We start from the raw sequence: 63,135 nt of genomic DNA, 5'->3' as shown, positions 1-63,135 counted from the left end.
CTTGAGATTTGAAGTCTACAAATAGCGATAGTCTAAGTGTGTGTCAATGTTTAGTTGTTTATTAGCTTGAATTTGAACTATTTTGATTAACAGTGTACAACCTTGATAAAATTACCATCCCTAAGTCTAGTTTATATTAATTAGGTAGCTCCAAAAATCAGCAAATGTGTGTATTGATATGCAAGGCATAAAAGTTAACTTAGTTTTACAAAAACAATGTTTGAAAAATGAAAATGTATACCTAACAAAAACTATATTAATTTATATCATCTATACTGTTTTAAATGTGTCTGTACAAATTTAGATGATACATGTAGAAACAACTATGTTAGATAATTATGCATAAACTAAACTTAGACTAACTAAAGTATTAAATAAAAAGTGGTTTAAAATATGAGCATCTTTTTAAGTTGGTGTGCGTATAAATTAATTTAATTGCAAAGAAAACTTCTAAAAAATTAAAATGTGTCAAAATAAAATTTAAAAAAACCTTATTTCTTATTACTATGTTATTTTAAATGTTTTTACACTAAAATATAACATTTACAAATTAAAAAATCTATAAAAGAAACTTAGGTATAAAAAACAGTGAAAAAGAATATCTAAGCTATAAAGAAATGACACTTTATTTAATTACTGTGCATTACTTTTGTACAAAACGGAAAACACTTGCATTTAGTTTATTTAATAAATAGATATTATATAACTAACTTATTAAGTTCAAGCACTCTTTACACTCTTTTTTCAGATAATTACTTTCTCTTGTAAAAACGAATTTATTATGAAATTCAGAAAAATATCCTGTTAAAATGCTAATTTGTCTTTTTCACATTTTTAAACTAAAGCTGTAATTTCTTCTAATTATTTTTAAATATTATACAGAGACTTAAAACCAAACTAATCAAATTGAATCGAGTTACCGAAAAAAATTAAACTTGAAACATATTTTTGCTCAGCGGGCCACATTTACATGCTCGCGGGCCACAAAATTTTCTTTCGCGGGCCGCAATCCATTCAAAAAAATAACGTGCTCGCGGGCCGCAGATTTACCCTTCGCGGGCCGCAATTGGCCCGCGGGCCGCAGTTTGCCGACCCCTGAACTATGTAGATTTTAAAAAAGGCTACAATTATATATATCATTTAAAATTTATAGTAACTAAAAGAAGCATTTAAATGAGTAAAGTGTTTCTTTTTACTATGTTAGTATATTTCAACAGATAGGAATAAAAACTGGTAAAGGTCTACTAGATGTAAGAAAGCTTGAAAAAGCAAAAAATATCTTGGAAGAAACTTTTCAAGATATTAATGAGTTGTTTAGTTCTACTTTAAAATCAGGTATACAGCTGATAGTTTTGAAAAAGTTAATTTCATTAGATTTAAATGTTTAATACACCACGTTTGATTTCTTTTATTATCTGTTATTTTGTAGTACTGAACTAAAATCCAAAATTGTTTCCCTTTTTTAATATTATGCTCTTCGAAGTTTGTTTGAAGCCAGACATATATTAGAAACATTTTGAACAAAAAAAAAAAGTTATGATAAATATTTCAAAATAGTGTTCATTTTTCTATTTTATCTTCAAAAACTGTTATTCACTTTTATATTAGTTATATATTAAAATGTATGTATAGAATTAATTAAAAGACTATACTATATAAAACAAATTGTTTTTTTGCCTCTTTTTTTAATGTTTTGCATTGTAATGTATTAATGTATAATTAAACATTTTTCATTGTTATATTTTACGAAGCTTTCTCTTTTTTTTTTTGAAAACTTTTATAAGAAATAAAGTATTTATACCTTAATATATCTTTATGATATTTATACTTTGTGAGTTTCACTGAATAGTGCATACCAATAGTATTGTATGGTGGACAATATACTAACTTTACTTCTAGGAAAATTGTTGCCAGACGATACAGAAATTACTAATCTAAGAAAAAACAAAGTTTCATTGTTGTGCATTTTACTAGAAACAGTAAGTTTCAGCATTTTTAACGACTAACTCAAGTTATTTCTGAACTTAATTTTGCCAACTACACTTATGCAATAAAAACGAGTATACCCAAATTTTTAGTAACAATATAAATTAAAGAATTTGTGCTTATGTAATAAATTTGAATCTTTTAAACAATGATTTAGATGAATTTTATTTATATATATTTGTTTATTTATAATTAAAAACAATTAACAATAGTATCTATTCTAGTATTAATTATTTTTAACATCATTAAACTGAGCGTATACACATGAATTTTTATTTAAATAGTAAAACAAGTTATTGATATATTTATATTTTTACATCATAGAAAAAATAGTTTTCAAAATATTTAGAAATATATTTACAGCGCTTTTGTTATTATGTATTAAAAGTCCTAAATGTGTTACACCTGTTTTATGTAAACAGTGATTTAGTTACTTAAAACTTTTTTATTTCTTTAATATCACAGAATCAAAAAGAAAATCCGGAAATTTTTATTGAAAATTATAGTAATTAAGAAACGTAAATATTTTATGTTTTTTATCTTTTTAAATGTTTTCTCTGTATTTTATTAAAAAAAACACGATTTTAAACCAATAACATTTTCCTAGTGTCTGATAAAAATATTAATCGTATTTTAGAGAATGAAAATTAGAATGAGTTTTTTTATAGTATGTTAAAAAATACTACACAGTTTAAAGCTGTTTATTTTTTAGTATTTCTCACCAAGTTTTTCGATACAAACTTATCCTTATCAAGTGTTAAATAAAGTTAGATTTACATTCAAAATTTTTTTTTGAATTTTTGTAATAAATATTGCGACGTATAGTATCATAAAATTTAAATAAATCTTAGTGTGCTTAATACAAACAAGATTTAAACCAAGAAATAAATTTAGTTAATTAAAAGTTTTATTTTTCAATTAAAAGCATCCTGAGTGTTTAAATTTGTTTTCTGTATTTGATTAGTATGGATACCAAACTGTAAAATTGTAAATCTTGCAGAGTTCGGATTATTGTAAAAACGTTCAGAGTTTTAAATTGGTGCAAATTTTTACCTTATTTATTACTAGTTAAGGAAATACTTTTGTATTGAAAACCTTTGCGAAAAGTCTAAATAAAAACAATTTTAAAATGGATTGTTTTTTCTAATATTTTTCAGAGTATATTTCTATTTAAAAAAAAAAGTTTTATAGTTTTGTTTGTTTTATCTTAAAATCCGTAAACTTTAAGGTTTTCCGGATGAAGGATGAAGCTGGAGTGAAAGAAGTTTTGGAATCTCTGAAGAACTTCACTGAAGAAGAAGCGTCTGAAGTGAAGTTGTCGCATCGAGAGCGTAAATGCATCGTTCACGTTTCGTACAATCTGGGATTGGAAGCTTCGAAAGTGCAGCCGCTTCATCCCCTTGCCGAAGTTCTTCTTCAGTTCAGCTATGAGTTTCAAAAAGAAAATGAACAAGTGAAAACGCAAACGGTTACTATATTGTTGTTAGATCTTAAAGACAAAATTTTTGTCCGTAGGTTCTTTAATTAACGACGTTTTGTTGACTATAAAATGTGAACAGCTGTACAGAGTCTGTAAAAATTTTAACGTACAATTAAAAAGCGTGCAAAGAAAGCTCGTGTTTAATACGTGTATGTGTTATGTACATCTGTTTATACAAGTATATTTGTAGTTTAAAAGAGATATAGTAATAGATCTATAGTAAAAACAAAATAAAAGTATTAGTAATAACGTCAGTTGAGAAAGTGTTTGCGTAAAAAAAAGTTTGTTTAATTTTCGAAGTGCTTTGCTTGTCCGGATATTATCTCTTAACGTCTTATTGAGTTATGCAAAATAACTTAATATCATCAATCGAATGATTTCAAGTTAAAGTTTTGTTTGGTTTACAATAAAAAATAAGTTTTTTATTTCGTAAAAAAGTAGTAAATGATTTAAATTTTGTTGGTTTGTGTTTGAGCAAGAAGTAGATAAGTATTATAACAATAAAAAAATATTTTTGTACTTGTAATAATTTTCATTAAGAGTTTTAGTATTAGATAATATGAGATATATAAGTTTTTTTTTTTTTTCATTCTTTATTAATAAATATATTTTAATTATTTATGGATTTGTTTCTTTGTTGATGTTGTTGTCTTTACACTTTCTATTACTATTAAAAAAAATTAAACTGTAGAAATTGAAATTAAAAAAAATAATTAAAACTTACTTAGAAGATATGCAAACTTAATTTTTATAGGCGCAAACTTTGAGATTGCTCGCACACGTGTACTGGCACCAGCAAGTAGAGAAGGCATTGGAAGCCGCAAAACTTTCCAACAGCTATCACAAGCACCCAGCTGGCTTCCACCTTGTGTAAGTTGATTGTTGCGTCATAAATACAAAAGCTCTTCGAAGTACACTTGTTCGTAGACTTTTTAATTGTCGAGTGAGAATTTTGTATGGTCGACGACAAAAAGTTGGAGTTTTTCATTCGAGCATATTTACAAATGACCCTTTTACTAACCTCTAATCTTCGCTACTTTAAACGCAAGCGTACTTTCTCCTTGTATACTGCATTGTATGTAAACTTTTCACAAAAAAGTACTCTGCAAACACGCTTTGAGTGGCTACTTCATTTCATTTTAGACTTTCCCTATCCGAGTGTTATACGGGAAAAGATAATTTTAGAGTAGTGAAAGTACTTGATCAGATTAAAATTGAATAACGAAATATTTTAATGCTGAGTTTATAAATATATTTTATTTTTGTAAAATGTTTTTAGTTTAAAATAATTAGTAACTTTTATTTTTATGTTTAAACTTAAAGTGATTTTTTAACTAGTTCAATTCAATAAAGTTTATAAGTTTTACTATTATTTTTTATTTTACTATCTGTTGGTTTAAAACTATTTTTTATGAATTAGAAGATGTAGGTCAGGCTAAGCCGATTGAAAAATTGCTCAAACTTTAGTTTTTAATTTTAGTAAAACAAACAAAAAAACTTGTACATACAGCTGAACCCATAAATGTATCAGTTTGACGTTTAATTGCCTTATTATTAACTACACAATTATTATGCCTTATTGTTTGCAATCGAAGCTTTCTAAGCACACTCGACAACAATGAGCAATTACAATGAAAGTGGGTTGATGTTAGTCATCAACGTTGCATTTCAGTAAGCAATGTACTTTTGCAAAAATACTATCAAGCTTGTTATTTTGTTTATTTTCAATTAACCAGTAGTTCAGTTGTACTCTATGTCAGTTGTATAGGTCCAACAACAATAATTGTATAAATTTATAAAATAAAGTTGAATATTTTTTTAATATATAGAGTTTACAAAAAAAAAAGTTTAATTCGCAATTTTGAAGTGGTCACGTGACCACTTGTGATTGACAGCCACTTTTATCTTGTGTCATTTGCTGAGGTCATTTGTTGTTGTAACTGCGCGTTTTCGGTCGCATATCAGCAACTTGTTGAGTTGAGCAAAAGTTTATGTTATTTTTCATTACGTTAAGTCAAAACTTGTTCGCTTTAAATTTTTGTTTATTTGCTTTTTCTTTCTTTAAATTTGAAAAAAAGCTGCATTCATGTTCAGGTTGTTTGTTTAAAAGATAAAAAACATGAGCAAATTCGTCAGCGTGCCCCTCAGAAAGAAGCGCGTTGCAAATTTGCAAGGAAATGAATTGCCTACCGGGTCGCCCTCGTTTCACAACGTCATGAGCGAGCTCGCTGCCTCCTTGAACGAGCGTTGTGACGTCACAACCGAGCAGGATTCTCCCACAAACTGCAGGAAGAAGCAAGTAAGGGTGAGCGATCGGGTGGAAATTTTGCAGCCCTCGCCCCTCTCGAAACGAAAATTTGACCGTCAGCGCGCCTTGAGTTGGAGAATGGCGGTTGAGAAGCAAAATGAAATAGAAGGGAGGAATCGGCAGAAAATGAAATATTCGAACAGCGCACAATCCAGCCCATCCATACTCAGGTGTTTAAGCTGAATAGATTTTTTTGTAAGCACATGAGTTTAATAAAGAACTTTTAAGCTTAAAAATATTCATTTCTAGCTTTTTTATTACATTATTTTGTTTGTGCTTTAAATACTTGAAACTAAATTAAAATACTAAAAGTTAGAATTTTGTTATATATTATTAATGCTGTTTTTTAATCAGATGTCGTATTTGTCAATATTTATCATTTATATTATTATTTTGTGCATAACATTTCAAAATAATATACAGGAAACCCTTCAAAGAACCACTAACTCCGCAACCAATTAGACAACAACATAAATTTGTTAACGAATTTCGAACACATAAAAATTCTTTGACTAAAAATAGTATCAGTTTCCAGCCCGCGAAAAAACCTTCTGTTGAGTCAGATAGTGATTAATTTTTGTACTTACTTTAGCTTTTTCTACTTCAACAAATTATCATGTTTTGAAATTTTTGAATGTTAACTTACTATTTTTTCAACATTGTAAAGTTTTTGTTATATTGATAAACCACTGTGTTTTAAAAATGATTATTTGTTATTAAAAAGTTATTTTTACAATACTTGAGGTGTAGTTTATTATGTTATTAGTTTTGTTTGCATATTAGTAGAATCTATTGAATTAAACTTTCCTATATATAAATTATATTCTAATGTTGAAGCTAGCAAATTTTTCTTATTATTGAAATATTTTTGGTAAGTAATTATAATTAATCAATAAATAACGATACATTTAATTGTATTCTAACTAATTGTTTTATTTGCTTATTAGCTACTGACTGAAATCTATTAAAAGTAAGGTTTTTTAAATGCATAAATTTTTTACAGTTTCAAATAGAAGACAACAAACCTATAAATAATTGTTTATAGATTTTTGAAAAGCTTAAGTTGTATGATTTAAAAACTTGTATGTGAGATTGTTGTAATAAACTATGAATATGAGTTATGAATACAAAATAGATAAATTAGTAGTAAAGTAAGTAAATTTTAAGTTAGGTTTTTGTATTTTCAGTAACCTACATTTATCACTTGAAAAGTTTATTGCATAAAAATAGTTTCATAGGTATTTATTTTTCATACTTCTGAAAAATGTTGTGTATTTGTTGTAATTAAGTTTTTTTTTTTTGCATAACAATTTTCATCTAAACTTTTTACTGGAACTTATCTATAGTTTAAGCTTATGTTTAAGTTATTTAATTGTAAAGAATGTGATTGTTATGGAATTAATCAATCAATTTTAATTTTTATTAATGAGTTATTTTGATCTAGTTATCATTGATTTTTAAAAACAATTGTATATTTGTGTTGAAAGAAATTAAATTGACATTTAGACCTTGCTTAACATATTTTTAGCTTTAAGCGTCTAGTTCTTAGAGTTTACACTTATCATTTGCTTTTTGAATTTGAATAAATTAAACTAGTTTTATTTTAAATGTATACAAATTAGTCATAAAATTGACTTTTTTCTGTGTAATACTTATGTTTTTTAAGTTTAAGATTCTATAAATATTAAGCTATTTGTAATTTTCTATAAAATTCATTTATATAACCAAAAGCTCAAGAATTCCAAAGTTAGAGGTATTAATTATACACCTAGTAAGCTTTGTTTTCAAAACTGGTAAATCAGTTGTGTTGAAAATAGATATAGGTATATAAAGCCTTTAGTAAACAATGATGTTATCATATCTAAGTTGAATAGCACAAGCTTAAGAATTAGAGTTTTAATAAGTTTTTTTAAGTTTTTCAACGAAAATTTTTATATCAGCTGAGAGTTTAGTTTAATTTTTTAATTGTCAGATTGAGAATTATGTGCGACATTAAAAGTAAAGAAGTTGATGCTGAAATGAAGCCAATTCTAGTGGAGTTTCTAGAACACGAGAAATTAGACATTGACCAAGCATTAAGTGCTTGCAAGTACCTCAATTCACGCGAAAAGTTTGTCATAATGGTAATTGTATTTAAACAAGATTGCCACTCACTCATACTAATTCAGCATTGAAGTTGTTTTAAAGACTTTGTCTAGACTCTAGTCTCATACTTTTTTTTTTAATTTATAATTGATTATGATGAATTATTTCTGTTAAAAGTTTTATAGTTTTTTTTATTTTTATAAACTGTAAAACAGAAAAAAAAGTTTCAAGCTTAGTTAAAGCTTTTTTTCTTGCCACTATTTAGATAGATAGTTTCAATAATTTTTATTGTAGTTTTTAAAGTAAGTTTTATTCATAACTTGACTAACATGAGCTTCTTTTAGCTACAGCCAGTGAACTTTTTTTTTTAGAAATGAAATACTTACAAAACAAATAATTTCATACACAAATGTTATTATAGTCGGGATATTGTCCATTTTAGTCCTGGAACAAGACACTAAACTGTACCCGTGGTGTATGACTCGATAACCGAAAGATTTTTTCGTACATCAGGTCTTTAGATAAAAAATTTTGAGCATTTTTTTATCGCTCAATAAAAATAATGTTTGTAAAAAGTGACATCTTAACATGTTGCTCCCTTATCCTTACAACTAGTGTTATATCTGAGTGACCCAACTTGTTTTACAATTAATCTTATTTTGTAGATTTTTATCTCAGCTACTAAATATTTTTAAGACCATAATAAATTACGAAACATTTTTGAGATATAAGGGACCAAAGTTTGTGCGCCACTTATGGAACGTACAAATTAAATGGGCAAGAAAAAACTATTTCATTTAAGTACACCTTCTTTTAGAACTTTTTATACTTTATGCTTTACTAAAAAAAATAATCTCATCATATTTTTTTATCTAAAACAAAAGCACTTTATTAAAAAAAAAGAGGATGTTTTGGTAGCTTTTGACCCAATTTTTTCACTTTATAAAAAAGTAGCCAACATATGAAAGTCTTAACATTTCAAAACAATGCTATCTATACGTTTATGTATAAACATTTCACAAAATTAACATCTTAAAACTTTAACAAAGTTTTTAAATTATGTAAAAAGTAACTTGTAGTTGTATACTCAAAGCTTTTATATAAGAGTCATTGTTAATTTAAAAAAAAAATAGCTTTAAACACCCATGGATTTAGATTTTAAAACACTCCAATTTTTAGAAAGTAAAATTTAGCAAAATTCCTACGTTATTAAACTTAATTCTTTTTGCTACATACATTAGATCAGCGATTATTAACCTTTGGTAAATTTACCACTGGGTGTTTTATAGGTGTAAATTTCCTTGCTTTAGGTAGTTTTTTTCATTATTACATGTTAAGTAAATTAATGTTTATTAATTGTCTTTTTAATTCATAAGTTAGTATATAACTGTAATTTTTAAATTTAAATAACCTCATTAAATTTTACGATTTATTCTATTTGGTAAGCTTAAAATTCAAAAAAGTTTAGTTTTTTTTTCTTCTAAATTAAACACTATTTTTTATATTGGGGGTAAATTTGGTAATAACCTTCCAAAAGGAGGTAAAACGTGAAAAAAAGGTTAAGAACCGCTGCTAGATTTTTTTTCACGATTAATACATTGAAATTGTATATTGTATACAATGACAGAGTAGAGTAGGGTGAAGTACAAAATATTATTTTATATGATTAATAAGATTTAATTCCCTTTGTTCGCTTCGTAAATAAGCTTTGCTTTTTAAGTTTAAGCAAAAACTATATTTCGTTTATGATAAATTCTAAAAAATTGAGCATTTTTTATGTAACATGTGATTCCTTATCAGTTATAAAGTTTAATAACAAATAAATTAGTATTTAATTAAGTTGAGTTAATGTCATACCTCTCACACGCCTTACTTTAAGTGTTTGTTATTAAAGAAATTCTTTTTAATAACAATGCCTCGATAAGACTAGGTTTTTGAATGGTCACTTTATCAGCGATATCATGTGTATTCATTAAAGTACGCAAATAAGCACCACAGCACGTGTAACGTTGTTTTTATAAAGTACTACAGTTGTTATTGTATGATTTTTTTGTTGTATAATTTTCTATACAAACTCAGTGTTTTATTTGCTTTGTAAATGCATGTAAGTTATTTTTTTGCTGAAATTGAAAAAAACTTAAGTTCTTTATCTTAAATTATTATTTTTTTGATAATAATAAATGTTTTATAGTAATATACATGGTTTAAAGTAAATACAATTGCGTTCATTAAAAGATAAACTAAGTTATTGAAGCCTACATAAGTTTTCAAACAATTTTTAAATAACTTACTGTTGAAAGAAAAACTAAAAAAAAGTTTCATAAAAATAATTTTGTTTCAACAATAAACAAGTATACAGAAAAGTACATAAGGCCTTAAACTGAAAATTCATTTTATTACTATCCTGCTACTTTTTTCATCCATCTTGTTTACTACCAGTAAAAATAGTGTATAGACCACAAGTAAAAGGCTTTATTTGTGTTTTCATAATGAACAATGCATTTCTAAGTAGTCAATTTGTCAGTTTACAACTCTGCATGATATTATTTTTGTAAAAGGATAGTGTTTAAGTAAGTACAACCCACAAGTTTTTCTTACTTAGTTTTATTCACCAACTACTTTAAAACCCCTTTTAAACGACATTAAAGCATTATAGTTAGTGTAATTAACTGGAAGTATAATTGTGCAAACATGATTTATTAACTTTTATCATCTAAGTTTTTATTTATATACTGAAATTTACTAAAATCGATGTCTAGATATAAAGCTACTTGGTCTTGAAATATACTTTCTGAACAAGTTGTTAGCCTATCAGCATTAACTGTTGTTGACTATAAATATTGCTGTATTTAGTATGCCTGACCGTATTTATCCTAAATTACTGGAACTTATATCGTTTATATCAGTGCTTCTGAACCTTTTTCTGGTGGCGGAACCCTTTTCCAAAGTTCAACTTTTCCGCGGAACCCCTAATTTTAATTTTACATAAAATGTTTAATTAAATAAATATTCTTTTTTAAATTTTGAAAGGCTTCGCGGAACCCCTGAGAGGCGGAACCCCATTTCAGAAGCACTGGTTTATATCACCTGAATAAATAAATAAAATCTGGTAATGGACAACGCTTCTGCATAAGTACATAAATATTCTATGTTTGAGTCCCGCATGGTCGTTTTATTTTGTAGTATAATTTTAGGTTAAATGTTTTATTCAAATGCTACTAAAAACTTGTTTATATATTTTTTTTACTAGTTATCAAAATGAGTTTAGCATGTAAAAATTTTGTAGTTTTTAAAACATTTTATTATAAATGTATAATGTATTAAAAAAATCAATTAAAAGAACATTTAAATTTAATGAAAAGTATAAGAAATTAATATATCCATTAAAATAAATATGCATATGTATACACGTATAAGGTGTTCTAACAAAACCAAATAAAAATTATTAAAAAAATAACGAAATTCAGGTAAGATAAATCAAAGGTCATATTTCAAATAAAGGTCAATTTATATTTTTAGTTTATAAAACTTTTTCTGTTTTTCAAGACGTTTATTAGTACAAAACTGTGTTTAGATACAGGTTGAAAAAAAAATTGTAAATTATATTTTTCCAATTTATTCATCTAGTTTCTTATCTTTTTAGAAATATATTTATTACCAAGCAAGTAGTAAATAACTATTTTTATGTCTTTTGATATTACATCATCATTAAATTTTTATTATTATAAATTAAAAAAGTTTTTAGTCTAGTGAAAAAGATTTTCAAAAAAATACAAATTTCTGGTATAAAATTTAAAATAACTTAAAATGTAGAGTCATCAGATCACAAATTTCGGTAGACTGAGACCGGTTTCGTCCTTTTTAGGACTCATCAGTCTTTCTAGGACGAAACCGGTCTCAGTCTACCGAAACTTGTGGTCTGATGATCGAATTGGCGTGATCAACCCTTTTTTTAAAATGTAGAGTTAATACACATGCTTAAAAAAACGTAAAAGTTTTAACAACTAACTATTCCCTAAATTTTAAATTAAGTTTTATAATAATGTCATTTCAGTGAAAAGTATAAAAAATCCACATTAACGATACGTATAAAATTTAGTTTAAACTAGTTATTTAGTAAACATAAGATACCTTAAATACAATAAAATGTGGCATTACAACTATAAGTGTTCAAATCTTATAACCGTTTACAATAACATAAAAAATAAGCATCGAACTAATAGAAATTTTATTTTATTATTAATATCATTCGAAAGTATGAAGGTAAACAAGATTTGGGCTGAAAATAAAATAAAAAATAATAATATAATATATAATAAACAAATTCAAAACTTAAGCAATATGAAATAATCTCTATTTTTTATTTTGGAAAACAGATTTGACTTAAGTGAATTTGGCATGGAAAAAGTTTTGTCCAGATTTGAAAATTCAAAGCAAATAGGTCGGGCTCATGTGCAGATGCTAGAAAATAAATTAGATCGCTTAAAATTAGAAGAAAGAAGCAGTTTTGCAACCAAATTTTTATCAGGTTTTAATTTACAAAAAAAAAACAAGTAAATATTCTTTTAAATCAGTTTTAGTGTTCGAAGTAATATTGCAAAAATGTAAGCAAAATTAATAGCTAGTTCAGAAAAAAAGACAAATGTTTCCTTTTTTTTTTTACCTTTTTGTAGTGGACTGATGAACTACTGAGCAGTGAATATTTATTGTCAAGTAAACATTTACTGAATTAGCTATAAAAAATTAAATACAAGCTTAGCGTAGTGATAATAAGTTAAACCTATTTTTATACAAAACCTAGCTGTTAAAAACAATAAACATTTAAACCATATAAAAAAGTTTTTGTCTTTTATTGACGATTGACCCAGTAACGAATGTCCGGTTTTCAGTTTATTGGACTTTTGTTAAAAAATAGTTAAATTATTTTATAGAATAAGTACTAATCGAGTATATTTATTAAAGTAAGTTAAAATTATAAAGTTAGGTATAAACAAATTTTCTTGTTTTATTTTTATGTAAGCCTTGTTCGACTTATTGTTTCAAAAGTTAACTCTTTTATTAACTTGTGTTCAATTACAGACAAAAAGATTACACAAACCATTCAAGAAAGTTCTGAAGACCAACTACATAGATTGCTATGGAAGCAAGCACAACTATGCCACCAAGATGGTAAAACTTTGTAATATTTTAAATAATTTTTACCTTTTTAAAGTAACAGGTTAGATTTCGTAAGAAATATTTTTAAAGATAAAAATTATTTGGTGACTGTATATTAAAATACCAATTATTAAATAATTATAAAATTATTAACCCGACTTTCTTACAATAAACTAACATTTTAAAATGTTTGTATTTTTCTTTAAACATTTTCTTATAGTTTATGTTTTTTGAAAAAGGTTTTATAAACTCGCATTAATTTTTTTTATGGTTAAAGTAGTTACTAATAAATCTTTCGGACAGTTTTCTGATTAAATATTTTCCTGCTTAAAAATGCGTCGTTGGTTTTGGTTTTTAAAAGATAAGTTTAAGAAGTTTAGGTTTAAAAGATAGGCCAGTGAGTCGTAGTTTTACTACCATTTACAACTTAGATTTTAATGCTAATTAAGTTCTTCATGTAAGAACTATTTTTATCTTTTAATATTCTGTTTAGTGTAAATTACTAAGATAATTATTCTATCTCATTTTGTTAAGAACAAATAATAAATTATACTTGTTTACTACTGTTTTCATACAAAATATTACTTATTTGTTACAGACAAATTAGAAACGAGTATTTTTTGGTACGATAGATCGCTGGAAATATACATGCGCGGCAGGTCACTCGAAGATGTGCGCGGAATTTCCATAGTAAGAGACAATGTGGCCAAACTGTACAGAAACAAGGCTTCTTGCTTCATCGAGCTGTCCAAGCTTCAAGAAGTGTGCTAGTTTTACACAAAATTTTACCTTTATTTTCGCTCTCTTAGACTAAATTTTGTTTTGTTATTTTCGAATCAACAAAATACACAGGCAATTAAATGAGTTAAATGAAAAACAAATTATATTTTAAATCTACCCAAAACACTGTCTATATAAATTAGAAAAAAATAACAACTACAGGCAGACGAGTGTTTAAAAGTTGCAATTCAACTCAACGAAGATGATTTGTACACCAACTTCACAAAACTAAAAGTTGCAATCGCTCAAGACAAACAAGATGAAGGTTTTTGACTGTTTCAATTACAGGGTTGTCAAAAAACCTGGAACTTGACAATTTAGGCAAAAAAAAAAACTAAAAAACGTGGAATTTAAGAAACTAAAAAAAAAACTGGAATTTAGAACAAAAATCACAAGAAAAGTAGGATTTTAAACTTTTTACATGTAAAGTAACGAAATTTCGATTAGATACAAAAATTCTATTATAAAGAAAAACTATTATTATACATTTTTTACATCAAAAAAAAAAACCCTTTTTAAAGTAGCTTTACAGTATCTTTTTAGTGTTGTTATATCATTTTAGACAGTTTTTAACTTAGAGTTAGTTTAATTTTATACTAAAAATGGACCAAATACCTTATTTTTAAAACCTGGAAGAAATTTACGGAAAACCTTTATCAACTTTGTAATTACGTATTTACCGCTTATTTTTTACATTTTTTAAGGAAAATAATTAAAATTTGTAATACAAATACTTATTTTTATACACAGCGGTAAGCTCGGTTGAGAAAATCATAAAGGAATGTGAAGATCCCAAGCTGGAAGATGAATGTAAGTTGGACGATGGAAACCTGGGAACGAAATACGGGTTGGTCTGTCTGGCAGCTCAGTTGGCGTTCGAGCGCAATCAGCGAGACGTTGCCATGGTAGCACTCAAGCACCTGTCTGATGCTCCTGATGTCAACAAGGTCGCTAAGCTGACCGCTCACAGGTTTGATTGAACAATTACATAAAATAAACGTAGTTTTTTATTTAAATAAACTATTTATATACGGTTTTTTTAAGGTTAAGTATTTATATTTTGTTACTGTTTCCAAAGTATAATAACGCACAAATTATTTGAAAATAAAATTTTACTTTTAATGCTTCTAATTCCAAGATCACTTTTTTTAACTTTTATACTGATTGCAGATGTTTGGTACGTTCATATTTGACAATGGCTGAAGAAAGCGATGAAAATTGTCAGAATTCTAAAAAGTCGAGCGACAAATCTACTAAGCAGCAATTTTTGTGTAAAGCTGTCGAGGGGCTTAGAGATGCTTTTCATGTTTGTTTTATTTCAGTTATTGGAAAGATGCTGATTGAAATTTATAAATAGTATGATGAGTTTTATATAAAAAAAACTACGTTAAACATGCTAACAGCATTTTATTTTATACTAAATTGTGGTAGTTTTAATTGTTGCAATAATTGTTAGATACTGAAAGAGGTAAGAAAAGAAAATTTAGGGGAAAATGCATGCAGTGTTGGTGAACTTATCCGAGAAAGAAAAAGTCAAAGACTTTCAGATGTAGCTTTTAGGGACGAGATAATGTGGTTTATGAAAGTAGGTTAGTAATGAAGTGTTTTTTTTTTGAGCAAAATTAAGTTGGGAAAGTAACAACTTTATAAATAAAATTTAATATTTTTATTTGGTAAGAAAACAATTAATAAACGTTATATTATTTTTAATTTATAGACATCACGAAATATACCAAACTTGAATTTTTGAAAATTAAACAATTAGAGGCCGATGATTTCTAACTCGTATCTTTTACATTTTTTAGCCTTTATGTTTCTAACTTGGTTTTATTTTAGTTTGAAAGTATCACGTTATAAACTATAAAGTTAAAAAGTAACGAGTTCGAAATAAAAAGTCAGAAACGTATAACTTATAAATGATATTAAATCGAATAAAAGAACAGAAGTGTTATAAAACTATTAAAAAAAGTTATTTAAGCTTAACTGTAATACAATTAGTAGTTAAAATAAAGTTTATCACTTTTTATAAGTTATTCTTTTTATCTCAGTTGGTATAAATATTTTGTGGTACTTTTATAGCCATTTTTTATAAGTTAATCTATAATATTATTGTTTACTAAACGACAAAAAAAGCACACAAAATATTTGGTTCTAGAACCTAATGCACGAAGAACCTTTCGGTTATCGAGTTGTACACCACGGATACCTTTTAACCTATTGTCCAGGACATATTCACTAAATATATTAAATTTAAAACAATTCTAAAATTACATTTGTTTATAGATATTAAAAATTGTTTTTCTTCTGATTAAGCTTATTTAAGAAGAATTTTATTTTAAAATTCCAGTAGACAAAAATTTTTAAAACACGGTTTTTATTTTAGCATGGAATATTGCATTAGATTTCGGTGGAGATCATTTAATGGTGAAGGATTTGTATCATATGTGCAAAAATGTCAGTTAAATTTATGTTTTTTATAACGTATTTAACACTTTGGCTATTCATCTAAAAAAACTAAAATTTAATTGTTTTAAAAATAAACTTTATACTCAAATTTTGTCTTTTTACTAGAAAAAGTTACATGTTGTGTTCACAACTTACACAATTACTATATGTACTTTTTTATCAGATGATGAAGTTACTTGCCGATAAGGACGAATCAATATTGCTTCGCATGCAGACTTGCCTTATGTTAAGCGCTTCAAACAGTCTCGCGCTGGCTAGAAGTAGCATTGAAAGTCAAGAGGTGATTGCTTATGTTTGGTATCATTTAATAATTTTTATCTATATTATTAAAAATGGATAATTTTGAAATAAGGCTCATTTGCGTGACGTGATTGATGACGTAAGCGAATGCGATGAGGTAACTTCACAACTGAATGAAATAACTGGAAACAAGACTTGTGGTAGTGAGTCTGGTAGAAGCCCAATTTTGCTTCAGTTGTACAGGTTAGTTAAGAAACTAATGCTCAAGTTTCAATTTTGACAAATCGCAGTGAATTAAAAATTAATTTTATTATTATTTACAACGAGCATAGTTTTTTTTTTCTAATCTTTAGTTAAGAAATATTTATGTTTAACCATTGCTATATTTATACATAAAGTTTTTTTTTTAATATTCTTAGATTAGAAGCGACTGCAAAGCTTTTAGGTCCTTCAAAAGAAACAGATAAAATAGATGCAGAACTGAGGAATATTTTCGATAAACTTGTCAACATGTCTAGCACTGATGCTAAAAATTTCGAAACTGCTGCTGGTAATTTTTCTTATTGACATATATTGCATTTTAGCTTCAGTAATGTATTAAGAGTGTTAAATTTGCTAATTATTTCAAACCTTTAAATGTATAAACCTTGTACTTTTATTTAAATAATCAAAAAGTATGTACTTTAAAAGTGCAATAACTTGTTATTAAAATTGAATAACTTTGCGTCAACATTCATGATACTTAAAAAAAAAGATCAAAGCAACATGACTTTTTATAGTACTGGTGATGGAGCGGCCTGCTAGGCACCCAGAACTCGCCAAACAAGCTCTTAAACACGCCATATTCAAGTTGAATAAACTTATATGTGACACGACCGACCATCAGAAAAAAGTGCAACTTGTTACTAAGCGAAGGTAGTTTTAATTAAATAGTTTTTATATAGACCAAATTTCATTTATGTCTGGTAATCTTTCTAATTTTTTTTTTTATGAACATTAACAAAATTACTTTTATATCAACAGTTTAAGTACAAGTAGCTTTATTTTTTCAGTACGAACTACAGAATGCTGATAGAGGTGACTATTTCACATGCGACTTGTCTACAACCCACCAATAACAATGAAGCTTGGGTGTTTTCAAATGAGTTTTACTGTTTCCTTCAACAGGACTCCGTAAAGGTTTTCAACATAATCTTATCACTTGAATACTATTGAAATTAATTTCAATCCTTTCATAGCACATGTTACTAGAAAGATATTTTGAAAATTAAAATCTTAAACAGTTAGTTTTTACTTAAAATATTTTTATGTCAAGTTTAGTTCTTGTTTTAATGGTTGTAGAATATGATACATTGGCTAGTAGAAGTTAGATATTCTACATTTTTTGGTTATATTAAAAATGTATATGTAGTCATATTTTAATTTCCATAAAATCTTTAAACTTTGGGATTAGCCAAAAAACGTACATTAATAGTATTAAAATTTTTACCAAATACATTCGTTAAAGTACTATTTATATTTAACAAGCATCTATCAAAAATTACGTTTGTTCAATAAATTGCAAACCTATTATATTTTTCATAATAAATTATTAAATACGATATTAAAAATGTTTACTTTTTGTTGAAATCTGAATTAAAATATTCTCCATAGTTTTTTGCAATCATAATACTTCTTTGTATCTTACAAACTTTTTTCAGCACCCAGAAACTGATACTTTGTGGTTGAGTGTCAAGTGCTGGAACATTGGAGTGAAATTTTACACGAGTAACGAAATAGTTTGGGCGGAAAAATGGTGCTCGCTTGCAATGAGGTTATTGCCATTTGCTGTCAAGTACAAGGCTGGATATGAACTGCGGGTAAGCTTTGTTCAATGTACTAATTAAATAATAGTAGTACATCAATGTAAACAAGATAACACAATCATAAAATTATCAAAAAATTTGAATTAAAGTTTGGATTATTTCTGTTGTTTGTATTTAATTTGAAATATTTTATTACAGATGAATGCAACTTATAACGATATTCTGGCCAAAAAAGACTCCATTTCAATTTAAATATTTTGTTTCGTTTCAAATTTATCATTTTTTTAATCAAAGAATTACCTTTTTCATCATATTTTATTGTTACCTACTGTGTTTTTTATTAATTTGAATTCCAATTTTATAGTGAATAAATATTTTGAAATCTTAAAACGTTTATTGTAATATTTATAACTGTAAAACTTATTATTTCAAATTTGTACTACTCACAATATGCAGAAAAATTTAGTTATGTTAATTTATGAAACATATTCTGTACTATATGTAAATATTCTTTTTATCTTTAATATACTACACTTAATTTAAAGCTGAAGGCGTGCTTACAAAATTCTATATTAATTTTAGCTGGTTTTTAAACAATTTAGCTACTTTTGATGCTAATCTAATATATACAAAATTCAAGTAATATATTTCAACTTTAATTTCCCAATTAGCGATTTTTTAAATTTTAAATACACTTAACTAGTATGCGCGTAAAAGTTGTTGATACTATTGATTTACTCTATGAAAATTATTGTTTTTACTTTTAGGTATGAAGTTTTAAAAAAGTAAGTATACCTAGAATACGCAAAACTATACTATTGGGAAATTTATTCTAGAATTCTTAATGTGACAATTTTACTGGTGTTAATTTAAGCAGTTTGATATATGAATCTTTAATTTAAGTTTTTCATTTCGTTTAATAATAGTATATGTTACTGTTATGAATTAAAATAAGGCTACTTTATGTGAGTGCTACTCCTTAAATTGCTTAACTGTTTATGCAATCTTATACAAGACCTTTAAATAAAATATACACACAGAAACAAATTTTAAGACAAAAAAGATTAGACAATATCATGAAAGTGTCCCAGGTTAAGTTTATGCATCAATAAATTTTAATACTTGACTAAGCATAAGATTTTGTGACTTATAAATAGAACAAAATTTATTCATAATTAGGTAAATCAAATTACTGACTTGACAATTAACTTGTGAAATTTTAATTAGTTTTCTCACCTTATTTGTACAACAGTGAAAACGTATAAGTTTGTTAACTGAAGTAATACTGTAGTACTTGACATTTCGGATTTAAACTTTATCTTGTTTACTTAAAAACAACAGCAAGTTAATAGAAATGGAACTATGGTTATGTGTCTTTAGTAATGGTAAGGAATGCCATTTCATAAGACCAACTTTAAATTTTGGTATCAATTACTTTTACTAGATAAATTAATCTAAATAAACAAATTTCTTGGACCTTTTTTATTTCTTATTTTGCTTTTCTGAAAAAAAGCTTAATGATATTAAAAAATTTCGAAAATATTTATCTTAAAGACAGGAATAAGCAAAAAAGTCAATATTTTAAATTGAACTTTTTTGCCAGACTAAAAACTTTAGGACTTACTGAAAAATTAAGATGAATTTTTTTAGTCTAAGAATAGTTTATTGCTTTAGGTATCTAGGGATAAGTTTTACATTTATTCCATGTGTGGTATATTTTTTGGTTCAACTCGTATACCTTAGTCAGGGTTGCCAAAGGTTTTTACAAAATATTTTTCGGGATTTCTAAATTTCTTCCAGGTTTTTGAAGTACAATTTTTTTAGTAATAAATTTAAGGTCTTAAATAGTATAAAAGTGTTGTAAAGACACTGTAATTCTACTTTAAATGTGTTGTATAACAAATTAAATTCTAAATTATACTAAGAAAAAATATTGTACATGATAAATTTTTCATATCTAGTCTTAGTTATATTTTTTTACATGTAAAATTGTTCGAAGTTACAGGTTTTTTTCTAACATTTCTCAAACTCCAGGTTTTTTTGCCTAAATTGTCAAATTTTATATTTTTTCCAACCCTGCTTAATTTATATACTGATTATTAAAATTTGTTTCAACAATTTAAGCTTCATATGTTACTGCACTTCTTGGAAATATGTTCATCTACAACAGAGTTTCTAGAGTGGGCCATATGGCCAATTTGGAGGTCATTTCAGAAATTTTAGGGGGGAGTGACTAGTAAAGTGGCCAAATTTACACTAGATATTTTGGAATTAATGATGAAGAGCAAAAAGGTATTAGGCATATTTAAGGGTAGTTTTGAAACTTACAACAGACAAGGGGTTCCCAAAGTGGGACGTTTTAGAAAGACATGGGGCCATAATTTGAAACTTACAACTAGATATTCTGGAATTGATGTTGAAGAGCAAAAAAAGTCTTATTTACCTTAAAGGTAGTTTTTTGAGAAATATTATTGGATGCCATTGATTTTTTTATTTTTTCAAAGGGGATCTTTTGAAAAAAGTTGGGGAAACTCTGATATACAATCATACATGAAATAAATGCATTAAAGTTAATTGAAGCGTTAAAAACTTGTTTAGCATATAACAGGGTTCGTGCGCGATTTTTTTTTCATTTAGCCTGACTGAGACCAATTTAGCCTGACATTTTTTCAAAGTAAGGAAAATCCCCTTTAGAAGTCATTTTAGGTATTGGGGGTTCTTGATAAGTACTATTGTAGTCTCCGACTTCAACCAGCTTTATCTCAAAAATATTTTGAGCTTTAAAAATCTGCAAAAAGCAACTCATAGCTTAGTTACAACTCAATAAAATAAGGCTAAATTGTAAAAAAGGTGATTGACCTCCCCCCTATGCCCTTAACATAACAAATTCAGTGATAAGTTTTAAAACAAGTGTTATATCTAATCTATTACTAGTGTAAAAATTTAATATATATTACTAAACACTATTGTTCAATTTAATTAAGCACTAAGTACAAACATTTTAACCAGAAGATTTAGAACAAAACGACGCGCATTGTCGTGTTTTATTGAAATTGAAACGCTAACACTCGTATTAAGATTCAAACAAACAGCTAAGTTGTTGAACTAAACTGTAATGTTTAAATTATATTTTTTCATAATTTGACGTATATAATCTACTCAAAACAAAATAAAGAAGATTCTTAAATTTTTTTTAGAGATTCAACAAAAGGTTTTAAGCACTTATTTTTACAAAAACTGACTGATTTTGTCTTAAATAACTAAATCTTTATTTAGAAACGAATTCACATTTCAATTTGATCTTAAAAATATTTCTCAATCTTTTTTAATCAAAAATTTTCAAGCATTTGAACTGAAATTCTCAAATTTTTAAATAAAAAAACTGATTTAGCCTGACGTTTTTCAACTTTTTTCAAAAAAACTGATTTAGCCTGACGCACACGAACCCTGATATAAGCTAATTTATATATACATATACTTATCATGGTTAGCTCGAAGTCGAATATAACATGCTGGCAAACCGCAATATTAGAAGTTTATAAATCAGTATATAACAATATTTTACATAAGTGACAGCTGCATAAGTTATTAAAAAATAAATTTATATGTCACTGAATATTTTGAATAATATAAACTATCATGCTATATACTGTTCAAAAAAAACTTATGCACAACTTTCAAGTTTTTAAAGCAGACTTTTTAGAACTTTTCAACCAAACTTTATTTTAGAAATTCAACGACATACTTGAAATAAACTTATGCATTCAACTGTTCGTGAAAAGTTTTGCAAAAAATGGCATGTATCTTTAAAAGTAAATCCACTTATCTGTACATATAGCAAAAGTAAGTGATCGTATAAAAACATTTAAAGACTCGATTTAAACAGATAATAAACTAAAGGTCTTGGTCCATAGGTGTATCTTCTGAGCCTTCACAGAGGAAGTACAACGTCAAATGTGGTGATTTGAGCTGCAATGATTGGCGAACTTCCCTTAAAGAAACGCTTGGTTCCGCTTTCTGCAAACATAATTTTGTTTATTAAACATAAATAAAACTTAATTAGGTTTTCGCGTTTTATTAGTTGTTCCCATGCAAATTAAATTCAAAACAAGAATATAGAGTTCTTAATAGAAAAATTGTTATTAAAAGAATAATAATAAAATTGTTGTTCATCAATACACAACTTAATAAAAATGCCTTTTTTCAAATACTTAAAATGCATCTTTTTAACTTGAATATCTTTCAAGTAACTAAGCTTTTTTTAACTAAACTATAAAACTTAAAAAATATTAAAAATTTTATTACCTACAAACTAGATTGTTAATGATAATAGGAAAACTTCATTCAAAAGTTGAAAACTTTATGATAACTAAGTTGATAAATAAAAACAATTAAGAAATATGCAAGTTAGAAAAATAACATCAAACAATAGAATTGGAAGATTATGACACATGTAAGCTAGTTAAGAGATTTTTCTTCAAAAACGTTGTATAAAAATTTTTTTTTTGTTTTGAATACAAACTTTTAGGTTTGTATTAATAAATTTAATCTAATTTTTGCGACAAACATGGTTTAAAAAGTTAATGAAAAGTAATTATTACGCAAATACTTATCAAAAAATGTCTTTATGCAAATACTCTTCAATATGTATTTTAAAATAACTTTTTATCGCCGTGATCTTCTAACTTTATTAACACTATTTATTAAAGTACTTTGTATAAATTCAAAAATTATTCTATCACTTAACGCTACACTAGTATCTTGCATTAAAATTTCTCAACTTAATAATAAACAAAAATTCAATGCTTCACAGCAAGTTTGACTAACACTAAATATTTTTTTATAGTATTAAGTGACTAGTATACGATGACTTTATAAAACTTTGAGACAAAGCATGTTGATAAGTCTAACTTTTGACTGTTATTACAAAACTGTTTTAATTAAGAAACTATTTTAACATTTAATTATCCATAGACACAAAACTATAGTTTAAATTACTATTTACAAAATTTTTATTTAGTATGACAAAAATTTATTATAACTGAAATTCATTCAGTAACATACAATTGAACTGCAAAAAAGTATTTGATCCCCTATAAAATGTTATATCCGCTTAATATAACGGTTGCATACACTCTCAAGTTTTAACCTTAGTTATATATTAAAAAAAGATTCGGAAAACTTTTTGTTTTTTCCGGTGTAAGGGTAACTAAAACAACTATAATTAATATCTAAAAAAATCGTGCATAAAAAATGTAAGTTATATATTTTAAAATTTGTAGAATTACATCTTGATTTTATCAATCAACTGCAAGCATTAAAGGCTTTGCTGGCACCAAATGTTTAACACAAACTATGTTGAAAACGTTTAAAAAAAAAAGAAGTTAAGGTTGTAAAATCAGAATTATTTAACTAAACTAATTTTTAATACATAATATAAATACAATATGTTACAAAAATAAATCAAAACCTTGTATAAATTTTCTCTTTTCACCTTGACATACAAGTTGTAAACGTCAGGGCTGGAATATTTGCTCAATGCGGGATCATGCGTAATTTTTTCAGTCAAATATTTAGAAATATGGCCTACAGTGGCAATTTGCTCAACTTTAAATCTTCTGTTGTTCAAATTAGATTAAAATTTAAAAAAATGTAATACTTATTTCGGTATAAAACTTTCATTTAAAATAGTCAAAAAAAAATTTTTTTTTGTAGTTATTAAATACTTAGATAATGTCAATGTTCTATCTAGTTAAAAAAAAGGTTAACTACTAGCATAAACTGTTTGACTTAGTCTTTTTTAACCTTAAATAGTTTATGACTTTCCACAGTTGATATAAGTTATGAAACATATTTAATTAAAACTGTTGATTTTTTTTAAATCAAGCTTATAGTGACAAAACTTGCTTTATGCGTTACACAACTTGATACTACTTAAAATTATTACTAAACATAACTAAAAATTGTACCAAGATAAACTTATAATTAACATTATAAATAGAGACTCAACCCATATAAAAGCTCTTAAAGTTCTAATCAACTTATGTTTATATATTGCTTGTTTTTTCAACTGAGATTATTAAAAATGCAGGTACGACATGTAAAAAATACATAAGCCTCATATCAGATAAACATGGGTGAGCATATCTATTAATTAAAAAAAACTCTTCTATGATATCTGGAGGAAGAAACAAAGGTGCATATTAATTTATGTGTTGCTAACATTTTGTTTATCCACCATTATTTGATCATATAAATATATACCTACCAAAATGCTTGTGTAAATTAACATAAACTATTATTTGAAAGTTTAACTAATTGAAAAATAACGAGTTATGGATCTTGGCGGTTTGGTTATTAAATATTTTTATGAATATCTTCAAGTTAGTTCAGTATTGTATTTAGCAAAAACATAAATAAATCATTGATAAAGCAAATTAAACTTACTTTTACAATGTGAATTACTAAAGTGACAAAAAATCCGATATATTATAAAGACTTTTGTTGTTAATTGTTTCATACTTTTTGTCTAAATAATAAATCTATCTAAGATTTATTACATAAAGCTTACTTTTGAAATTTTTAACTTTTAGTCAGAATAATGACATCAAAAATTAAATAGATCCTTGAAAAAAAAAATTTCAGCAGCCTTTAATAATACAATTCTATCAAAAACTCTAACAACTACTGGTGTAAACAATTTTGTAAAATGCTAAATAATTGAATTTCGTCAATCATTACTTTAAAATACAATTTTTACAGTTATGTTTTATTTAAAATATTAACATATATTTTAAAAGCAACTTCATGTACTTAAGTAAGAACATTTGTACCAACATTCGAAAACGATTTAAAGAAGGTCATTAAGTTTTGTTTCAAAAAAGTTATAAATTTCAAACTTTAGTTTAATTATTAAAAAGTTTATACTACTGTTTTTTTAATAATACAATGAGCTATTTGCCTATGATGTTACTCTATGTACATTTTTCTTTAAAAGTTAAAACAAAATTAGAAAAATCATTTAAGATTTTTTTTTATATACAATTTTAGTCTATTTTAGCAAATAGTGTGTAATTTGTAGTGATCCACCGGATCCAAGATCCGATTCCGGGACCCCGCGATATTTGCTTGGATCTGGATCCGGCCGGATCCTAGCTGAGAATTGACCGGATCCTGATCCAGTTAGGATAAACATTGTTTTCCGCGACCAGCTTCTTTCAGTTTTATAAACTTATATTATTGTGCTTTGAAAATTCAATATATATAAAATTAGTCAAGAGAAGCAGAATAGTTAAAATTTACTTATTTCAATCATTTGTTGTAAACATACAGGTACGTACATACATCAATTATAGTGAAAATAGTGAGTTGTTAGTTTTAAGTTTCTTGCAGATTTGATTCTTCTACTGACTCTACAATTTAGTTTTATCTATAAACTTGAAATATTTTATTGTTTTAATATAAAACATATTTTTAAAGTTTAATGTATTTCAATTTGTTATAAGCCTTAACAATTTTATTCTCATTTAAATATATCAAATTATGTAAAAACTCTACATATACAGCTCATTTAATATTTAGTTACTATAACTTTAAGAGGCAGCAATTGTTCAACAACTTTCTTTTTTCTATGTAGCTAAGAACAAATTTAAACCCGCAAATATTCTTACAGGTGATGAATATAAACTTATTAGCCTTCTAAATTAGCTGCTCGAACCTTTTTACATAGTAACGCTCAGTGTGGTAAAAACAACGTATGGCTGTCAAGTGTAATCCCGCATGCAGCAGTACTAAAAAAGCTTTTTAATCATAAAGCTAATAGTCCACTAGGTCAAAGTGGGTTCTACAACATTAGCAAACTTAGCAGAAAGTATAGAAGAGGCTTTTGAAAGAAGGTTTTATGCTACTAATAACAGCACACGTATAACCCTTCATGATAACGACTTGTTTTTGCTCACAACAGCTCTTGATCCACGGTATCGACTTGACTTTTCCCTGCTAATCTCAAAGAGAAGGTTGTAAGGCTAATGAAGTCAGAATTAAAAAACCATAGTTGTTGTATAACTGGTCAAAGTGGTCTAGCTCCTCTAGTACAGCCTAATAAACCTAAAAATGATATTTATATATTTTGTTTGTCGTTCTTTTAAATCGAAAACAAGAGCAAAGACTCAAAAAATTGAGCTTATAACTCTCTGCTTTTACAGTATCGTCTTAAACACATTGTTTTGTTCAGGAATTGTATCAAGCTCGGGATTACTTTTACGAGTATGCCTACTAGTACCTGACGTCTTTTCGGCCGATTAGACACACGTAGCGTGCTTAGAAACTAGCTTTGTAAGGCTAGAGGCCGAGAGCGCCTTGGGCTTTTTACTGGTAGTACTCATAGCCTAATAAAAGTTTAACTAACATCTTATTAGTGATTAAACTAGACAGTGGTTATTTAAGTTTAACTAGTGGTCTTAAGATATAATTTAATGTAAAGTTTAATATAACTTTAAGATGAGCTATATAGTACTTATACTCAGTATATAATGATTCTGATATATAATATAAATATAAACTATAAAGTAAATTTTTAATTTAATCTTAGTGACTTTAACGTATAACTTACTATTTAAACTTGATATAGAACAAAATACGATATTAAATACTTTCAGTATAAATATTTACTTAACTACGTTCTACCGATAATACTAAAAATATAGATTCAGCACTCAAAATTTATTTTACAATTAACAATAAAGCGATAAAAGTAACGTTCACACACGTGCCAGTCAGAGCTCGACGGTTTGTTTGCAGGGCAACTTTTATTAAATGTATTAGCGTTTGTAATAACTTCTCAGCAAGTCTTACTGAAGTCAGAGCCAAGCTAGGACCTGAAACGTATAAAACGTCTAAAGTCCGCTTTGGTTGAACTACAATAGAAGTTTCTACTTGAGAAACAGTTTAAAAAAAACAACTGCGGCTCTTACAGTGATCAATTGACCCACTGTAGAAGTGTCATACTCGAAAAAACGGTTGTAAGCGATAAACGAAAGCTAAAAAGTGTATTGAGATACACTTGCTTTCGTTTCTCAGCGGATTTTACTGAAGTCGGTAGACTACAATATAAGTGCAATGCTGAGTAACAGTCGCCGAAAACATCAAAAGTTGAAGGCATATAACAGCTAAAATACAATCTAAAAGACGTTCACAACTAGACCGAAACACGTTCTGGTAAACGTTTCTCTAGGTCTTATTTGTTACCAAGTCAAAAAATATACAATTCTAAAAAAAACAGTGAAATCCTGTTCACAAAGAATCTAAAACATGCCTGCTAAAACAAAAAAGCGTTTGCTTTAATTGTAACTATCCTTGCCAACAATGATAGTCAGCCAGAACGAAAAGCAAATGAACGCTTCTCTCGTGGAGCTTGACTTTAAGTAGCTACAATCAAAATATTCTTCTTTTTTTAAAGTCTCTCGGAGAACAAGCAGGTAGTGCAAATAGATTAAGTTGATCAAGAAATTCAGACAGAAATTAAGTTTTTTTTGGCTGAATAAAATTTATCTGCTGAAGAATTTAAAGATGGTTAAGTCTTGTCTTCGTTGAACTCAAACAAGAAAAAGTACACCCATCTTACCAGGTTTGCAAAAAGTTATCTTTCGGCACCACCTTCTTCTGTTTATTCTGAAAGGTTATTTTCAGAAGATAGTAACTTGTACGAACAAAAGCAAAATCGATCGCTTCCAAAAACGGCAAATTTTTTTTTTCATTCATCAAAACTTGAAAAAAACAAGATTAAACTTCTTTGAAGCTTAATGGCGTTGATATGAGTAAATTTTATTTACTTAATTACTTACTTTTATATATGTAAACAGTTGCTAAAGAAGTTATTGTTTATCTTATCTTCGAACTTTTGTAAATAAAATACTAATAATTTTTGTTATAAAAAAAAATCGTTATTTTTTAAAGCATTGTAACTATTAGTTTATTTTTCTTTTAAGTCATACAAGGTATAGAATTCAAGTTTAGTCATATTAGTACAAGGGTCGGCAGCCTTATATAAGTAGCGGCCCAATTTTTTTACAAAAGTCTGCTCGCGGGCCGCAGTTTATAGAAAATTATTGAAATAAATAACAGAAAAGTACTATTTAAACAAAAACTTTAAACAAAAAAGGCTATAAAACAGCACTAGTAATGAGTAATTATTTAAATTAAACCCTAGTTAAAAGTTTCACCACAAAAACTTGTTTTTCTATTATTTTAAAAACGGATGTTTTTAGATGAAGTGTACCTCGCAGACAGCAGATTTTGTCTTGGAGGGCCGCATTTGGCCCGCGGGTCGCAGTTTGCCCGACCCCTGTATTAGTAGCTTAAATTTCAACACTTAAGCTGAAATTTCGTATAGGTAGATTTTTTTTACAACATTCTTTTTCCTAGTGTTCAAATATAATATTTAGACAATAACATTGTGTTTTAAACAGTTTTTTTAATTAATGGCATTATAATAATTAAAATTTATAATTTTGTTCTCTATTAAAACTACTTAAAACTTAAAACATTTAGGATCCCGATACGGCCTAATATATCACTAGTAATTTGTTATCGTTTTACTATTTTTAAAAACTTTTAATACTAATATCATATACTATAACACAAGCATAGTAAAAATAATGAATTGATAATACTCATTATTTATTAGTTAACCTGATTATCATTATTGAACTTACAGTTAACTTCTTAGTTTTAATAAATTAAACAGGCTTTGGGTTTGATCTCAACTTGCTAAAAATCTACAACGCTTGATTCATAAACCAACAAGGTGGAACTAGACACATTTTAAGCATTGTTGAATGAAAAGAGCCCATCGATACACAATAGTTTTGGATTCTTATTAAAACAACTAACATTGTGGTATTAAGGGCATAGGGGGGGGGGGGGGGGGGGTAAACACCCTTTTTTGGTTTTTGATATTATTTTATATAGTTTTTACTAAGCTACAAGATTCTTTTTACAGATTTAAAAAATTCAAAATAGTTTTTGAGATATAGCCGGTCAAAGTCGGAGGCAACAATAGGATCCTTATGGGAGGGGCAAACTAAAACGGCAAATAACTAGAAATCACTAAAAATCTATCTTCTCCTACGTTTTTTGAGATAACTACCTCAAATTTTAAGGAAATGTTCCTTGCAGTATTTAGAAAATTCTGTCGGAAGGAATTTCAAAAAAAAAACATAAGAAAAAAATTCTGTAATAAAAAAACAAAAAAAAACTGTTTTTTTTGTTTATTTTTTATATAATATTTTTATTTTTAATTTTTTTTTAAATTCCTTCCGACAGAATTTTCTAAATATATCAAGGAACACTTCCTGAAAGTTTGAGGTAGTTATCTCAAAAAACGTAGGAGAAGATAGATTTTTAGTGAAATAGTCTATTTTTGCTGTTTTAGTTCGCGCCTCCCATAAGGTACCTATTGTCGGCTCCGACTTTGACCGGCTATATCTCAAAAATTATTTTGAATTTTTAAAATCTGTAAAAAGCTTCTTGTAGCTTAGTTAAAACTATATAAAATAAGATCAAAAACCAAAAAAGGGTGTTTACCCCCCCCCCCCCCCCCTATGCCCTTAAACTACCTTTAAATAGCAATTAACCAATTTTAAAATAAGTAAATTATAAAATAAAAATAAGCTTTTAAAAACAGATTTGATAATATTAAAACCTAGTTGCTGTGTATCCACTTTGTTCAGGGTGAGCTTTCAGTTCAACAGTGATCTGTCCGTCATAATCGTCTTTTTGCTCTTCTGTAGAATGATTATTCATTAAAAACAAGCGTAAACTAACTTAATACGAAGTAAAAATAAATTGGTAAATTGTAAAACGGGGGCTAAAAACGTTAGTTGAGTAATTTTAAATTTGTATAAGCATATTTTCAAGCCTTTAATAAAATATTACGTAGATAACTACTTTTGATAATTACACTAAAAAGAGAGTTACTAGCAGTATCTAAATTTTAATACAGGGGCTTTCTATATTGCAGAGATTCAAAGAATTTTAATCTGAGAAAACTTATTAAATAAAAAACTCTATATATAATTAATAGTAACCCTAGGAGTTTAAATGTCCTTTTAGTAAAATTCTAATTACTAAAAAGTTTTTAAATTAAAAATTCTAAACTTGTTTGAAATCAAAAAAAGATAGTATTTCTACAAACATTAAAACATTCATTTTTAGTTTGATAAAAATAAAAACATTCAAGTTTTATTACTTATGCATAAAAATATTTAATTACATTAAATATATAATTTTATAAAAAATAATATGTCTGAATAAACTTGCACCAAAGTGTTGTTTTTTAAAATGATTCATTTATAATCATTTCTTAAAATAAAAACGTTTAAAACCAAATAAATATAAAACAAAGATTTAAATAAGTTTACCCTGATAATAACAACACATTCATATGAAGAATGTTAAAAATTTTAGAAATATGTAAGAAGTAGTAGCTATAAAATATTAGAATTAGTAGAATAAAACAATAAGGATAAAAATACACAGTTTAAATGATTGAAAAAGACACTACTTGCAAAACTAATTTAATGTAACGAAATGTTTTAATACAAAAAAATTTCTTTTAAGATAACATATTTAATTTTGAAAAAAAAAATTAATTGCGCAACAAGCAAAAATCATCAAAACTTTTGAATAACAATAGGAAAAAATATTAGTTTAAGGGCATAGGGGGGAGGGGTAAACACCTTTTTTCTTGAAATTTGATCTTTTTTTATATAGTTTTTACTAAGCTACAAAATTCTTTTTACAGTTTTTAAAAATTCAAAATAACTTTTGAGATATAGCCGGTCAAAGTCGGAGGCAACAATAAGATCCTTATGGGAGGCTCAAACTAAAACGGCAAATAACTAGAAATCACTAAAAATCTATCTCCTCCTACGTTTTTTGAGATAACTACCTCAAGTTTTCAGGAAATATTTATTGCAATATTTAGAAAATTCTGTTGGAACAAAATTAAAAGATTAAAAATAAAAATTTTATAACAAAAAAACAAAAAAAAAAGCTTTTTTTGTTTATTTCTTGTATAAAATTTTTATTTTTTAATTTTTCTAAAGTTCTTAACAACAGAATTTTCTAAATATATCAAGGAACATTTCCTGAAAGTTTGAGGTACTTATCTCAAAAAACGTAGGAGAAGATAGATTTTTAGTAAAATAGTCTATTTTTGCTGTTTTAGTTTGCGCCTCCCATAAAGAACCTATTGTTGCCTCCGACTTTGACCGGCAATATCTCAAAAATTATTTTTAATTTAAAAATCTGTAAAAAGCATTTTGTAGCTTAGTAAAAACTATATAAAATAAGGTTAAATTTCAAAAAAAGGTATTTACCCCTCCCCCCTATGCCTTTAAACACTAAATCAAAATAAATTTTACAGTGTATACCTTCAACATTAGCGGCATTCATAAGATGTGAATCAATTTCTTCTTTTATACTTGTATGTTGAATCTCCTCACCTAGTTCATTTTTGAAATCATTCTTTTTTGGTCGCTGGTTTCTAATAAAACAAAAACATAAATTCTTTAGACTATTCTTATATACATTTTAAAACTATAGTTTGCATTATATAACGAAGGATAGTTCATACATAGTACAGTTTTAAAACATGGGTGGGTAACTTTACAGTCTGTAAAAAATATCTAGCCCTTGAATTTTTTTATATTAACTTTTACTAAACAAATAAATTCAAAAAATAAAAGTATGATTTAGTTTTAATAAATTTAACCATTCTTAGGTAAATATATTCTATTATATCAATAACAACAGTGTTTTGCAGTTTTTTATTTATTTACTTTTAAGTTTGATTATTAGGAAACTAAGATTCCATTTTGCAATTATATATGATAATTTAGTGGTTAGAAAAATTTAAATATCTTTAAGTTTACAAAAGTAAAGTGGCCATGAAAGTCTATGTCTAACAAATACGGTTTGTTATATACAAAAATGTAACATATCTGGTCAACTGACTAGAAGTCTCTATTTAAGAATAATATTTTAAAACAAATACCATAACATTTAAACTTTTGTATTTTTTAAACAATAAATATTTAAAAAAAAATTTTTAAGTTTAAGTAGGAATGAAAAAGTTTTAGTAAAATTAATAAAGAATATAGTATTTTGAATTTAGATTTCACAGGCTAATTTTATTATAAATAATATTCATATTAATTGAATCTTATTGCTTACAAATATAAGTCTTTTTTTTAAAGTTAGTTTTATGGATGAAAACAAACCTCATAATTGACTGATGTTGGAGACCTTCTTCAACACTTTGAAAATGAGCCTTGGTGCTGTTGTTATGAGACATCATTGCTTGATAAGCAACCTCATGAACTGATTGCATGCTGTCACGGTTTGGGTAAATTTGACTGATGAGTTTGTCAAAATTGGGGTCTGGGCGAAGTGACCTCCTTGAAACCAATTTTTTTCTACAAGTTGGACATTCCTTGTTCCTAAATAATCATTTTTGTACAATGACATATTTCAAAACATTTAACTTGATAGAACGATGTATATATTTTTTTGTTGAAAACACATTTTTAGATTTCTTTTCATAGCTACAAGAATTTTTTTATAACTTAAAATTTGAAGAGTTTAAGGTCATGGGGGCCAAGGCATCTTTCATACAAAATAACAATGGTTTTTATTTAAAAGCTTTAAGTATGAATTTTAAGTATTTTTAACAATGTGAAAATTTGGATCAAATTTTGTTGTATAGTCCGTTTTATAAAAAGCTTTAAATACAAACCTATGAACATCAATTTTTCCTTTTTAATTTTAATTAGAAAAAAAATTATTTTTATTTTTGTTGCATGAATGTGTTTAGTTCTACTAGTTTTAAAGTTCACTGATGAAGGACGGTTGTCCGAAATTAATTTGAACAAAATGTTGCAATAAACTGGTAGATTTTTAAACCATCGTTTATTTATTTTTTGTAACTACTGATGCAGGGAAAAAATCACTAGTAAAAACAATTGACTTGTGTCCTGGACCGATTTGCGAATTATTTATAAATCCTAATTTTAATTAAAAAATCTTATTATAAATCTAAAGGAATTGGTTAAAACTTGTATAACATAGATTTTTTAAATAAAATAGTGTTTTCCTAGTTTTTTTTAAGTTTTAACCTTCTATATAGATCCTTTTGAGCTTACCTATTTCGATCTTTTTTTGTATCAAAATAAACTTTGAATTTTCTAAAGCTGTAAAAAGTATCTGGTAGCTGATGGAGAATTAAATAAAAAAAAGTTTAGATGTAAGACCCTTTATGGCTGTAAATAATAATAAAAACATTTAATTAAACCAAGGAAAAGTTAAAGTTGTTATTAACTATTGTTCCTCTTTTTTTAAAGTATACTAAACAAAGTTCATGTTTTCAGCAATGCTATACCTTTGCAAACAAAAAACAATAAATATACTAAAGTTTTTACATTTTTTAAAGGTAACTTTTTACAAAAACACTGAAAATAATTTTAATAGTAAGCTTAAGTGCCAAGATTAATATAAACAGAAAAAAATATTTCTTTTTTAAATATTGTTACAAAAAGAAAAGATACATATAAGCTTTTTTAATTATAACTTGTTGTAAAAATGTAAAACATAAAAAACTTATAAATTTTGATAAAAGGTTGGCTTCGATTTGAAAACATTTAATTAGAATTACAAAAAATTATAAGAAAAAATTAAAAAAACAGTGCATTTATATTTTTTAATTCAGTAACCTTGTTCTTTAAATAAATAATAGTTAGAAAAATTAACAGAAATGATGTTAACTACTAATACATTACAACATACCCGCTTCTGAGAGCAGTTGTGATGCATTCACAACAAAATCTGTGCAAACACTCTTTAGTAGTGTGAGTATTCTGGAGTAAGTCTAAACAAATAGGACACATTAGCTCACTATGCAAACTGCGAGGCTTGATTCCGACTGGAGTGTCATGTGCTCTGATTAACTAGAAACATAAAAATTAACTTTAAGGACTTGTATAAACAAAAATAGTTTCAAGTCATAATTAGTTACAACTAAACTACTCTGTTTTACATTTGTTAAATAAAGCCAAAACAAAAGTAAATATTATACTTTGATCTAAAAAAGATAATAAATTTAGTTTGTTTTAAACTTTGTTATTATGTCTCTGATTAAATTTTTTAATTCCTAACCTTATACTGGACAAAATCCTTAATTCAATGCAATTTCTAAGAACTAATAAAAATAATTTATCCAGGTAAAAGTTTATTTAGCAAAACTTTCAAGCAACTAGTTGTAAATAATTAAGATAGCTTGCTGATTTTATAATTAATCTTTTAGAGGCTTGTAAGGGTCTAAATAAAAATATATTCACTCAAACTTATAAAAATTTGATTTAATTTTTTATTGATCCATTTAGAATTCAACTTTTCTTTACCAGAGTTTACTTTAGAGGTAGACTCTTATATATACTGATGTCTTGTTTGATAAAAAAGAATTTAATTAAGTTAATGAACTTTAAAATGTATTCATTTGTACAATTTACATATTTTTTCAATAAATACCTTAATTTTAAAATAAATGAATTAAATTTTCAGAAAAATCTATGAGAAAATTTGTTTAAAAATTGATCTTGTATTAAAAGAAAGAAAAATGTAATTTCTCAAAACCATGGTCAAAGGATTGGTGTTTAGAGTAAAAAATTGAAATATACTTATAAGTTTTTGTTAATATTTTTATTTTTTTTAGGCTTCTCAAAGACAAAATGGTTATCAAAGACTGTTTTCACTTGTACCAATTCAATCTAATTTTTTAAATTTATTGAGGACTAAAAACTTTGTACCAACCTTGCCTTAATGTTATTTTATATGTTTTTTTTTTAATTTGATTAACAAAACTAGTCAATAAGTTACAAGCTTATCAGACTAAACAACCAATTTTTATAAAACTTAAGAACAAACAAAGCCAACTTTAATAAACCAAATCTGTTGTTGCTTTGAAGAAAAAAAAAAAATAATAGTCGTTGTGGTAACATCTTTATAACTAAGTAGTTACAAATTTAAATTGTTGCTAAATAACATTTATGCAGATATAAATCATAAAACTTAATACATTTTGCATATTTTTTTTTTTTTACTGCATAAGAAACTATTTTAATAAGACAACTAGTGGCTTAAAAAAAAGAATCTGTTGTATAAAAATTATTAATAATATTAAGGTAACTGAACAGTTTATTATGTATAAAATTTAGTTAGTATCATATTATGGGCATAGGGGGGGGGGGGGTAAACACCCTTTTTTGTTTTTTTATCTTATTTTATATAGTTTTTACTAACCTACAAAATGCTTTTTACAGATTTAAAAAATTAAAATAATTTTTGAGATATTGCCGGTCAAAGTTGGAGGCAACAATAGGTACCTTATGGGAGGCGCGAACTAAAACGGCAAACATAGACTATTTCACTAAAAATCTATCTTCTCCTACGTTTTTTGAGATAACTACCTCAAATTTTAAGGAAATGTTCCTTGATATATTTAGAAAATTCTGTCAGAAAATTCTGTCTGTGAGGTAGTTATCTCAAAAAACGTAGGAGAAGATAGATTTTTAGTAATTTCTAGTTATTTGCCGTTTTAGTTTGCGCCTCCCATAAGGTTCCTATTGTTGCCTCCGACTTTGACCGGCTATATCTCATAAATTATTTTGAATTTTTAAAATCTGTAAAAAGCATCTTGTAGCTTAGTAAAAACTATATAAAATAAGATAAAAAACCAAAAAAGGGTGTTTACCCCCCCCCCTATGCCCTTAAATATTTAATAAATTTAAGGACATAGGGGGGATAAATCACTTCTTTTGAAATTTTATCTTATTTTATTGAGTTTTAACTAGGCTATAGGACACTTTTTACTGATTTAAAAAATTCAAATAATTTTTGAGATATAGCAGGTCAAATTTGGAGGCTATAATAGGTTCCTTATGGAAGGTTCAAACTAAAATCACATAAAAAAGACTATTTATCTAAAAATTTATCTTTTCCTGCGCTTTTTGAGATAACTACCCCAAAATTTCAAAAAATGTTCCTTGCAATATTCTAAAAATTCAGTTGCAAGTTCAAAAAAAAAATTAAATAAAAATTTTATATAAAAAATAAACTGTTATTTTTTTTGTTTTTTGTCATAAAATTTAATTTTTTTAATTTAAATTTTGTTCTGACAGAATTTTTTAAATGTTGCAAGGAATATTTCCTACAAGTTTGAGGAAGTTATCTCAAAAAACGAAGGAGGAGATAGATTTTTAGTGAGTTCTAGTTATTTGCTGTTTTAGTTTGCGCCTCCCATAAGGAACCTATTGTAGTCTCCGACTTTGACCGGTTATATCTCAAAAATTATTTTAATTTTTTAAAATCGGTAAAAATCAACTTGTAGCTTAGTTATAACTCAATAAAATAATACTAAATTATGAAAAAGGTAATTAATCCCTCTATGCCCTTAATTGTAAAGTATTAATATTCTTAAAATATGTTTTCATTTCAGCAGATATTTACCTTTTTTAGTGTGGAAAAGTTTTCTAAAATCAAAGTCAGGTTATTTGATGTTAATTTAATTTTTTCTCATATACATCAACCTGCTTAAAAACAAATTTATTATGAAAGTTGAAAAAAAAAACAACCTGAGGCTTTCTAAATATTTCATAAGCTGTTAATTCCCAAGTTTTTCGGCTATGGTAGTTGTCATGTGCCATGCTTTTATTTAAAAACCTGTTTGGTTACAATTTATTAATATATTTTATAAAGGCATTTGAAAAGTTGAAAAGCACAAAATTTCCACTTTTTCAACTTATAGTGATAAAACTGGACAGAATTTATAGTTTTATATGGTTATAATTTTTTTACAAAGCCAAAATTTGTATGCATTTTTATATATTTTTGAGAAAACTAGATCTTTAGATATACTTGAATGCATATTTTAGCTTGAAAAAGCATCTTTAGTTTGTAGCATAATTAAAGAACTCAACAATTTTTTTTTTCTGAAATTCCATTTTACTTTTGCTAAAACAATCATTTGACAACTGTATAAATAACAGTATTTAACTACATATATAGTTATAAAATCTTCACAGAGTATTATGATGGCAAACAAAAATAATGGCTTTAAAGTTAATTAAATGATGACAATTAAAAATTATTATAATCTGGACGCAAAGATTAAATTCTTATATACAGATATCACTATGTGATTTAAATTAAATTTACTCATATTTTTTTATAAATCTCCTCAAGTGTTTTATTTCACAAGTGTGAAGTACTAGCATGAAGTTTTTGTGAATTCAATATTGTAATATTTAGATATCTTGTAAAACCTAATACAAAACATTCAATTTTAAATTAAAAAAAGTCAATACTTATACTTTTCTGACAACATTAAAACTTTTCTTTAAATTCTTAAAGGTCTTATTTTAACTGTCCATTCCTTAATGTTTGCTATTTGGCTTTTTTTTTTATGAGCAGTGATATTTCTAATACAGTGACTTTTCATTGTATGTCAAAATGTTTATACACAGCTTCATACATTAAATTAAAAAAAGTCAATACTTATACTTTTCTGACAACATTGAAACTTTATATTTAAGTTCTTTAATGTCTTATTTAAATTTTCCATATTCATTAATTTTTGCTATTAGGCCGTTTTTTATGAGCAGTGACATTTCTAATACAGTGATTTTTCATTGTATGTTAAAATGTTTATACACAGCTTCATACAATAAATTTAAAAAATTCGATACTTATACTTTTCTGACAACATTGAAACTTTATATTTAAGTTCTTAAAGGTCTTATTTTAATTTTCCATTCCTTAATTTTTTCTATTTGGCCTTTTTTTATGAGCAGTGACATTTCTAATACAGTGATTTTTCATTGTATGTTAAAATGTTCATTCACTGCTTTATACTTTAAATTAAAAAATGTCGATACTTAATTTTATTTGACAATATTGAAACTTTTTATTTGAGTTCTTATACTTTTCTGACAACTGGTGTAGAAGAAAACTATTACAAAAGATTAGAATTAGCAACAAGATTAATTAGCAAAGGAGGTAAACTATTTGTATTTAAAGTTTATTATGTTTTTTAGTTTCATATGATTAAAATGGTTTCAATAGTAACTAGAACTTTATTCACAGTAATCAATACGAATCCTCGTAATATTTGCAAAAATTACCACCCACCTGCAACAACAGTTTGCAGGCTAAAAAAGAAAGAAAAAAATAATTGGGTTAGACAAAGTTTTACTATTATATACGTTTATATATGTTACAAACTACTTACCAGTTTAGACTATTATCTTTTTAATTATATAATAATTGAGTTTTTAAAATTTTAGTTAGGCTGTGGAAATTGTGGCCAGTGGTACCATATATGCTGTTTGGGATACTCTTTAAAAACGTACAATATTGTAAAAAAACAAAAGTTCATCTTCCATTTGTGTAGTTATTCAGTTTTGTTAGAAAGTTGTGAGGAGTTTTAAGCTTAGTTTTAAAAAATCATCAGGTTTTTTTGATATTTATTGTTTTACTTTTTATGAAAAGTTTTTATGGACAACTTTAATTCCTTTGTTTGATGTTTTTTTTTAATTTTGTTGAAACATGTGTACAACCAAGGTAGCTATAAACATAATTTTAATTACTTTATCTGCTATTTGTTTGTTTTACGATAAAATTTTTGAATTTGGTAAAAAAAAAATTTTTTTCAAAATAAAAACTAGTTTTGCCAAACATATCGTGAATTACAAAGATTAATTTTTATTAACCAAATATTTTCAAATTTCATTAATAATTTTTTTTTTCTTAATTTTGTGTTAAAATAGTAAAATACTTGTATCTTTTCTATGGTAAAATAAAAAACTTTGTTAAATTTAACAGCAATGTTTTTTAAACCTAGTTTACTTACTTTTCAAATTTAAATATATATTTGTTGTGTTTATATTTAGTCTAAATTTTGATAGATGTTATCAGTGAAGTCATGGTGTGCAGAATGCAGTGCAAAGCACATAAACTGCTTTAAAAAGTTAAATCGCTTAATTAAGCCTTCCAATTTTCTAAATAATAAATATTATAATAAATGTAACTTAAGTAACTTCATTTAACTATTACATCTACACGGCTAAAAAAATAGCTAAAAACATGCCAAACTTAGTATACTAAACTAAAAAGTTTTGATCCAACAAAGAAAGTTTTAGTTAAAATGTATTGTATTAAAAATATCACTGCTCATAAAAATCGGCCAAATGGCAAAAATTAAGGAATGTACAATTTATATAAGACCTTAAAGAACTTAAATATAAAGTTTCAATGTGTCAGAAAAGTATAAGTACAGTAACCTCTTGCTTATTTACGCACAGTGTCCACAGATAAAATGAGTAAAGATATGAGATATGAGAGGTACCAAATATACTTACTATAATGGATATTTTTTGATATTGCTTCTAGTTAAAAGCTGACTGGGGACTTTCCCATTTTTAACAGTTTGTTTATTTGAATATAAAAATAAAAGATAAAACTATACATATATTAAAATATAAAATAATTAAATCTATATAAAATAATAATAATTGTAAAAAATTTACTAATTTAAATAATAAGTAGATTTTATCTTTAATTGTATGTGACTTATTTGGTACTAATATTTATATTCTATTCTATTTAGCAAATTCAATTTATTATTAAGCATTTGTTTACAATTAAGAAATGGTGTGGTGTTATATTAAAATTTATTTCTATAGCTTTTTACAAAAATATGCATTTGGTGCTTTAATCTGGTATACTCAGGTATAACTAAATGTTTATCAATTAGTCAACGAACATAAGTTTACGAAGTCTAAATATATAGAGAGGTGAGTTAGCATTTAAAAACATACTTTAAATTAAAAATATACAATAAACCAAATTTGTGCAAAAAAAAAAATAAAAATTGTAGTTTTTGAATTTTTTAGAATTCTAAAATGGTAACTAAACGAGAGTGCGTAACGTCACAAGTGCGTAAAGATGCGAGAGGTTACTGTATTGACTTTTTTTAATTTAATGTATGAAGATGTGAATAAACATTTTAACATACAATGAAGTCACTGTATTAGAAATGTCACTGCTCATAAAAACACGGCCAAATAGCAAAAATTAAGGAATGGACAATAAAGTTAGACTTTTAACAACTTAAATATAAAGTTTCAATGATGTCATAAAAGTATAAGTATTGACTTTTTTTAATTTAAAATTGAATGCTTTGTATTAGGTTCTATAAGATATCTAAATATTACAATATCAAATTTCACAAAAACTTCATGCTTGTGATTTATTATCAATTTTTACTAAGCATTTAATAAAAAAAATAATAATAAATTATTTTTTTTTAATATCCATATTTCTTAGTGAATAAATGATGAAGAACATATTTTTTCCAACTGTTAGTTAATATTCCGTTTTATTTGGCCTTATTCTGGAATAAGGAATTCTGGAATAAGGCTAAATAGTACAATATATTGACAGTTGAAAAAAAAAATATTGTACAGCCTTTATTTACTAATAAATATGAATATTAAAAAAAAATCATTATTTTTTTAATTAAACTCGAGCTTAGTAAAAATTGATAACAAAACTCATTTTTTTCTAAGGGGCCCCAATCCAATAGATTTTTTGGTTATGATTAAGTTTTTATATAGCTATTAAGATAAGGAAAATAATTGGGTCTAAAGTTTGGAGATTTTTAAAAATTCTTGAAAAACCTTACCAAGCTAACTTCACACTCGTTTTTAAATCATAGTGCAGCTTTGACTTAAAATTTGGAATATCAAATAAATTATTTTTTTACAGCTTGATATTCAGCTGAAAGCAGAGCTACTAAAATTCGAGATTTTTTTGTTATTGAACAACAAAAAAAGAGGCTCAAAATATTGACTCCTAGGACCTGGTGCACAAAGAATCTTTCGGTTATCAAGTCGCACACCACTTAAATATCTTTTAACGTTTTTACCAGGAAAAAAACTAAAAAGGTCTGAACTAAATAGTTAACAGTTAGTTTAAAAATTGTGTTCAACACATTTTTAAGTAAAATACTTGTAAATCTTTTTAATCTGCATATTAACCAATCATAAGATACAAATAACAAACGATATTTAAATTAAATTTAATTGCTATAATAGAATTCAGCTTTTTTTTTTGTGCTTTTTTATTATCTTATTGAAATCGTTGTTTCGTTTTTGTCCACTGTTTACGCCGTCACTTTGGTCTAAAATGCCAGAACAGAACTCAAAAAAAAATTGTTTGAATACTGAACAAAAATTTGTCTGTTTTAACTTTATATATCATTGTTCAAGTAAATTTTGTCAACTCGCTCATTGCCAACCTGGTAACTATAAATAAAAGTTATAATGACTAGCCTAATCTAATAACGGTTGGGTAATGGGTTTTTATTCAATTAACCACAATCATAGTTGCCAGGTTTTTAAGATAAAACCCTTTATAATTATTCGACTATATATTTTAAGTGAAAAAAATAAGGTAAAAGAAATTAACAACAAGTTATTTGAACAAAACTGACTAAAATCTAAATAAATTTAAGATCACATTCGATAAGGGAAGATCATTTTAGCCAAAAAACTTAGCAATTTTGTCGATAAATTAGTCGATTTTAAATTAACATTATTATTATTTAATAATAAGTGACTTACCGGACCCCAAAAGTATCCAAACCGTATTTTAAGTTGTTATAAAAAAAAATCAAAGTTTTTATTCTAAAATACACTTAAATTACAACTTTTCTATTAGTATATTACCTATAATAGAAGTGAGCAATTTTACTAGTAGATTGACCAGATTTGCTAAAAATTCCTTACGTAAGTTTAGACATACTGAATATTTAATTTTAAAGCCACAAATTATTTTGAAAGTAAGCTTATTACGGAACAAAAAAAACTCAAAAAATTTTTTGTCTTAGGATATGTATGCACCAGAAAAAATTATACAAGTTTTTATCTATTAAATAAGTCATTTAATAAACATTATTTTACTATGTACGGTAAATAAAGTTAGTAGCACAACTTAAAATTAACTTAAATTCCATTGCACAAGTTGTAATCAAGCTAAAAAATAAGTTGCATGCCAAAATTTTTGTTTAGTAGGCTGTACATTGTCCAACCGTATCCCTAACCTATGATTATGTTTAAGCCAAGATTTAACTAAAGTTAGATAAACAACTTCTAGCGGGTTGACTTTTAGTTCGAATACTTTATAATTAGATAGGGATAAACAACCAACGGCTTTTGAATGGGATCCGGCCCGAAACTAAATTTTTAATAAGTTTAAAATTAAAAAGTTAAATCTATTGATCCAATAAAAAAAATACACGTGCCAATAAGGTGCAACATCTTTTTTTTTCTATCATAAAAATCAACTATTACTAATCGTTTATAAATCTACAACATACATGAATTACAATTTGTTTATGCTGGATCTGTTTATTCTTGATACTTAACTTGTATCTTTTCAGAATTTTTTATTACAAATTTAATCTGGTTGTTATATATTTTGATGTTTAAGTAATATTGCTTTATTATTTTTGAATCCGGATCTGGCAAAAACAGGTTCTTTAATTTAAATTAGGATTTGGTAAATCACAAGTAATTAGATAAAGGTAAAGTCACCCAGATGGTGAAATCTAATTGTTATATCATTTCATTACGACAGTTTAAAATAGTTTGTTATCTATTTTTATTTTTATATGATTTTAACCACACAAAACTAGGTCACAAAATGTTGCATGGACTGTTTTTAAAACATAGACGGTTCAGTTTAGTAAAAATTTAAATTCGGAATATATTTCGGCAATAATGATGGTAGCCAAATAAAAACTAAATTAATAGCTGATAAAGTCATAAAGAGTTTTAACTGTCTTTTTATATTTAACCAAACGATTTTAAAGAAAACGTTAAATTATGATAGATAGGATGTGTCAGTTTTTATTAATTGACCCAAAGACGGACGCTTCAGTGTGAATTTACTTAAGCACGTTCAGATAGATTAAAACAATAAATCATAGTAACTATGTCTGATGAGTTTTAATGAAAACGAAATCTGGTAGTAGAATGTCGCATGATTTGTTTGTGTTGATATTTTGGTTTAGTTCGGTATAATTTTATTTATGATAGATTATTTAAAGCTGTTTTTTTTATTGTAACAGAATATCAAACTGCATTTGATAACATTTTAAGTTTAATAGAAAATTTTGAGTTTATGTTCCAAAGAGTTTATGTTCCGACCATTAATAGAAAGGTCGCAAGATCACGTGTTTTATGATGCAATTTTGTATTTGCATACTACAGCCATATATAAATACTCATCAGTTGGAGAAGAGATTCATTCTAGTCTACCTTCCAGCTCGTATAAATATGCAAATGTTTATTAGAACATTTAGTTTAAATAAATATTTGTATTATTTGTCGTTTATTGTAAAGATTTATTTTTAACATGTTATTTCTTATAAGCTAATTATATGCTATCTTATAAGCTTTCTTAAAGTTGTAATTTGTATATATACGTATTCTGTTTGTAGTTTGTTAGTGTATTAGTAAACAATTTCATTTCATAATCTATATTTTATCTGTGTAAATAAAACTATTAGTCTCTAAATTTATTTTTTCCAGAAAACAAAGAAAGTTAAATATTTAAATCATGAGCTGAAATCACTGATAAAATTTAAAACTAGTTTGAGGTTGACTTATTTTATGATTATTAGTGTTTTTTATTTTATTTCTTTTTTTAAAGAAAAAACTTATCTACTATTTTAAGTTTTATTTTTGTGGTTGTTTATATTTTTAATTTGTTATAGTTAAACACCTAAATTTAGACATTTTTTCAAGTTTCTAAAATAAATAGTTTTAATTAAAAGGATATATTTATTTTAAACTTTTTATTTAGTTTAAGAATTTTTTTTTGGATACAGCTTTATTTTAGTTTTTTTTTTTGAATATTGCAGCTTTATTTTATTTATTTATTGTTTTTTTTTTTATGTTATAGCTTTAATTTATTGTTACTTATTTTTTAATAAGTTAAAATTAGTTTACAGTAGAGATTAAATTCTTAAACATACTTTAAAAAAAACATAAAATTTACTAATTTTTATTTCTTTAAATCATATAAAAGATTTAGTTATTTGCTAAAATTATTGATAAATTTCAAAACTAAATAAATTTCAGATAGAAACTTTAACTTTTAACGTAGAGTTCAATATATATATATATATTATGTGTGTATAATGTTAAATATATGTGTGTATAAAAATTATTTTATTTTGGATATTTTTTTTTAGAAAAATAATTTTCGTTGAAAAGTTTAATAGCCTCATTTTTCATAGAGTTTTTCGTTTTAGAGTATAAATTTTGACTGTAAAGATTTTTTTTCTCTTTTTATTTTTTTATTTTAAGCTAATTATAATTTTGATTAAGTTGGGTACGCAACTCGATGACCGAGAGGTCTTTTTGCGTATCCAGGTCCTTGAGTCAAAAAATGTTGAGCAATTTTTTTCGTTTTTGTTCAATAAACCACCACTAAGCAATCTTTTGTTTTAAATTTTAAGTAATTAAATGTAATAATATTTTATACGTTTCTTAAAGTATGTTCTCTTAAATTTCATTGCTTTCGAAGGTTTTAACTTTATTTATTTAAAACATTCTAAAGTAAAGTTATTTTTTTATTTGTTAGTGTTGCAATTGTCATTTAATACAACATGTTCATTCACTTGCCATGCCTTGTTTTATATAAAGTAGCTTTAAGTATCATATACTTAACCTTATTATCGATTTAACTATGGTTAATTTTGTAGGTTAAAAGTACACTATAACCATATCTACAATTCTGTGTGGGTTACACTATCTTTAAAAAAAAATTTCATTTACCTTATATATTTATTTTTATTAAAACTCTATACTAGAACGCTGTTTCATATAAACTTACTTAAATAACATTTTTGAAGTCAGCTGACAAATTATTTATACTTTTTAACCCTAAATACTTAATTATAATATTACATTTCATTTAGTAAAACTTTAAGGGTCAATGTCTCTTATCTTATAATTGATTGTTCTTTTACAATCAGCAAACTAAGAAAAGTTTTTTTCTTGGATTCCTTCTAATGATAAACGTATGTTTATTGTATAAAAAGAGTAATTTTCATATATGATTAGTTAAGAAATCAGCTAAATTTATTTTGTTACATTAGTTTTAATGTTTAATTTGGTGTAAAAAAATCATAGTTTATTTATTTTTTATCTTAAGCACCAAAATTTAATAAAGAAAAGTTTTTAAACAAAAAATACATGAGTAGTAATAGCATGTTGAAACAAAGTTAAATAAATTAAATAGTTTTATATTTTTGAATATCTACGGGTTTGAATTGTTCATTTATTTAACTTGAACTACTAATTTTTATTTAAATAAATACAATAAAAACAAAATAAGTAAGACAAAATAAGTTTTAACACATTTGTATCTTAGCACTACTATAGCTGTATAATAAATAGTCGAGTTTGAACACTTTTATTTTCTGTTGTTGTAATTTATTTGTATTTTTATATGTTTTTTTTCTAAATGTATTTTAACAAGTTTAGTCTTTACATTATAAAACCTATACAACTAATTTATTTGTGTTCAATACCACATGGATATTTTTATATAAGATAAAATATATCAGTTTATGATAATTAGAAAAAAAATTCTCGAGCAAAAACTTGACTATAGTAAATTTTACAATCATTAAAAAGCATAATAAATTGCTTTAGAACACAATCGTTCACGCGGAAACTGATACATACTTCTAAAAATCCGTTTTTCAATTAATAGGTAAAATTATAAATTTTTTATTAAAACAGAAGTATATGACGTAACAATTATTGATTTAAAGTCAAACAGTCTTTATTGAAATCTAATTAGCATATGTTTAATTGTTTAGGAAAGTAAAAATATCTATCTAAATATGAATGTGTAAAATATAATATTTGTTAAGCAAATAGAAAAATGTTTGTTTGTCTCACATAATACAGTTTTCGTTTTAACTGCACACATTGAAAAAATAAAATCAATAAATACCTAATAAGTATTGTATAAGTAGGCTTTTGTGTCATAGCTTAAAGCTTAAAAAATTGTAGTTGCTTTAAAATGTAGAACTAAATTAATATAAAAAACCCTTTTTACTTGATTTAATAAAGTCAACCAAACTATTACAACCGTTACATTATAATAAGTCTAGTACGCAACTACTTTTTGACACATATGTGTTGTTTATAAAAAAGTTCTATACACTTTATTTCAATCAATTGTTAAAAAGTATAAAATAAATTAAAATGTTAAGAATGAACTTTCGGTCTGTATTATTCTTTTCATGAATAGTTTATAAACAAAGTATTCATTAATATTTGTTTGAGAAAACATACCTAGCATCAATATATAAGCAGTTTTAATATTTGAAAATTAAATTTAAATGCTTATTTTAATATATTTTAAAGTGAAAAGTCACAACAAAAATTAAAATATTTAGTTTAACAATAAAAAAGAGAAGTTGTTTTTAGTATAGAATGAAAACATTACTTTACTGTTTATCAAGTTGTCACATTTAAAAAGTTTTAAACAACATCTGGTTTTAATAGATTTCCTGCATAATTTAAAGTATGGTTTTTGAGAAAGTATTTTTGAGAGATTTCTTTGCTTTTTATTGCTCATAGAACAGCCGTTGTTTATTAGTTGCAGACGGCAGCATGGATTCATTTACTGCAGAAAGTTTTTCAATTAACATGAGCTTTTTTATCAAAATGAACTTTGTTCTAAATTAAGTTTTTTATTATTTTACTGCATAAAGTGTACTTTGTTTTGTACTTCCTTAAGTGTATTCAATATAATCTGCTGACAAAAACAAAGCTGTCATAGCTTACTTTTGGAAATTATGATAGTTATAAAACATAATGTATTTTTAGATTTTTGTTTCTTTGTTTTAACTTTGATAATATTTTTTAATTTCAAAGTCTTTAAACTTATTAAGAAGTATTATAGTTTAGAATAAGCAGAATTAAAATAATAATTTTTCAATTTAATAATAGTTTAATCTACTTAAATTAATCGTTTTTTACAAATTTTAAGCTTTTGAAAATTATATCTTTGGTTCAAATTAACATATTAAAAAAAACTTTAGAGCGAATTTATTTAAATAACTAAGTTCTTAACAATGTCTGGATTGAAGGTTAGAAGGAATTCAAAGAATAAAAACTTTTGTATACTTTAGTTAATTTATTTATTAAAAAATAAGTTTTTTTTTAGTTCATCTAACATAGTTTGACATGCTTGCTTAAAAAGCAAAACTTTCATCAATTCTACACTTTTAAAAAACATTCTTTAATGTATATATGAATTGCTTTTTTTTTTACATTATTATGATATGATGTTTGAAAGAAAATTTGGAAACATCTAACTTAGATTATTAAAATAAAGTTTTATTTAAACTAATTCGTTTACTTGTAATACAATACAAAAAACTTAAAACTCTTTGGATAAACTTTTTTTGAATAAACAAATCAAAAATGAGTAAAAGTTATACAAACCATTATTGACCTAACTATTTAGTTAAATAATAATAAGTTTTATGTTATTTTCATAAGTTGTTTAATTTGTTTAGGTTTGGAGAATAGAGAACTTTGAAGAAGTTCCTGTAGAAGATGAAAGGCAGTTTGGAAAGTTCTATACTGGGGACTCGTACATCGTACTTAAGAAAAATGTGGATAAAGTGGGAAAAACATCGTACAACATTCATATGTGGATAGGTAAGTATTTAACTTTTTATCATAGTTATTTATTTATGTTTCGTGCATAAGACTTGCATTTAGATTTTAATTACGTGTGTTGTTGCTGTTGTTGTACGTAGTTTTGTATTCATTTCCGTTTAAAAATGTCATAAACTTGGCTTACTAAACATTTATAAAAAGTTTTACTATCATAATTATAGATATTACTATACATTGTTACTTTTTTTGTTATTAGTAATAAACAAACCTTAATTTGAAAAATCTTTCAAAACTTTCTAAACTTTTCATCGATGTATACCAAAGTTTTTGTTTTGTGATTATTCCAGCAAACCAGTTTTTAATATTACAAACAAGTTTTCTTTTTATTTTATGACACATAACATAAACTTTGCGGAAAAGTCAAACATGTACACATATTTCGTTTTGCATGTTTTTCATTACGTCATTTTGTTTACCAGACTTTTTGTAGATATTGCTTTAAGTACCTCAAAGTGTGTTTATTTAGTAATATACTTAAAATAAATGTTTAATAATAATAATGTGAACATGTGCACTGTGAGCTTTTTAAGATTTTTTTTATGTACAGTTACATCCTATACTTTTCTTTGTTTAAGCTCGAATTTGTGCTCTACTATAACAATTTTCAAAACAGTTTTGATACATGTATAAAAACTGTTTACTAAAAATAATCTATGTTTATTGAAACCTATTGTGCACCAACTTCTTACTTAGTGATCAGCTGTATAAAATTTTTACTAGTTTGAAAAATATTGGTTTTAAGTACCTAAAATACAAATAATTATAAATTTGTCTTATCTTTTTATTATATTCTGTTTAAAAGTACAAAGAAAACATTTTTTTTAAAACATAACCATTTTTTAACCAATCAATTCTTACAAGTTTATTTATTTAAGCAATCTAATAAATAAAAGGTTTTTGTAGCTTTTTTAGTTTTATATTTCAGTTTTATTAGCTTGTTAATTTTGGACTTAAACCTTAATATTTTTTTGTCTATTTTTAAATGAGTGTTCGTATCATTTCGATAAGAAAAACTATATACCTTTAATAAAATCCAATAATAATAAAAAATTTAACACTATAAAACATTGTTATTAATTAAGACAATGTTTAATCTTATAAATTAAATATGTGTTTACAAAAAAGTTATCTGAAAAGGTTAATAAAATGCGTTTTATAAAACATATATGTTTAAATAACATTTAAATGAACTTTCAAAACGGTTTTCAACATACAAATTAGATATACAATACAATACTTTATCGAACAACAAAATAAACGAAAAAAAATGTTTTGTCCGAGGACCTGGTGCACAAAAAAACCTTTCGGTTATCGTTCAATGTTGTATGTTTCTATTATATAAACGCTTATAACTTACCATTTACTTTTTAGGATGCGAAAGCACTCAAGATGAATTTGGAGCATGCGCAATGATCACAACCAGAATGGACGATGACTTGGGTGGACTGCCAGTCCAGTTTCGAGAGACCCAAGGAAACGAGTCTTCTACTTTTCTCGGCTACTTCAAGCCTGCAATACACTACAAAGTTAGTCTAAAAAGAGTTTTTTTAAAGTGAATCATATGGCCCCATAGGTGGCAATTTCAGAAATTTAGGGGACCATAAGCTGCTAAGGGACCAAAAGAAGGGTCGTGAGTAGTAAAATGGGCCGTAGGGGGGCGATGAGGCTATAACTTAAAGCTTACACTAGATACTCTTGAGTTATTGATGAAGAACAAAAAAGGTCTTAGGCGTATAAAAGGGTAGTTATGAATCTTATACTAGATTATTAAGGAAAAATTTCAAAGCTTTTGAGGGTCATAAGGTTTGAAAAGGGAGGGGGAAAATAGGCAATAAATTGAAACTTACACTAAATATTCTGGAGTTGATGATGAAGAGTAAAAAAAGTCTAAGACCTATTTAAGGGTAGTTTTATTAGAAATCTTGTTGGAGGGAGCCATAGCTTTTTTAATTTCTTCGAAGCGGGCGTTATGAAAAAAAGTTTGGTAAACCCTAGTTTAAGTTTTTAGTTTATTTAAAGTCTAGTTTTTATTTAAAATAATAGAATAGTTATTAAATAAAGTTTTACTCTCAACCGTTCTATTGAACTTGTAGTTTCAATTTAAAACATTTTGGTATTTAAACTTTAGCTTCATATTTTTTGTATATACTGCAAAATTTAACTTAACAGTTAATACTTTGTACTATTCTGAAAAAAAAATTAATAAACATCGTTAGAGAAGTTAGAAAATTGTTTAAGATCGCTTATATAAGTTGTTATGTTCTACGGTAACATGTGTGTTCAAGTATACCACTTAAAGAACTTATTTAACTTCAATATGAGCAAACTAAATAAAAAGAAGTCTTTGTTTTAATTTTCATATTTTTATTCATAAAGTAAGTTTTATATTCTTAAAAAAATAAATGAATTGTGTTTTATTAATTGAAAGTTTATACTTTGATGTTCAAAAGTTATAAGTTTTTAGTAAAGTTCGTTGATAGAGATCCGTCCGAAACAAGCTCGTTAGAATATATAACAACACTTTACAAAGTTTTCAACTTATTGAACTAAATTCGTGTCCTGTACGAAACTAATGACACAGTTCTGCGAGTATTTTCATGATGTAAAACTAGTACTTGGCTTACATTTTAAAAACTAACTATTAAAACTATATTTGCATCATGAAAAACTTTGTAAAAATGTGTCAATAGTTTATTTTATGAAGCGACGTTAGTTCAATAAATTGTTGTTAGTTTATATATACACTTTATAGTTATTGATAAGAGGAAGCTATTTTTTTCACTTTAAAAACACTCTATAAAAAAGATACCAAAAAGTAGAGGTTAAAAAAAAACATTTTTTATTACGTTTATAAATAGTTTTTTGAAAAAGTTAAATGTTAAATTGAAGTTAAAACGTTCATCACGCTTGCACTAAAATAGCAACGCTCACATAAAAAAATATATAAGCTTAATGATTTTAGTTATACTAAAAATGTTAAAAACCTTTTTACAATGTTTTCAGCTAGACATTAAACTAATGTTAACAGAAAGGTGGGGTGAAAAGTGGTTTTAATCACGTGAAAACAAATGATTTTAGCGACATCAAACGGCTGATTTGGGTGAGAGGGCGCCGACAAGTAACTGCTAGTGAAGTTGAATATGAATGGTCAAGTCTCAACCAATCAGATTCTTTCATATTCGACATGGGCCTTGTTTGTTACTGTTTTGATATTCTCACTTATAGTAATTAATTATATCAAACTGATATAATACAAGCAGCATTTTGACAAAAAACTTTTTTGTTTAATAAAACTTAAACAAAAACAAACAAAAAATTTAAAAGGACATATATGTTTGGAACGGGCCTCGTGCTAACATGTTTGAGAAAAGGCAGGCAAATTTGGTGGCACGGTCCATTGACGATGACGAAAGAGGTGGAAAAGCGACAGTTCATTTCATCGACAACACTAGAGAGGTTAATATTTATTAATTTACAAGTTAATCAAATACGTTTTTGTTTTTTTTTTAATTTTGTTTTTAATATACATTACTCTCTGGTATTATTATAGAGAGATGAGTATTTATAAAGTCTAGTAAAGTACACATATTTTGTTGTTTTGTTTAAATTTTAGTTTCAGTGCCCTATAAGTCTATTGTCCTGGACAAAACGTTAAAATGTATCCAAGTGGTGTGCGACTCGATAACCAAAAGGTTTTTTCGTGCACCAGATCTTAGGACCAAACATTTTGAGCGCTTTCGTTTGTCGTTCAATAAACAATATATATATATACTTTGTAGAAAAAGTAGAGCGACAGTCTGACACTTAAAGATTTATGCTTTAAAACAGAAAAAAACATGTAACCTGTTGTATTTTATATACAATAAATCCAAGTAAAGTATAAAGTTAATTTTTTTATTTAGATTTAAAAAAAAAAAACGTTATTTTAGTAAAAAATTACCCGCGTATTATTTAGTTTTAGTTTAAAATTCTATACAAGAGTAGGTTTATTGCTGGAAAGTTTTTTTAAGTTGTGTATATATTGAAAAATATTTTAAAACATAATACTAGCTTTTTATTTCGTAAATATTTTTCTTTAACCGCTTTCAACAAGAGCGTTACTTTGGCTTTTGAATTTTGATCGAATTTGGGTTTGACTTTTGTAGTAAGGCCCCTTTAGAAATTTAACATTTTTTGTATTTTTTACTTTGCAACGTTTTTCTGCAAAACAAAAGTATAGATTTGTTTCTTTTTTTAACATACTTATTTAATTAAGTATAATAGCATAATTTAAAAAAAAAAATTCTAAGATCTGCCCAAATCAAAATTTTCAGAATAATCAAAATTGCAAGGTTTTTGTTTTTTTTTTTGTATATGACCCATGCAAGTTTTACATAAACACATAGCATTTAAGCAAGAAAACCTTTAATCTTTATTGATGATCATATGCTATGTATTTATGTAAAACTTGCATGGGTCATATATAAAAAATAAAAACAAGTCGAAAAAATATATATAATGATGGCATAAAACTTAGTTAAATAAGTAAATAAAAAAATAAAATTATCATAAAAATATTTTATTTTTGCAGTAAAAAACCATACAAAAAAAAAACGAAAACCATGCAATTTTAGAAATTCTGGAAATTTTGATTTCAGCAAACCTTTTGAAAAATATTTTTTTTGAAATAAGATTATGCCATTGAACTTAATTAAATAAGTATGTTAAAAAAAAAAAAAAAAAAAAATTTTGCAGAAAAACGTTGCAAAGTAGAAAAATGCAAAAATATGTTAAATTTTTAAAGGGGCCCCACTACAAAAGTTAAACCCCATTTCGATAGAAATTATTGTGAAAAGTAAAGCAAAAGAACGTTCTTTAGAATAAAAAAAATTTCAAGTTAGCATTAAAGAACTGGAAAATAGTTGGTTTTAAAGTTTGGTTAAAAATAAATAATGCCAAAAATTACTATTCGAGACAAGATAACGCTCGTGCTTTCAACACATAAATAAACTAGTAATTATGTAATATCAAAAACAAGTTGCTTTTAAAGTTTTTTTGGATAAAGATACTTTCAATTTTTAATGTTCAACTGTCTTAAAATTTTACTTTTTAATCATTTTATATCGAAACAATTTTACTTAATCTTTAATTATTAAATACTCTTCGTTTATTTCTAACGTCGCAGTTACACATTGTTAACTAAACAGTTGAGTTTATGCCACGGCTTTTTCACTGTAAACACGTGTATTTCACGTGGCTGAATAAAAAATATTATTCAATATTTACTAAATGGTTATGTGTTAAACTATATATAAATTATAGCTAATTTATAAACTAAAATTAAGGTTTCAATTTTAGTCAACCAAAAAAGTACAATTAATGTTTTTTTTTTGTTTTGTTAAAACAAAAATATAAATCTAATAAATCTATAACTTGTTTTCCATACGCTAAGCGAACCGTATATTTTTAGCTAGTGAAGTTTTTGGGAGAAGAACCTGAATCGATACCTGAAGGGTGTCCTGAAAAAGCTAGATCGAAAAAAGTTGTAACTTCAGATGGAAAAGTAGAGGTTGTACTTTTATTTAAAAAACAGTTGATTTTTCTTTGATTTTTGTGACATCTAATTATTAAAAAAAAAGTTTAGCTAAAATTCATGACGTGCTTATTTTTCTATTAGTTTTTTCTAAGGAATAAATTCTCAGTATGATCATGTTTTAATGATAAAGATAAAAATATAATTTAAATCTTAGTTTAAATATAAAGTATATGAAAACTTAATAAATAATTTATAGCTGTACAAAGTATCGGATGCTTCAGGTGATGTCGAAACAACTCTAGTATCAGATCAAGTTCCGTTTAAACAATCTATGTTAGATAGTGGCGACGTTTTTCTTGTAAGCGATACAAAAGGAAGAGAGATTTTTGTTTGGAAAGGTAAACAACATACATTTTTACTTCACAATTTTGTACATAAAATAATAAAAAAATAAAAAATTATTAATAAGTGAAAAAAGTCTGTGCACACTAGAATATTTAGTTTATACTATTTTTCTAATAAGGCTAATCTTTTTTTGTAATCAATAAATAAAAATTACATGTACCAACTATTGAAGTTTAGCTCTGTGAGATGCATTACACAAGTATTTGAAAACAATTTTTACTAAAATGCTTTGAATGCATAGTAATTCGATGCAAACTTTTGAAAACAGTTGTTAGAGAAATCACTTTAAAAGCTTGAAAGTTTTGGATTTTAGTATAATATAATTTTACTTACACTCATTAATAAAACAAAGTATTATTTTTTTTAGTTATCACTCACAATTTAACAAATTAAAATTTACATAGCATATGAATAATACTGCTAACTTTTATAAATGTATAGATACAAATTCTAATTTGCAAAACTTTCAACTTTAAGGTAAAAATGCTTCTAAGGAAGAGCGCAAATCAGCAATGAAAACAGCTGTTGGTTTTATCAGCAAGTTTCAGTTGCCTAGCAATACTAAGATCACCTGCATGCCAGACATGGGAGAAACAGCTCTGTTCAAAACACTTTTTAAAAGTTAGTTTCATTTTGTTAGTATTTTTTGTAAATGATAAAACGAATGATTTTGTTTAAATAATTATTTCTTTAGTTAAGTAATAAATATGTATAAACTATGTGGTAATGTTTAACAAAATAAAAACTTGAATGTGAAAAACAAACTTGTTTAAAAAAAAAATACAAAGACAAGTTTATTATGCATCTAAGTTATAAAATACATTTTAAACAAATTTTTAGCGTTTATCTTTTATGAAAATATTGTAAGAGTTTTATTCAATATTTTTTATAAAACAAAACTTAATCTAGGAGCTTACAATATAACTACCTATTTATTTTAAATTCAATTATAGTTTTACACTAATTTATATTATTTTAGTTCAATACTATGAATAAAAATAAAAACTACTGAACTGCTACCTACTTTTATGAATTATTAAAGTACTTCGCTTGTTGCAATATTTAGAACAAGTAAAGATAAAAAACATGTATGACCGAAACATAACTTATAATAGATTGGCAAGACATGGACGCTCAGGAAGGTCTTGGGAAAACTTGGTCTACCAACAAAATTGCAAAAGTGGCAAAAGCTGAGTTTGACGTCAACAAGTTACGAGACAAGCCTGATCTGGCGGCAAAATACCAGATTCCAAATGACGGTTCCGGTGAAATAAAAGTACATTTTAAGAATTGCATAATTTTTTTTTCTGTACATTTAATAGTAACAAAGAGTTTTAAAAAAGTCTTTATCAAAATGACTCTAACATAAATAAATAATTTTTGAAAATTGGATTGCTTAAGTTTTTTAATTTTTTAACTAGAGTCAAACAAGTTTAGACAGAAAAAGCTACCGCTCGTCGTTAGTACAATGAATTCATTATAATTACTCACCTTCAACTCAAAAGCCTAACTAAACTTTCAGGTTTTCAGAATAGAAAACGGTGAAACAAATGAAGTAGAAGCGAATGGTGAGTTCTTTGGAGGAGACTGCTACATTGTAGCTCACACGCACCAAGTTGAAGGAACGACATTGTACTATTGGATTGGCAACAGCGCTACTGTGGACGAAATAACCGCTTTGCCAATTCTCACCGTGCAAATGGACCAGGATGTGTACAGTGGAATGGCCACCCAGGTATAAAATCAAAATACTCACAAAATACTTGGTAAAGCTAACAATAAACCCTACTAGAAAATTTGATGTGATAACTAAGATCATTTAAAGTTATAACTAATTTTTAAAGGTCAGAGTCACTCAAGGTCATGAACCACCACACTTCATGCTTGTGTTCGGGAAAACACCACTAATGATACTCATGGGAGGTACCTCGCGTGAAGGAGGGCAATCAGAACCGAACGCAATTAGGTTTGATTAGTTTTTTAGATTAAAAAAAAAACACTGTTTTTAGTTTACAACATTAGATCGTAATATATTTGATTTATATCAAAGAAACTAAACAATAGTACTTGTTGCCACACTCATCAGTTTTTAATATCGTGAAAATATAGTTTTAATAAAACAAATAAAAATGTTTTTTAGTAGTTTTATCGTAATTAATATTTAAAAAATTTAATTTCTGTCAGTCTATTTATTTAACAAAATATTTTTTTATTTAATTTTTTTTCTTTTTTCGTTTTTGCTTTTAAAAACTAAATACATCAATTTTTAATAAGGTATAAATCTAAAAAATAGAGATATTTGAAAACTAGTTTGAAACACAGACTAATTCATGTAAAGCAAGGAGTTCTAGGAATGTGCAGGATGATTGAAGTTAGTGTAGATTCTTCTAATCTTAACTCCAATGACACTTTCATATTGATTGCTAATGATCAAACTACTTGCTGGATAGGAAAAGGTTTGCTAATCTCTATAATACTACGGATGAGTGAGGATGCCCTGTATTAATTAAAATTTTGCTGAAGCCTTGGTTTTAAAGCTTAATTGAACTTCCAAGTATTTTTCTAGGTAGGAAAAGTAAATTTTAACAAAGCAAACTTAATATATTCTAAATTAAAAATTTGTTCAGTCAACATTTTATCAGGGGCGTGTGATGCAGAAAAGAATTGGTGTGAGAAAATGTGTGAAAAGATGGGAAAATCTGACTACACTGTTGTGGAAGAAGGCAGTGAAGACGATGCATTCTGGGATACTTTGGGAGGAAAAAAAGAATATTTTGACACTCCTTTGTCTGAAGTTTGTTTATTATTTTATAAACAACTGTTAAATATTGAAACCATGTTAATATAGTAGAATATTTTTAATTTTCCTCAAAAATATATCAGTAAAAATATCTTTAAAATGTATACTTTTTTACTTAATTAAACAAAACTTTATAATTTAAATTTTTAAACTAAATTTAGTAAACTTATTAATTTTTTGCACAATATTGATATTTAAAAGTAGAAAGTTTTATATTTGAATTATGACGTAGTGTTTAAAAATAATAGCTTTCACATATTACTTTATTTTTCTATTTTTAGATATTAATAATAAATTAAGAATAAAATCATAAACTTCATATATTAAAAAAAAGTTTGAAAACAGGAAGAAGGATCACTTCGTTTGTTTGAATGCTGCGATGCATCAGGAAACTTTACAGTGGAGGAAGTTGTCGGGGATTGGACGAAATCAGATCTGAATGAAGACAATGTCATGCTGCTCGACTGCTGGTCAGCAGTATATGTGTGGATAGGTTTGTTGTAAAAAAAATAAACGAACTTTTTAAAATAATATTTTACTAATCGAACAACACTGCTAAACAAGTTGAAGTATGCAAACTCGAACTACTAGGTACGTTAAGTTTTTTTAGATGTAAAAATATTAATCAATACATGAAGCCAAAGACGTCTAACTCTATACTTAGTTATGTTGTATTGTAACTAGACTTCATATCTCTTAGAATAAAATAAATTTATATTTTACTTTTTACATAAAAATTTATTCGTATTTTTTTTTAAGTAAAAGATGTGATTGATAAACAAACAAAGGTGTTAGTAAAAATAAAGGAGTAATTTTATTGAAAATTAGAGTATGAAAAAAATACTGTATAATTAAAACATCAACAGATTTTTATATCTAATTTGTCTTTGAAAAATCTGAATATTATTTTATGTAAACACTTTGAATATAATATCGAATAACTTACAAAAAATTGTCAAAAATTTATAAAAATCTATTTAAAAATGGATTTTTTATTTTAGTATGAGTATTTTTAAAACTTTTAAGAGTATATTTTATGAAACTTGGTGTTTAAGCAATAATTAGTTTTTATGTGTAGAATATGTTGAGATACAATACTTTTAAAGTTTGCTGAACGTCCGTCTACTAGTAACTAGATGTTTATAAAAATAAAAAAACGTAATAATATTAAAGTCTCTTTAAAAACAGCTTTAGTTTTAATTTTTGGTATTAATTTAAGATATTTTCTAACTCTAGTTTATTAAAAGGACAACATAGATTTTTGCTTTGATAATCACATTCAAGAATATTTATTTGTTGTGTTCGAATTACCTATAGAGGTTTAAAGCTTTTGTAATCAGCAGGCCAGATTTATTAAAATTCCATCATGAACAGCGAAATTTTTAAAAACTATACTACAACAACTTTTAAAACTCTTTAAAAATTGTAATAAGATTATCATTGAGTAAGTACTACTTTTTGATGAAGATCATGTTAAGAGCACATTTGAAAATATTTCTTATAAAAAGTTGAAAATTATTTGTTTTTATCTAAAAAATACGTTGCAGCCAAGGTTCTGTTTGATGGGCTGGATCAGGTCCTCTAGTCGTAAATTGTTTAAATAAAGGATATCTTCGAGCTATAGATAATAACAAAAATAGTTTAAGTTGTTAAAGCAAATAAAACTGGGTATAATCTTATTTGAATTTTAATATTAAGGAGTTATAGTTCTGTTTTACTTAGTAGAATTTTATATTATCCAAATTACGGACCAGTGAAAAATATATTTGTTTCATTTATAGGATATTATTTGGTTTTAATTATGAAAATAGTTTTAGTGTGCTCTAATTTTGCTCTCTATAGCAATTGATATAATTATTATAAGTTAGACAACTCAGTACAATGATAAAATTTATATGCAAAAATAATTTTCTATCTCGTATTAAGAAGTTTAACTATGTCTTTTTTATCTTTATTACTCATTTACTATTATACAGCTGAAAAATAGTTTCTTAGATTTAAAACTGTTACGCAAAAAATGCTGTGCATATTTAACAAACTTAAAGAAAAATCTGTACAAAGTTGACTAGCTAACTATGTGTATATTTGTTATAACATTAGACACTTTTACTATATAGCCTCTGTTAGTATTAAATTAAGTTTATCAATAACTGTTAATTTTATCAGATTTATAGCATAGAAAAACAACTCTTTAGTAGATGACAGTTTTTAAATAGCTTCTATTTCACACTTACGTTTCAGGCTTAAAAAAGTCTATCTAACTTTGCTCATTTTCAAAACGAACAGTAACACAACAACGAAAATTTAGAACAACTTAATTTGTTTTTCAACAAAAAAAAAAAAAAAAAGTTTTTATAAAAGTTTTATTAATTAAATAACCTTCTACGCTTTAGAAGAACACAATTAAAAACTTTAAAAGACTTTGTTAAACTTTCCATTATTTTTGGAAAACAAAAGCCTAAATCTAAGTATTTTAGTATTCTAAGTTAATTGTTTAACTTATATAAGTATTTCTTTAATAAAAATCCAATAGTTATTCTAATAATTCATTCATTATAGGAAGCAAGGCAAGTACAAATGAACGTGAAAAAGCAGTTGAATTAGCTGTGAAATACATTAATCTAGACAATACCCAGCGAAATGCAGAGAACACTTCCATAATTCGCGTGAACCAAGGCAAGGAGCCCGTCTCGTTCACTGGGTTTTTTCAGGTATCTTTAAATTTATAAGGAGCTTAAAAATACTTTATTAAAAAAACTTTATCAACTAAAACAAAAAAAAAACTCGAATTTTTTAGCTTTAAATTTCACTGATCAATTTTTGTATGAAGTAACTATGAATATGTTCTTTTAGTTGTTTAAAAAATATTAAGAAATGCTTAACGAAATCAAGCTTTAAATATATATCTCGTTGTGTTTTACAAATAGTTTAATAACTAAACGATTTTAAGATGTTTATATATATTTGTTAAGAACCAGTATACGTAAAAATGTTTTTACAAGTTATATAACCAGTTTATATTCAGCGTTAGGGAAAAAGATAATTTTAAAAATAATGCTAATGAACAATATGCTTGTAATTGTGATTTGTATTTTAGAATTTTTTTTTGATTTTTTTGTGTGATTACTGTTTGAAGTTTCAAGTACTTTTATTTCTATATAACAAAATATTGCAGTAGGTTTTTTATGAAAACTAATTTATACTGCAATAAAAGTTTATGTTAACTTTTATTTTATTTTAGTGTCGCAATGTTATTACACGGTTAAGAAGATTTTATTTAACTTGATAGTAACAACTATTTTAAAACTTTATTAAATTAGTAATTTAAATATTTTTAAAATATTGTAAAAGAAAAACAGAAAATATCAATTTTATATTTTAGAGTGTTTCATTAAACATTTTCTAAAAACTATAAAACTTTTATACAATTTTTAAATAACGGTAAAAAATTAATTATTTTCAGGGTTGGAGCATATAACCAAGTTGCCTTATGGAATTTGGTACAACTGTCTTAAAAAACTTTTCGCATACTTCAAGGAAAATGCTTTCTATTAAATTTTCAAATATTCTTTTTTTTTAAACAATTGTACTTCTGAGAGAAATGTCGACATATACTTTTGCAGTATGTATTTTTATAGTATGAATAAACGAAAATTTCTCATTTTAGGTTATATTAGTAATTCTTCTTATTTGTAAAATGATTCATTCTCAGCATTTTAAAAATAGACCATGATCTTGAAATTAGATAAACTAGAGAAGATGTACAGCATATGCATTTAGGATAAACTGCAAGTTTAGAAAACTATTAATTAATTAAACAAATTCATGTATTTATCATAGCTGTAGCATATAAAAATACACTACTACTATTACATCTTCAACTAACGAAGATTTTCTGTGATAAATAGGTATAACGGTTTAAGGAATCGTAAAGGCTAAAAATTATAAGTAAATGTATGTTACTGGATTTTTTTGTTATGTAAATATAAAAATATACAAGTTTGCAGTATTTTAATTGTTTTTAATATATTAGAGCTAAAAAGTAAATATTTTTTATTAGTAGGTAGATTTGTTCCAAGTGAGTATAAACTTTATACCAGTGGCCATTACGGTGTGCACCCGTGGGCACGAAATTCATTTTGGAGTTAACGAAACTTTAAGGAAGCACGAAAATTATATAGAAGGGGTCAGGAATTTTATTAAAATATTAGTTATTTATTATTAAAATAATAAGTTTTCGGCTTGTTCTTAGTAAGGTAAACTCAAAAACAACTCTACCAATACAGAGAACCACGAAGTTATAACTTTTTTAGACAGTTTATACTTTATTACGTGATTACAAAAAAAATTCAAAGTTAAAATCTAATAGTTTATAACTAAAAATTTTGCTAATGAACAGTATTGATCAATGGTAAGAAAAAATTTAAAAAGTACCTTACATACATACTTTATATATACTAATATACCACTAGAAACCAATTTGTATCTTATAAATACAAAATTTTTCATCTAAAAATTGTTAAAATTAAAAAAATTTAGATCGTTTTTAAGAGTTAGTGGAACTTTAGTTATCCAGGATTAAAGTTTAACAAAAGTTTTTATATATTTTAACTTGAACAAGCTTTTAGATTCAAAAGCCTTAAAAACCTGAAATTAAAATAGAATAACTCTTTAATTAATTATGCACAAATTCGACAGTTAGATATTAAATGAAAGAAAAGTTTAAGTATTGTAGATACAAAGCAGTAACAAAACAAACTTATAGCAAAAAAATGAACGCAAACATAAACAACTTGCTTGTTTAAAGTTAAAAAAAAACATAATAAATTTAAAAAGGAGTATTAAAAAACTAACTTTGTTTTGAGTTCTCAAAAATATCGGTTTCGTCGTTCATTTTTAAATAGTTAGTTTTTTTCATTTAGAAGTTATTATTTCCAATAAGCATATTTTTCATGTTCTTTGACTTTTTCTTTGAGTACTGCAATTACAAAATAATTCTGTAAACAGAGTGGTAGGCTTGATATGCGTAAACAAAAACTTAACATTCATAAAGTTAAGATGCTTTTAGAGTTACATTATGTCCTGGACAAGAGGTTTAACTGTATCCAAGTGGTGAACGACTCGATAACCGAAAGGAATTTCCTGCACAAGTTCTTAAGATTAACTGTTTTTAGCGGTTTTTTTGTCGTTCAATAAACAATATATGGATAAAAATAAGTTATAAACTCTACCTCTTTAATCTTATAGTGTTTCTACGAAAATTTTTGATATGCAATACAATAATTGACTTTTTTCTGGCTTTTCTGTAATTTTTTTTCAATCAGTATAATTTATTTTGTATTTTGCGTGAACAGGCTTTAGATTAGTGCGTTTTTTCGAATTCTTTTTAAATATTTAACCTATCCACTTTTTTTTCTTAACTAGGAACCATTCAGTTGTAATTTTTTAAGTTTTCAAACTTTAAAAAGCTTGATTTTTTTCCAAATATATATTTCAGACAGTTCGAACATTTGTTCAAAATCAAAATCTCTAAATACTATCACATCAACACAGAATCTTTACTTATTTGTAAATTACATTCTTCCACCAATGTATGTCGGATCTTTTTTTTGTAAGTACAACAAATTTTGCTTTTTCTATTTTCTTTAGCTTTCTCACATTTTTAATTTAAATAGTTTAATTTTTTAGTAATTCTATAACTATAAAAGTACTATTTAAAGTCTCGTTTAAACTTTATTAAGTTTTATTTTCGTTTGTTTTCTTTTTGATAAATTTCATGTAAACTTTTTTTTACTCATTACTACTTTTATTCAATGTTTTAGTAATTGTGAGAAATTAGGAGCTTATAATGCTCTTAAAATGCATTACATCTGTTATTAACATTATAACTTTGTAAGAAAGTGAAAAAAAAACTGAATTACTTGTACTGGACATTACATTAAACTGTTCTTGTATACGACTCGATAACTAAAAGGTTTTTTCGTACACCAGGTCCTCGGACCAAACTTTTTAAGCGTATTGTTTGTCGTTTAATAAATAATACTAAAAAAATAAATAATAGTTCAAAGAAAAGTTTCATGAAAAATGATTGACTTAGATAGTATTTCTAACTTAATACATGTTTAAGCTTTGAAATTCAAGTGTCATTGATAAATTTATATCTACAATATTATAAAAAAGTACAACTGTTAAAAAAAAAAGATTGTAGTACAAAATAACA

General features: G+C 25.7%; 4 protein-coding genes across 5 annotated transcripts; 3 read left to right on the top strand and 1 right to left on the bottom strand.

Moving 5' to 3' along the window:
* The first annotated feature begins 5,543 nt into the window (after window positions 1-5,543).
* LOC145829764 (uncharacterized) lies at window positions 5,544-7,078 on the top strand. The gene is made up of 2 exons (XM_082937634.1): window positions 5,544-5,944; window positions 6,198-7,078. Exons 1-2 carry the CDS (start codon window positions 5,586-5,588, stop codon window positions 6,346-6,348), a joined length of 510 nt encoding a protein of 169 aa, XP_082793760.1. The 5' UTR covers window positions 5,544-5,585; the 3' UTR covers window positions 6,349-7,078.
* A 678-nt stretch (window positions 7,079-7,756) lies between these two features.
* Window positions 7,757-18,559, top strand: LOC145828616 (testis-expressed protein 11-like). The gene is made up of 15 exons (XM_082936372.1): window positions 7,757-7,897; window positions 12,939-13,038; window positions 13,615-13,778; window positions 13,959-14,061; window positions 14,547-14,766; window positions 14,967-15,102; window positions 15,253-15,385; window positions 16,180-16,250; window positions 16,426-16,542; window positions 16,615-16,745; window positions 16,922-17,052; window positions 17,282-17,417; window positions 17,555-17,681; window positions 18,203-18,361; window positions 18,506-18,559. The coding sequence occupies exons 1-15, from the start codon at window positions 7,757-7,759 to the stop codon at window positions 18,557-18,559; spliced, it is 1,923 nt and encodes a 640-aa protein (XP_082792498.1).
* Window positions 18,560-21,718: 3,159 nt separating this feature from the next.
* Window positions 21,719-37,077, bottom strand: LOC145829489 (E3 ubiquitin-protein ligase RING2-like). 2 transcript variants are annotated; one of them, XM_082937299.1, is made up of 8 exons: window positions 36,994-37,072; window positions 35,297-35,320; window positions 34,151-34,311; window positions 32,590-32,808; window positions 31,741-31,853; window positions 30,009-30,090; window positions 23,778-23,925; window positions 21,719-22,324 (listed from the first exon to the last, which is right to left on the bottom strand). In XM_082937299.1, the coding sequence occupies exons 1-8, from the start codon at window positions 37,063-37,065 to the stop codon at window positions 22,202-22,204; spliced, it is 942 nt and encodes a 313-aa protein (XP_082793425.1). In that variant the 5' UTR covers window positions 37,066-37,072; the 3' UTR covers window positions 21,719-22,201. The 2 variants fall into 2 exon arrangements, with proteins under 2 accessions (XP_082793425.1, XP_082793426.1); XM_082937300.1 differs by lacking the exon at window positions 35,297-35,320 and having other exon boundaries at window positions 21,723-22,324; window positions 36,994-37,077.
* A 10,471-nt stretch (window positions 37,078-47,548) lies between these two features.
* On the top strand, window positions 47,549-60,575 carry LOC145829306 (scinderin-like). Its single transcript, XM_082937069.1, has 16 exons — window positions 47,549-47,597; window positions 48,030-48,174; window positions 49,567-49,721; window positions 51,224-51,388; window positions 51,520-51,651; window positions 53,645-53,743; window positions 53,967-54,108; window positions 54,593-54,736; window positions 55,231-55,391; window positions 55,638-55,850; window positions 55,960-56,081; window positions 56,438-56,571; window positions 56,758-56,909; window positions 57,261-57,408; window positions 59,475-59,626; window positions 60,379-60,575. The coding sequence occupies exons 1-16, from the start codon at window positions 47,583-47,585 to the stop codon at window positions 60,391-60,393; spliced, it is 2,094 nt and encodes a 697-aa protein (XP_082793195.1). The 5' UTR covers window positions 47,549-47,582; the 3' UTR covers window positions 60,394-60,575.
* The last annotated feature ends 2,560 nt before the right edge of the window (window positions 60,576-63,135 follow it).

The sequence above is a fragment of the Thalia democratica genome, chromosome 2, assembly GCF_965202585.1.
Source record: "Thalia democratica chromosome 2, ktThaDemo2.hap1.1, whole genome shotgun sequence".
NCBI lineage: Eukaryota > Metazoa > Chordata > Thaliacea > Salpida > Salpidae > Thalia > Thalia democratica.
This window is presented reverse-complemented; position numbering and strand designations above follow the sequence as displayed.

What these genes read in the sequence shown, in the direction of transcription:
- LOC145829764 (XM_082937634.1), top strand. Translation starts at nt 5,586, where the DNA reads ATGAGCAAATTCGTCAGCGTGCCCCTCAGAAAGAAGCGCGTTGCAAAT. An exon ending in TCCAGCCCATCCATACTCAG is followed by an intron (nt 5,945 to 6,197) that starts GTGTTTAAGCTG and finishes AATAATATACAG; the next exon opens with GAAACCCTTCAAAGAACCAC.
- LOC145828616 (XM_082936372.1), top strand. Translation starts at nt 7,757, where the DNA reads ATGTGCGACATTAAAAGTAAAGAAGTTGATGCTGAAATGAAGCCAATT. An exon ending in GCTAAGCTGACCGCTCACAG is followed by an intron (nt 14,767 to 14,966) that starts GTTTGATTGAAC and finishes TACTGATTGCAG; the next exon opens with ATGTTTGGTACGTTCATATT. An exon ending in AATGTGGTTTATGAAAGTAG is followed by an intron (nt 15,386 to 16,179) that starts GTTAGTAATGAA and finishes TTTTTATTTTAG; the next exon opens with CATGGAATATTGCATTAGAT.
- LOC145829489 (XM_082937299.1), bottom strand. Translation starts at nt 37,065, where the DNA reads ATGGCACATGACAACTACCATAGCCGAAAAACTTGGGAATTAACAGCT. An exon ending in CAACATCAGTCAATTATGAG is followed by an intron (nt 31,854 to 32,589) that starts GTTTGTTTTCAT and finishes TTGTTTTATTAG; the next exon opens with AAACCAGCGACCAAAAAAGA. An exon ending in AAAGAGAAAATTTATACAAG is followed by an intron (nt 22,325 to 23,777) that starts GTTTTGATTTAT and finishes TTATGTTTGCAG; the next exon opens with AAAGCGGAACCAAGCGTTTC.
- LOC145829306 (XM_082937069.1), top strand. An exon ending in CAACATTCATATGTGGATAG is followed by an intron (nt 48,175 to 49,566) that starts GTAAGTATTTAA and finishes TTTACTTTTTAG; the next exon opens with GATGCGAAAGCACTCAAGAT. An exon ending in TACTTGCTGGATAGGAAAAG is followed by an intron (nt 56,572 to 56,757) that starts GTTTGCTAATCT and finishes ACATTTTATCAG; the next exon opens with GGGCGTGTGATGCAGAAAAG.